The sequence below is a fragment of the Gymnoscopelus microlampas genome (genome assembly GCF_963454915.1).
Source record: "Gymnoscopelus microlampas genome assembly, chromosome: 21".
In the NCBI taxonomy this organism is placed as follows: domain Eukaryota; kingdom Metazoa; phylum Chordata; class Actinopteri; order Myctophiformes; family Myctophidae; genus Gymnoscopelus; species Gymnoscopelus microlampas.
This window is the reverse complement of record NC_139958.1, coordinates 34,394,483-34,455,430: the sequence shown is the minus strand read 5'-3', so window position 1 is coordinate 34,455,430 and position 60,948 is coordinate 34,394,483. Positions and strand designations below refer to the sequence as shown.

The 60,948-nt window shown below is 42.1% G+C and overlaps 6 protein-coding genes across 6 annotated transcripts; 3 read left to right on the top strand and 3 right to left on the bottom strand.

The window, feature by feature from the left end:
• Positions 1 to 272: 272 nt before the first annotated feature.
• c6.2 (complement component 6, duplicate 2) lies at positions 273 to 25,278 on the bottom strand. The gene is made up of 18 exons (XM_084047222.1): positions 25,157 to 25,278; positions 23,668 to 23,913; positions 20,858 to 21,014; positions 19,592 to 19,736; positions 18,501 to 18,639; positions 17,589 to 17,748; positions 16,608 to 16,805; positions 16,285 to 16,525; positions 14,764 to 14,886; positions 13,976 to 14,142; positions 13,057 to 13,282; positions 12,189 to 12,357; positions 6,495 to 6,606; positions 5,119 to 5,251; positions 4,138 to 4,335; positions 3,160 to 3,247; positions 2,111 to 2,346; positions 273 to 862 (listed from the first exon to the last, which is right to left on the bottom strand). Exons 2-18 carry the CDS (start codon positions 23,820 to 23,822, stop codon positions 687 to 689), a joined length of 2,823 nt encoding a protein of 940 aa, XP_083903348.1. The 5' UTR covers positions 23,823 to 23,913; positions 25,157 to 25,278; the 3' UTR covers positions 273 to 686.
• LOC311037428 (nuclear factor 7, brain-like) lies at positions 8,106 to 9,861 on the top strand. The gene has a single exon (XM_084046585.1). The coding sequence runs from the start codon at positions 8,139 to 8,141 to the stop codon at positions 9,516 to 9,518; it is 1,380 nt and encodes a 459-aa protein (XP_083902711.1). The 5' UTR covers positions 8,106 to 8,138; the 3' UTR covers positions 9,519 to 9,861.
• Positions 25,279 to 26,576: 1,298 nt separating the features above from the next.
• Positions 26,577 to 40,111, bottom strand: rnf180b (ring finger protein 180b). Its single transcript, XM_084046584.1, has 9 exons — positions 40,010 to 40,111; positions 38,380 to 38,490; positions 37,801 to 37,896; positions 35,821 to 36,615; positions 34,655 to 34,786; positions 31,897 to 32,104; positions 31,220 to 31,345; positions 30,388 to 30,596; positions 26,577 to 26,674 (listed from the first exon to the last, which is right to left on the bottom strand). Exons 2-8 carry the CDS (start codon positions 38,461 to 38,463, stop codon positions 30,406 to 30,408), a joined length of 1,632 nt encoding a protein of 543 aa, XP_083902710.1. The 5' UTR covers positions 38,464 to 38,490; positions 40,010 to 40,111; the 3' UTR covers positions 26,577 to 26,674; positions 30,388 to 30,405.
• Positions 40,112 to 43,201: 3,090 nt separating this feature from the next.
• LOC311037477 (5-hydroxytryptamine receptor 1A-beta-like) lies at positions 43,202 to 44,598 on the top strand. The gene has a single exon (XM_084046652.1). It carries the CDS (start codon positions 43,272 to 43,274, stop codon positions 44,487 to 44,489), a length of 1,218 nt encoding a protein of 405 aa, XP_083902778.1. The 5' UTR covers positions 43,202 to 43,271; the 3' UTR covers positions 44,490 to 44,598.
• A 5,247-nt stretch (positions 44,599 to 49,845) lies between these two features.
• On the bottom strand, positions 49,846 to 53,931 carry LOC311037126 (uncharacterized protein). The gene is made up of 3 exons (XM_084046217.1): positions 53,806 to 53,931; positions 52,528 to 52,996; positions 49,846 to 50,931 (listed from the first exon to the last, which is right to left on the bottom strand). The coding sequence occupies exons 2-3, from the start codon at positions 52,875 to 52,877 to the stop codon at positions 50,424 to 50,426; spliced, it is 858 nt and encodes a 285-aa protein (XP_083902343.1). The 5' UTR covers positions 52,878 to 52,996; positions 53,806 to 53,931; the 3' UTR covers positions 49,846 to 50,423.
• A 962-nt stretch (positions 53,932 to 54,893) lies between these two features.
• LOC311037925 (CD9 antigen-like) lies at positions 54,894 to 55,586 on the top strand (the record flags this gene model as incomplete). The annotated part of the gene is made up of 1 exon (XM_084047221.1): positions 54,894 to 55,586. The coding sequence occupies one exon, from the start codon at positions 54,894 to 54,896 to the stop codon at positions 55,584 to 55,586; it is 693 nt and encodes a 230-aa protein (XP_083903347.1).
• Positions 55,587 to 60,948: the final 5,362 nt, after the last annotated feature.

The window sequence follows — 60,948 nt, the reverse complement described above, 5'->3', positions numbered from 1 at the left end:
ATATATACAATGGAGTGTGCATTTGTACACTCCTCTGAGTTATATTACCTCTAGATTTTGCTGAGTATATGTACAAGGGGACTTTGACTGTTTTCAATTAAATGTATATAGAGAGAAAACACTTTATTAATGTAAATATATAATGTCTGCTTTTAGTATTGATTTTAGTATTTGATCTGAAATGTCAATGATGGATGATAGTCGATGAGAAGATATTATTGAAGTTGATGTTTAACTGACAAGTTGAGACAAGTGATGATGTTGTTGGCAAAATCAGTCTGACAGACATTTTTTTATTTTTACGACAGCATGTGGACAAAACAGCAACAAAGTATCAAGCTATTTCAAAAGAGAGCACTCAATGAGATAATGCAAAGTACATTACAGAATAGTGAAATCTTCCATGTTTGGGAAGTTGCTAGAACTGGTCAACCTAGCAAACAATAAAATGATGTCTTATGTATATTATATTTTGTGTGTGTTTTTTTTCTGAATATTGTTGATGGAAGCAACCAAACCCATTTGAAAAATGTACATTTTCTATTGCAGCACCAGTACCTGTGCAGTAACGCAGTACCATACTGGTACACAATAGGTTATTATATTATATAATATTGTTGTTTACATTGTATTGGTCCAACCTCTGGACCAATACCACTGGACCCACTGCATAAAGGTCACAGTGATCATCTAGCCTCACAGTTACCTTCGTTGAGGACCTCAAACACATAGTTTGAGCATTTGAGCGTGGCCATTTTACACAGGTTCATACTCTTGTTTCTGTTGCGTATCTTCAGGCAGTACATACTGTCTGTACCTCCGTGGCAGTCTCGTGTAGCTATGCACTCGCACCTTTCGAGCGCTGAGAAAAGAGAGTAAATAAAAATATAGAAATGAGTCGGAAGCTCAATGCAGCAAAAATATGTATTACTGCTACTGAGTTAAAGCAGCGCTTTAAACGCATGAACCCGTCATAGCGTCCCTGTTCTGGGGCAAACATTCGGACAAAATTGAGGATCTACAAGCTCACATAGATCGGCAATTTTCGGCGAAGAGATGGTGTACAGGGGAAAAAAGGAGTGGACCAAATACGGAGCCCTGGGGCCTGGGGGACCCCGGTCAACGAAGTATTGTTGGCTCTGTACTCGGTCTGCAATGTTTTCCCTCTACACACCAAATCTCATTTGCCAAAGAATAGCCTATCTACAAGCTCACAACGTGTCGCTGAGCTTGTAGATAGGCTATTTTTGGTTCCCCCATAACAGGGATGCTAGGGTTCAAGTGATTAAACTCATATGATGAGTTATTGTATTAGTTAGACAACAGCAGATGAATCAACTAACTAACTCAGTGAAAGCCAACCTGTACCTGGACTTTAACCCATTAAAACCGGGAACGCATCTGTATCATTTTAAGATTTCTTTGACTAGATCTACAAGCTCATAGCAACCGAACCGAGTACATTCAATTGTTCAATCTGTCAGTAGTAGATTTACGGTGTACAATCAGTTTACAAGCTCGTTTCGAGCTTGCAGATCTGCTACTTTTGATACTTTTGTGTGACACTGTAGTATGATCAAATAGGGCATTAATTTACAAAAAAAACACAAAAAGTTAGAATATGGCGATAAGAGGTTTATGCCCGACAACAGCGATATAGAAGCAGTGTCAAGTGATTTACATATAGGCTTTCATGCAAGTCATAGGTGGGGAGGTATGTGGGGAGGTATAGGCCACTTGGGAAACGGGAGGTTCCCGGGTTCGATCCCCGACTCCCCCTGAGTTAGTGTCGAAGTGTCCTTGAGCAAGACACCGAACCCCTAACAGGTTAGTGTGTGAATGTGTGTGTGAATGAGTGAATGCAACGCACACTGTAAAGCGCTTTGGATGAAGGCGTTATATAAATGCACCATGTACCATGCATTTACCATTCAATCGTACAAATAAAATGGTGAAATTAACTACATAATGCTGCGCACATATATTATATATAATTTGCACAATTCCCAGAATTTCCCAGCATAACATTTGGGAAGGCTTAGCCTACCCTAGCCTTCATTACCCGCCGCCTATGTCTCTTTGCAAAGGATCAATGGCGGTTAATACTCACCAGAGCAGGTTTCCCATTCGTAACAGCGGTCCAGTCCACAGGGGACATTAGTGGAGCTGAAGGAGGACATTTCGGCTCTAAACCTGGCCCAGTCCAGTTTGGTGTCATCACACTCGCCCTCGTTGACAAAGAAGAGGGGATCGCCGTGGCATCGGCCAGCGTGGAAGGAACAGATGGACATGGGTACTGTGACGTTGACGTCCACATTTAGCACGCAGATGGCTTCCTTAAATGAGCTGAAATTGGTGTCAGTGTCAGTGAGTGGTGGAAAAAGTACTCTGATAATTTACTTAAAAGCAATACCACAATGTAGAAATACTCTGTTACAAGTAAGTCAAGTATTGATTACTTAAAAGTATCAAAAGTAAAAGTTTTTTTTTAAGGTTTTCAAAATCTTTCAAAAATAGACAATCTACAATCTGTACAAGCTCATAGCGTGTTGTGATGTGACATGTTGTGAGCTTGTAGACAAAGTACACAATAGGGGTTAATGCATGTTTTGTAATAATAACTAAATCTGCAAAGTAACTTGTAACTAAAGTTCTCAAATACTAAGTGGAGTAAAAAGTACAATATTTGTAAGATGTAGTGGAGTATAAGCAAAAGTATTGGAAAATGGACGTAGTAGTAGAAGTAAAAGTACCTAAAAATTGGACTTAAGTACAGTACATGAGTAAAAACACTTCCACCACTGGCGATAAGGATAAATAAATGCATTATTTACTGTATGCAGATTCCTAAATATATACATACACAGTATGGAAGCTACATTTCTTGGTACTTTTATCTCAGAATATTGTTTCTTTTTTTCACAAATGAGAAAATACATAGAAAATACATAGAATACAAATATTATTATAAAACTACACAGAGATATGTCAACTGTAGAGAAAGAACAGTGGCTTCACTCAGCTGCTGAGCTCTAAGACATGTCATATCATTGATATTTATTATATCTTTCCTATTGATGATGGACAAAACCCTCAAATTCCATTGCAAATGTTCTTGCAATAACTCTACTGACGAAATCAATATGGAATGTCACTTACAGGCAGCTCTCACGTCGAACGCAAACACACTGACCGCCCTCTAGTGCCTGTCCCAGAGCACACTGGTACTGAACAATATATGGATTTTCTAGACAAACACAAGAATATTAGTTTGTTAAGATTCAGGTTTAGATATACGGTATGTCTTATAGTATTATGGTTCCCGCACAATGTCAGATTTAAATTAATCCTATGGATTTCCCACTTCGTTTCACCGATGAATTGAGTACAATAGACCACAATGGAAACCGGGGCTTTTCGTGTAATCCTTTTAGCATAAACTTTGACTGTACTACCTGTACTGTTAACCCATTAACCCATTTAGACCTGAGACCGATTCTAAAAACGCCTAAATCCTGACCTAAGTTTTCTGAAAAAATATTTATTAAAAAATGTATGTTGCTATAATACAGTACATAGATAGCAACAAGAACCCCAAAAGGGGTTCCCATCCTTAAAGGTATAGTTACAAATAGGGACTGGGAACGCATCTGTGTCATTTTTAGATTTATTTGGCTATTCAAAAAATAGCAGATATACAAGCTCATAGCGAACATTGCTCATTTTTGCTAATCTTTGAACACATTTTTTAAAGCGAACATTTGTAACTGTCAAATGTCTCAACAAATGTGTTAATTTTTCTGAAAAACTATTGTTGCTATATCAGTGGTGCTCAAACTTTTTCATGTCAAGGACCCCCCAAAATGATATGTTTTTGGCCGCCGATCCCCATCAAAATATGTTGTTCCAGGGAACCCCTCCAGAAGCAAAGATTTGAGTTAAAAATGTTGTTTCAAAATAATATATGTATTCGGTGCCGTGCTATGAGCTTGTAGATATGCTATTTTTGAATAGCCAAAGTATAAACTAATGGTTTAAGTGGTTACACAGATGCGTTCCCGGTTTAAATTGGTTAACAAGCATGTTAATAAAGTATTCAATCAATCAATCAATCAATCAAAAAGACTATTACTGTACCGTCACTGCAACGTAAGTCAGCAGGTAACGGTGGTTCCCAGGTGAGTCTCTCGCTGCATCTGTAGAAGCCTCGTGGAATAGGGGCCAGGCCTCGCTCCTTACAGTTAAGGCCAACCTCTTCCCCCATGCGGTACACCTCTTTGGTCGGGTACAACGTCATCGACTCAGGCACGTTCTCAGGAGCAAAGCACTGCTTCTCTGAAAGACAAGAAGAGTAAGTGATGTAAAGTTCATTTACTCAAGTACTGTACTTAAGTGCAATTTTGAGGTATTTTTTTACTTTACTGGAGTATTTCCAATTTTCTGTACTTTTACTTCTACTCCACTGCAACTCAGAGGTAAATATTATACTTTTACTCTACTGCAATTATTTGAAAACTTTAGTTACTCGTTACTTCGTAGGTTTTGATTATTATCACAAAACATACAGTAACCACTTCAGCCCATACATTTCAAGGGGTTAAGTATCCATGTAGTTCCAATTGTGTCTGCTCATTTCTTTGTGTCATTACTTCCAATTTCACTCGTTTAATCTGTATCCTGTCCTGAGGCTGTGAGAGTTCTCTCTATATAGCAATGAGTACTATCAGAATATTGAGCTATTTAACACTTATTTTAACAAAAGAATATCACTTACCCTACCTTTAAATGAAGTTAAAGTTTAAATAAGTTAACAGTGAGGATTTTGCAGTGTAGATTGGGATCCCAGAGATGAAAAATAACATCAAACACTCACACACCGATGAAGTAGGGCATTCATTTACGAAAATAAATAAATATGGAGATACAAGGTTTCTGCCCGACAACAACGATATCACTACTCATATCGTTGTTCTGCACTATTTATTTTATTATTTTATGAATTTCTGCTGTCTTTAACTAGGAGAAACATATTTTTTTCTTTTTCTAAAGCTGCTTGCATTTGGAAAACAAATGACAGATAAAGCAATCTTGAATCTTGAATCATGCTTTAGCCCTTACTGATGCATTGTCCTGTTGGCAGAGTCCAGGTTCCATCAGGAAGACAGCTGACGTACTGGAACCCATCCAGTTCAAAGCCTGTGAAACACTGGAACGACTCATGCTCTCCAAAGTCATAGTACAGCTTGGCTTTCTGACATCGTGAGAAAAGGATGGGGGGGGGGGAGCAGGGGGGTGCAGAATGAACACAGGTGAGTTTGGAGATCTTTATTCCTTTCTCTGGCCTGCTTTTACATCGTTAGAAGAATCAATCAATCAATCAATCTCTCTCTCTTTGTCTGTTTGGGTGCTAGTAGTCCAGTACAGTGGTTCTCAGAGTGAGGTCAGGGGACCCCCAGGGGTCCTTGAGGGGGTTCCAGTTAAAGGAGTAGTTCACCAAAAAAAATACTTTACTTATCTTCTATCAATTACACACCCCATGAAGCATTGAATTCATTGTTTGTTTGTTTTTGTCGCATTCCTGTGCCAATAATTTGATTACGGGCAGAAATATGCTAATGTTTCAGGTAGGAGACTCAAAGTAGACTCTTTAAGTCTCCTACCGGAAATACACCCAGACATCAAATTATTCCATGAATTCAAGGCTTCATGGGGTGTGTAATTGATAGAAAATAGGTTATGTTTTGGCTGAACTATTCCTTTAATATCAAAAGTGGTTAGTCTGTTTAACCACTTAAACCCTATATTCATGTACGTACACAGCTTGTAGGTCTGCTACTTTGAATATCTTTGAAACATTTTAACAACACAGATCTCATATGGGGGTCTCTGGCACGAAAAATCTTTCAAACGGGGTTCCACGGCACAAATACATATTCGTTTGGAAGGACCTTGACATGAAAATGTTTGAGCATGTGACATGCTGCATGACCACAGCATCAGTATTGATTTCGACAGCAAATTCTTATTTAGTTTTAGTCATAGTCTTTTGAATAGAATTCCATTTGGTTTAAGTCATATTTTAGACATCTGAAATGAAGATTATGGTCGACTAAATCAACAGTTGATTTAGTCAACTAAAATGTATTGGGGGGTGTATGTATGGGGCCTTGATGGCGTCGTAATGGCTGATTTCACACTTGCTTGCGCTCTGAAAATAGCCGATCTACAAGCTGACAACGCGCCGCAGCGCGACGCGTTGTCAGCTTGTAGATCTGCTATTTTCAGAGCGCAACACCCGAGCGCAACCAAACATTAAATGACTTGTCTTTTAGTTCTACTGGATCTCTTCTCCACTCGTCCTAACATTAAAGTCTAGTTTTTATTTGTTGACGAAATTGTCAATATATTTAGTCTTAAGTCTTAGTCAGTAGACATTTTTCGTCATAGTTTTAGTCGACGAAATCAACACCGCACAGCAGGCTTGTCAACCTTACCAGCAGATAACTGTTCCCCGGCCTCTTGGGTCTCAGACAGCCCTGCACACCAGGGGGCAGCTCATCTCTCAAGCCCTCTGTGAAGTCATCGTCATTGTCACAGGTGTCTTGCCTGTAGGGAAACACGAACATCTCAAAAATCTGCAAGCGTAGAAAGTTCTTTCAGCTATGTTAACCCATTCAGACCGGGAACGCATCTGTGTGTCATTTTGAGATTTATTTGGCTATTCAAAAATAGCAGATATACAAGATATATGAGCTTGTAGATCTGCTATATTTTTGAAAAATCGTAAAAAATGTGTGCAAATCTTTGAATATATACATATTTTTTAAGTGAACATTTGTAACTCAAATCTTTGCTTCTAGGGATTCTACAAATATCTTCTAAATCCTAACAGTTTTTTGAAAAAACTTATGTTGCTATAATCAGTGGTTCTCAAACTTTTTCATGTCAAGGACCACCCAAAATTATATGTATTTGGCCACGGACTCTATGTCTCTATTTAAAATGTGTCAGATGACTGTCTCTCTTCTCTTCTTGGTGACTATGAGTCTCTTGATGTATTCATCTCTCTCCTCTTGAGCAAGACACTGAACCCCTAACTGCTCCTGATAAGCAGGTTTGTGATGGCTGCCTCTGCCGTAGCTGTGTGAAAGAGTGAATGTAAAGCACTATGAATGTTCAAAGTGCATTCTGGGATGATGAAAAATAAACATTGATTTTTCATGCTGTTCTCTATTGTACCCTGCCTATATCCTTCTATGAATTCAAAAAACGTCTGTCTGTCTGTCAGAACAGCCTAAAATTTGGCATGTGTGTCTCCCATGTTGCCCAGAGGATTGACAAACAGCATTTTCTAACATGTCAGAATTCATCCAATCTCCCGATGGGCCAATCGGGAGTGTTAATCGGTCCTCTGAACCCCCTGTACACTGCACGGAAAAAAATTATTCAGCGAAGATTATGAGGCTCACAAATCGGGCCAGTTTCAGACTTAATTTGTCTCTATGCCCAGCTTAACCCTTTTCCAGTAATATTCTAACCACCACTAGTCACACATGTGTGCAAGGAAGCACACACACACACACACACACACACACACACACACACACACACACACACACACACACACACACACACACACACACACACACACACACACACACACACACACACACACACACACACACACACACACACACACACACAAAAAGACATACACACACACACCGGGTCTCCATGAGCTAACCTGTTTTCCCATAAATGCCATGTGATGAAGAAATCCCCCCACATTCTTGTTTGACAACATACCTGACGGCTTGAGGCACAAACAGAGTTTCCTTGTGTGTCAAAGCTCCACCCAGACTTTGTCAGATTCATCTGAGACGATAAGAGTCACCTTCAGATCAAACACACAACTTCCAGTGAGGAGGACAGACTGTCTTTCCACAGCTACATGAGGGAATACTGACGCAGACCACTGGAACCTACTGCTGCTTCTGTCAGCTGAATGGAAAGACAGAACCTAACAAGAACCACGATTCACACTGAAAGTAAACTTCAGGGAACATTTTAGAAGAGGGACCACCACTGACTGGCTGATTTCCTGTCTTGATCAGAGTGTTTGTAGCTACACAGACAACATGGCTTCTAAGTCATCTCGCCCAGAAGAGGATTATTCCTGTCCTGTGTGTTGTGACATCTTTAAAGATCCTGTTCTCCTGACATGTAGCCACAGCTTCTGTAAAGCCTGTCTGCAGGAATGGTGGAGAGAGAAGGTAATAAAGGAATGTCCAGTTTGTAGGGAGAGACATTTAGTGGATCCACCCAGAAACCTGGCTCTGAAGAACCTGTGTGAGGCCTTCACACAGGAGAGGAGCTCTGAGGTTCTCTGCAGTCTGCATAATGGGAAACTCAAACTGTTCTGTCAGAAATGTCAACAGCCAGCGTGTTTTGTGTGTCGAGATTCTAAAAAGCACGTCAACCACAGTTTCAGATCTATCGATGAAGCTGCCCTGGATCACAAGGAGGAAGTCCAGAAATCACTGAAGCCTTTACAGGAGAAACTGGAGGTCTTTAATAAAGTGAAAACAAACTGTGACCAAACAGCAGAACACATTAAGGTCCGGGCCAGGCACACAGAGATGCAGATGAAGGAACAGTTTAAAAAGCTTCATCGGTTTCTACAAGAGGAAGAGGAGGCCAGGATCACTGCACTGAGGGAGGAAGAGCAGCAGAAGAGTCAGATGATGAAGGAGAAGATTGAGGGTCTGAACAGAGAGATATCAAGCATTTCAGACACAATCAGAGCCATAGAGGAGGAGCTGAGAGCTGAACACATCTCATTCCTGCAGAACTACAAGACCACAATGAAAAGAGTCCAGTTCACACTGCAGGACCCACAGCCGGTCTCGGGAGCACTGATAGACGAGGCCAAACACCTGAAGAACTTGACCTTCGGAGTCTGGGAGAAGATGAAGGACATTGTCTCCTACACTCCGGTCATTCTGGATCCCAACACTGCCCATCCAGTATACAACCTGTCTGATGACCTGACCAGTGTGAGACGTGGAGAGAAACAGCAGCTTCCTGACAACCCAGAGAGGTTTGACCACTGGCACCATGTCCTGGGTTCTGAGGGCTTTAACTCTGGGACTCACAGCTGGGATGTTGAGGTTGGAGACAATACATACTGGTCACTGGGCGCGTTAGAAGAGTCTTATCAGAGGAAGGGAGACAGAGGGGGTCAGCTCTGGAGCATAGGGTTATATGAAGGTAAATACAAAGCATACTCCCCATCAGGGTCACTCGCTGTTCTCTCAGTGAAGCAGAACCCCAAGAAGATCAGAGTCCAGCTGGACTGGAACAAAGGAACGCTGTCATTCTCTGATCCTGATACTAACACACACGTACACACCTTCACACACACTTTCACTGACACACTCTTTCCATTCATTGGCCATACTCTCCCTCTGAAGATGTTACCATGGAAGATCAGTGTGACTCTGGGACAACGTAGTTAAACATGATGATGATGATGATGATGATGATGATGTAGTATTAATAATATCAGTAAAAGTAATGATGCCAACAATAACAGGATTATTTGAATGATTGTAATGGTAATGGTAATTAATAGAGGATTCATGTAGAAATTAAATTATCGATTATAGTAATCTTGTTGAGTAATCAAGATACTTTACTATAAAATGTATCAGACTCTTATTATGATACTTTTACTCTCGTACTTAACTGTACTGTACTTTTTACACTATTTCCTAATATATGACATTATAAAGTATGACGTGTTATATGATGGTTAGGAGAAGTCAGTATGTTAAATATTACATTCGTTTTATTAAAACACAAAGGGCTGAGGTAGTCTATGAACCCTGCAGTCACTTGAATCACTGATAATAAAATTATAACACCATAATAAAACATTAGAGGTAATATTGGAGACCTTGTGGCTCTAAATATGTCATATTGCCCTTTTGAAATGTCGCTTGACAAAATACTTATGTGTTTTAACTCAGTTGTTTATAGTGTTCAGTGGACACTGCATGGATTAAAGCAAAATAAAATCTCACGACTGAAAGAATGTGTATGGCCAAGTCTTATTATGTGCTTTGTGAAACAGCGTGAAAGGAGTGCTAGCGCCGTTTCCTAAACAATTAACACAATATGTAAAATGAATCTTGATTATGTTTTAGTAATATTGTACCTGCTGTTCTACATACTGCCAACCAGGTGAAGAAATCACACATTGAGGCTTTAACCGTTGCTTTTGTGACATATTCAAGACTATTAGGGTTTTATGGAAAATGCTTCTAAACATTTTGCTAGTTTGACCATATCAAATGCTCCAATCTTTGAAAATATTAACCGAAAATAGCCGATCTACAAGCACACTGAGAGCTTGTAGGTCGGCTATTTTCGCTGCGCAACATGCTCCAAAAGACTGAAATCAATCGTGGCGACTGAGAACTTTAATTCATGTGTATATCTGCTATTTTTGAATAGCCAAAGTATAAAATCATGGTTTTATAACCCACAGATGCGTTCCCGTTTTTTTTTATTTTTATTTTTTTATAATTTTTGTCCCACGATTTTGTAACCCACATTTTTTCACCCAGTGCCAATTGCCTATGTAATCCTGGGCACTACCTACCCTCTGCCAGCCTAGGGAGGGCCCAAGCTGAAGCTCATGTCTCCTTCAATGCATGAGGAGCAAGCAGGCCGCTTCTTATCACCCGACAGGGGGGAGTTTCCCTGGTTGGACATAGCGCGTGGAAGGAACACGTTATTCCAACCAGTTCCCTTCTCCTCCATCAGGCGCCCCGGCTGACCAGGGGGAGGCAGTATAGTGACCAGGATTACTACATGTTTTTGTGAGGGTATTAACTACCCTAGGAGACACGGGGAGAACATGCAAACTCCACACAGAGTAGGCCCTTTCACCAACCCCACCTAGGGTATGGGCGCCGATGACGTGGAGGAGAGAACACGCCCCCAGCGCCCACAGCGTCCCTGGCGGGAATCGAACCCAGGACCTTCTAGCTGTGAGGCGACAGCGCTACCGACTGCGCCACCGTGCCCCCATCGCGTTCCCGGTTTTAATGGGTTAAAATGTGTTGGTGAATTTGACAGAAATTGTGTTTCTGGACAAACAGACACATTTGATTCACGTTATGGTGTAATGCCTTGTCTTGTGAAGGAATAACATTAACACATTGGCTGCCAGAATTATTTATTTATTTTCTACAGTAGACTGCCAGACTTTTTCAATGAAAAAATAAAAGTACTCAGGAGCCGAGATACAGAATTTTTAAGTTTTAAGTTAACAAGGAAGTGGATGGGAGTCTAAATCTTCGAAAAATCATATCTCCTTGGTCTTTGGGTCAAATCTAAAAAAAAAAAATCATTTTTTTATTTTTTCATTTTTTTAAAAGAACGCAGATCTGCGTTCTTGGCAGCCTGCGTTGTAAGGGCTCAAAAGAACGCAGATCTGCGTTTTTGGCAGCCAATGTGTTAAGCACACACACAGAACTAAATCTAGGCAATAGTGGACTCACTCATGTCCACAGTATTTAAAAAAAGAGACTCATCTCTCTCATTAAAAGCTATTGTACCATTATTCACTGATGGTAATAGCCTTAACGACCATGCAGTCTTATGCAAAGGTTAAAATGTCATTTAGCAGGTTATTTAGACAGATGCCAGGTTCATTTGTTGACCTGACATTCTATAGTTTCTATAGTTTCAATGTACAGATTATTTATCTTGTGATATTCTCTTAAGAGAACTTTAGACTAATGCCAAGTTATTTGTTTACTTATGATCCTAGATTACTGAGGCACTACACTGTCTCTATGCATTTTGATGTGTGTGTTTACCCTGCTTACTGTAAGTCGCTCTGTACAAAGAGTGTCTGCTAAATGCCTACATTGTAAATTGTAAAAAGCCTCCTGAAGACATAATAGAAACAGAAAATGAGTACATGTATACTAAACAATTAAGCAATCTGGTTTGTCCAATGTGATGTCCATTTCACACACCAATTAATCAATCAATCAATCAATCCACAGTCTCTGCTACCTTATTCACTGTAGCATCTCCTACTTGATTGACTGATGCTTGATTGACTGTGTCCTTTATTAACAGTCTCTCTGTTTATTCAGTGTTTCTCTTACTTTTCAAAAAGAGATATGTGGCATCTCTCCTCTGCTCTGCTGAGACCCTGGCACGGCTTGCCTCCCTTCATGGGACGAGGGTTATTACATTCTCGCGTCCGATGTCTCTTCAGGACAGCTGAACAGCTTGACCAAGCCCCCCAGCAGCTCCAGAAACCGTCCACCGTCTCTGGACAAATATATGCACCAAGAATATGTACAAGTCACATTCATTTCCCACTGTTCTCTCACCAAGACCAACAGTTACATACCAGCACATACATGTTATACTCTGATAACCACTTCTTAACCCATTAAGACCGGGTACACATCTGTGTTACCACTTAAACCGTTGTTTTATGCTTTGAAAAATAGCGGATATACAAGCTCATATGAGCTATGAGCTTGTATATCTGCTATTTTTCAAATATAACAAATATTTTGAGATGGGGGTCCGCAGCCAAATACATATAATTTTGGGGGTCCTTGACATGAAAAAGCTTTGAGAACCACTGATATCATAGCAACATAAGTGTTTTAGAAAACTGTTAGGATCTAGAAGACATTTGTAGAATCGGCCTCAGGTCTAAATGGGTTATAGCTACACTATGTCACTTTTGTGTGTGTGAATAAAATGTTACTTTGACCAATCTGTATAGTGGAGTATGTTGATACAATAGAGCTAAAACTAACACAACTGTGTATTTGGTCTCCATGCTACTTCTACTGAGAAGGTTTGACCCTGTGTATTAGGGTCTGACCTCTACTGGTTGACAAGTGGTACTGCCCTGAAGGTGAAATGTCTCCCCATAGTAAGTATAGTAGGAGTGCTCAGTGGTAAAAAATGTATGTAAACCTATTGGAATTAAAACGATCGAGAACCACTGACCTGAAGTATAGTCTGGGGATCTTTTCTCGCAGTTGTCACCAAAAGTGCCGGTCTGGCAGATACACTTGCACTCTGTGCCAGATAGGACTACCCTGGCGTTGTTGGGGCAGGGAGCGCACTTACAGGAGTCAAACTCCTGCAGGTACTGGATCAACGCCGTCCTCAGGTGTCTCCGTTTTGTGGCAGCACATGGGATCCCCCTAACCAGGTTAATGAGAGGCCGCACCTAGATGCAAAGACACAGACAAGCAGTACTCTGAAATACATTGAAACATGCAGTGGTGGAAAGTAACTAAGTACAATTACTCAAGTACTGTACTTAAGTACAATGTTGAGGTATTTGTACTTTACTTGAGTATTTCCAATTTTCCAATACTTTGACATTCTATATTCTATATATATATATTCTATATATATTGCAGTATTGATACTTTTACTTGAGTAAAATATCTGAGTACTTTTTCCACCACTGGAGCATGCTTCCAGTGATAGTAAAAAATAAATCGCACTGTAAAACCTTTACTTCTGATTCTCAGACCGCTTTATGAAATGTATGTGTCTTTTGTTGCTTTTTTTTAACCCTTTTTCTCCTCCCTCGTTATGCCAATTGATTCCTTCCCCGCAAACATTCATGTGTGTTATCATCGCTGCTGTTGTATCCTCATGGCTCACCTGCCAGTGAGGAGCCCCCACCGGGAGGACGTAGAGCCTCCGTCCTACTCCTCCCGCCCAACACTCCCCGCTGACAGCCAGGTGCCGCAAATATCACCCTCCCCGCCCGGCTTTCCTTCCCCCCGAACATGGGCCAATTGTGTCAGTAACTTTGTCAGCTTGACAAAGCCGGAAGGCTACATCATTTCCAAGTGCATTCTTACTGTGTAATGTGCTAACAGAAGCTCTCCATGAAAATCATCCTAACCTCATACTCCACCAATGCAGGGTTTACTATGAGGGTCTTAGCCCAGTCCCTGTATTTGTCCGTGCTGGGAAGGGCGCCTCTCCTCTCCCAGGCCAGCACCGAAGCCTCTCTGGTTCCACCTCCTCTCACCATGGAGAAGGACTTCTCTGCTGACTTGATGTAAGACCCTGAGGATTGCACACATCAAGGTGTTCAACAGTTAATCAAACCAATCGATTGAATCAATTAGAACAAAAATAAATAGATTTTATGATAAATACATAAAAACACACTTCTCGGATAGTCAATGAATCGAAAAAGTATCAAAAAGAATAGTTGCAAAGGAAATAATGTAATGTAATGTAATGTAATATATGGTGTTCGTGAGTATTTTAAGGATGCGTCTCAAGTCACTGTGTTCACTTGAGAGAAACTCAAGTTCCCATCTCTGCAACATGCAACTGTAACTGTGACTGTGACCTGCTACCAGGATTATTTTAGCACCGTATTTTTCAAAGTGCCAAATGTTCTTTGGATTTCTTAGTTTAGGAAAAATGAAAAGAATGACAAATCTAAATCTGACACATTTTTGTATTGTAAACGTTGTGAGTGCAGTGTTTGTCATTAGTTAGGAAACATCTTTTTCTTGTCCAGTGATAGTTGTGTACTGTACAGTTATGTTACTGAAATATTATATATAAATAAGGTTAAAGCATAATTTATGCCTTGGTGAATAACCATTACACAACATGTCGCTTGAAACGAAAAAGTAATTTCAACAGAAAAAATACCTAATTGTTGTAATTTACCGTCATAATTTTCCGTCATCTTGTTGTTATCGCATCTATTGGAGTGATCGCGTCGATTATAGACAATGGCGATGATTAGGGTATCTTTTGCAAGACAACCTGCAGTCTCCTTTAACGTTTGACCTTGGAGGAGAGGAACACATCGGATCAAATCACACATTACGTCGGTGGAAACCTTGTACTGTATGTCCAAAACCGGACTCTTTTTTTGTAAGTGTATAATGTAGTAGGGCATTAATTTACTGAAAAGAAAAACCAAACAGAACATTTTAATATGGAGATAGGAGGTTTCAGCTCAACAGCAACGACATGCAAAGTCTACTGTAGGCTATGTGAGGCAACTGGTTCCAGGTTCTTACAGTTACAGTTCTGTAACTCCAAGAGTGTGTACATGGACCCATAATATGGGTCTATTTGGGACCCATATTATGGGTTGTAAGGGTCCATTTCTGGGGGTCCTTGGAATTAAAAAGGTGGAGAATCGCTGGCATAGGCTACTACTGTATTTACATTATTATGACATGGTGGACCAAAATGGAGAAACAAGCCTTTGGCTTATTTTTGTCATCCATTTGGCGTCTATCAATCAAAACATGATGACATGTCATGATGTATGATGAAAGTATCCATGTCGGCATGTCTCAGCACAAAGAGACAAATGATCTATTTGACTTTGCAATTAAATTGATAACATTCACAGTAAAACAAAACTGACATGTTTGTCATTGTCCTTTTGAGTTTTGTCCACTAGGTCAGTGGTTCTCAAAGTAGGGTCCGGGGGAACCTGAGGGGTTCCTGGGGGTCCGCAGCAAAATGTGTTAATATAGCATAAAAATGTGTTTAACCACTTTAACCCCTATATACATCAGCCATTTGAAAAAAGCCAATCTACAAGCTCACGAGTCACAACGCATCGCCGTGTTGTGAGCTTGTACATCTGCTATTTTCAAAACCTTGATTTTAACAATGCGGTTTTTAAGTCTGATGTCATTTTGTAGTCCGACATCACTTCCGGGTCCAAGAGGCACCAAGCGCCGTCCACTCTTCATTGTAAACAAACATGTCGGAACCCGTAAATCTTTTTACAATAACCTCCTTTTTCAGAAATGAACCATTGAGGGTTAAAAAGGGTCTTAATGCTAATATCATAGACAGTAAATTAGGCTAATAGGCTAATAAATATATTTATATACATATTTATTATATATTATTATTATCATTACTATATTATTTATTTTTTATATTTATGTATATATATATATTTATATATAAAATAAGCATTTCCTCTTCTCCTTGTCGTTGCCAGGAAAGCTGTAGAATGACACATAAGTCGTTATTTTAGTCTCAGATCTGTTAAAACAGTGAGGGACACAGCACTGCGCATATTGGCAAATCACATGGGGGGGGGGGGGGTGGCCTGGCACGAAATATCTTCAGATGGGGGTCCAGCTGCACATTCATTTGGGGGGTCCTTGACATGGAAAGGTTTGAGGACCACTGCACTAGGTTGTACTGTTGCACCTGAGGTCTTGAGGTCCTCCCGGCTGTACTGGTACAACAGGTCATAGTGGCCTCCCATGGTCCCAGAGGCGTAGTAGTGTGTGCCGAAGCGCTGGAAGATGTCCCTGTAGAGAGGGTAGTTGTAGTCCAGTGGGAGAGCATTGAGGAACTGGAGAAAAGGCCCGTCTAGGATCAGGTCTTCAGCCCTCAACTTGAACTTGGACACTGGCAAAATCTGATTCACCCTGATGAACGAAGACGCCTGTAGATGATAATAATAATAATAATAACAACAACAACAATAATGTTGATGATAATAACCATCCTAATAATAACAGACTTGCCTTGCTTTTTGAGGCCTTGAAAGCGTCGTTGTACTTCCAGGAGGAATCTCTGCTTTCACTTCCGACGAAGAGGATAAAGCCCTTCTTGATTTTTTTTGCGACATCGCCATCAGAACTGCTTTTGTCCACATTGACTGGATTGACTACCTCAGCTTCCACTGGCCGAGGATCTATTGAAAAGTGGTCCGCCACCCCCACCTGTAGGACAGCAACCAGCATGACATGTGTCAACTACTACTATATATTTTCGATTCATTGCAGTTAAAGTGAAATATTTCAAACCTTTTTTTTGTTTTAATCTAGGTGATTACAGTATATAGGCATACATGACATTTTCCATGATATACATACATTTTTTAGATGATCCTGTATAAGCTCACAACGCGCCACGTTGCAGCTATCTTTGGTGAATACATTTGGTGTACAGGAAAAAAAGGAGCAGACCAAATATAGACCCCTGGGGGACCCCGGGCCAACTAAATAGGGTTTAAAGGTGTATTAGAACAGGTGAAGAGCCTTATCCTACAGGAATGGAAAAAAGAAATATGTCTGTGTTGGGTGGAAACCTTGTTTGTCCAAGTTACTTTACAGGAAATGAAAAAAAAGAAAGAACCTGTGTTCCAATGGATCTAATGTAGTTATTATTTAGTCACAAGCTCTTGTTATACTTTACATTGGTTTAATATTTATAAAACCCACAGATGGACATTTTCCACTTTCACTTTCCAAAAAATCCTAAAATAGCAAAAATAAATAAATAAATGTTTGCTACGTACTTTTGTGTGACGCTGTTGTTATGGCTATTATTAAGTCTTTCCTTGATAAAGAATGACCGTGGAGATTATCATTGACCCTAAATCTGTGTAAACACTTCACACTGGAGCTCATGTCACTTGGATGGCACAAAGAAAGTATAATAATACATTTAAAAAAAAGGTGATGGTCAAATTATGCGAATTAGGGAATGCAATTATTTAGTACCTTAATCTCAAAGCGTTCGAAGTTGTAGGGGATGCGATAGTAAATGAGTTGTGGCAGGTCAGCGGCGGAGTAGTTTCTCGGCCTCTCGCGAACGCAGCTGCCTCCCATGAACATGTTGCCCAGCACGCTTCCTCTGGGCTCCTCCGCAATGGCATCAAACCTGCAATAGAATGTTGATAACAGGATGTTGGCCCGTTTGGTCCGCCCTCAGCCCTACTCTTCCGGTTGGGGCACCTATGTTTTCATTCCCACAAACAGCATTTCTCCCACGGAACACTAACAACATTTCTCCCACAGAACAAGGATCGTTTTGGTTATAAGCCCACTTGTTTCTATAATTTCTATAATGGAAGAACAATTTAAAATGTTACTAACTTTCCGTGGTGTTGTCGGCTCCGAGGACGCCATTGTTGAATGAGTTTGGGTTTGTTTCCAGTGGGAACACATTAGAAAGCGAACACACAGATGTAAATCCCGCCCACTACATTTGATTGGGTAAAGCGCGGTTTGCTTCCTGATCTAAGGCCCGCCCACTTGGAGGCCAGAATGGCCTCCGCCCTCCCGACAGATGCAGTAGCGCAGCTCGGAATCTCTTCTTGAGATTAGTTGCTGAGCTAAAAAGGGGAGATGTAGCAGTAGTGCATAGACTACATTACCCATGATGCACTGGCGGTATGTGACTTCCTGGTTACTAGCAAGGAAGCTTATTTAAGGCAAGATCGCCAACATCACCAAACTCACACCGGAAGTTTGGTGTTCGGCTGGACAGCTTATGAACAAACACTATTAGTCATGGCGCATCTCCGGCGTCCAGCGCGTCCCTTCCTTAAATAAGCTTCCTTGGTTACTAGTAAAGTTGTTGTCATGGCGATAACTCCACGGCGTCCGTCTCCTTCATCACACAATGCCTACCCGTTTCCTATGAGGTCAGCTCCAGGGACCACTGGTGAGGTTGGACAGAATCCTGTTTTTTGGGCACAGTTCCTCTCGTCCGAGTTGTCGCCACAATCATTCTGGGTGTTGCATGTTAGTGTCATGTTGATACAGCGCCCTGTGATGGTAAGACAGAAATCATTATACGTTGCCACAGGCCCGGCGTCATGGGGGGCGTGAGGGGGCGACGCCCCCTCAACCGGACCATCTTGCCCCCCTCAGTCAAGACTGCCAGTTAAAAGAACTAACCTTCTGGTAATTTTAAATTAATAGCATTTCGGCACCACGCCTCCCTCAGCGTATTAAAAAGTGGTCAGTGGTGTTGTGTGTACCGGAAGAGACTAATAGACAGACAGACATGACAAGGACTGCTGTCGGTAAAAACAAATAATTTAAAAAAGAATCCCCCATACTTATGCACCGCCCCCCCCCCACCGTTGTCGGCCACCGCCGGCTCTGCGTTGACGTCAGAGTGTGTAGTTTTGTGCATGTGTGCACACATGTGTGCTTTTTACACTGACACACATTTTAACGATGGACCTCATGTACTGTGTACTGTATATATTGTAAAGTTTCGCGCACCGAGCTGGAGTCAAACCCCGGCCTCCAGCTCGGCAGACCGGCAGGTAACAAGCAACGCCAAGAGAGCTAGCTCGCTTGGAGGAGCAAGTTACGACTGGTCTTTTGCGGGGTCGCTATAATATTCACTATACTCATATTAGGGAATTATCTGACACTTCTGACCTGTTTTACTTACAGTTTTATTCTATTTTTTTTCTATTTTTATCATGAATTGTTTCAAACTGTATATTGATATTTTTATTTTGTATTGTTGTTTGTTCCACTGTTGTTTGTCCAGTTGTTTGATTGTTGAATGTTTAATGGACCACAATGGAAACAAGCCTGGCTTTTGGTCTCATCCATTTGCTGTTTTTTTTTTATTGTTGTGCGGCTGTACTTTTAAAAATCATCAATCTAATATTCCATCAATCAATCAATCAAAAGAAAAATGTCACACCTGTAAACCTGTGATGTGAATAAAGGCTGAAAGTGATTAGAACATTGCATACCGTTTTCACACTGAAACTTGTCTTTGCAGTTCACCGCTGGGATCTTGCATTCAGTAGAAGGGAAACAAGGCCTGTCGTCCTTCAGCACCGGGTCGCAAGCAGCGCCTCCAAACTGGGCTGGTCTCTGGACGTACCGGGTTCGAAGCTACAGCGGATAACAATAACATAAAATACAAGCACGCAGTTCCAAAGTAAAAGAGAAATACAGATTGAAAGATGAACAGTGTACACTACAGCAGTGGTTCCCAAACATTTTAGCTCGAGACATTTTAGCTCGGGTCTCCCCGGGACCCAAACTAGTAAAAAAAGCCGATCTACAAGCTCACAACAACACGTTGCGATGTGTAAAAAAAAAATCACACCCTGTGTGAAGTGAGTGGTGCCTCTAATGAGCCCTGTATTGACCCCCGTATTGATGTTGTCATCAATGTTTGTGGACAGACATACATACATACAGTACATACATACATACGGACACACGGACAAAGTCATGTATAGGAGTGGTTGCCTTCGGCACCACTCAAAAAAGTGTGTGAAACATGCTATTTTCAACAGGGTATAACAAGAGAACGGGAGGTCACGATGACGTTACTGGAGATAAATATTCTGTGGTTCTTGAAAAATTAGTCAGAATGCTTAAAAATGCTGGCAAAAGCTACCTGCCAGCATTAGAAAGTCCCTGGCAGTGAATGTGTTAATCATTTAAGCCCTGTTATATGTTGTCGGTGTCGTGCAAAATGAGCGCTCTACAATCTCAGCTATTTCCTTGTGAGCTTGTAGATCTGCGATGTCATTTTGCTATTTTTGAAATGTGTATGTGAAAGATTGTGAACGTTTGCCTATGATGACATGCCTAAAATAGGGATGAAAGGGGTTAAAAAGTAAACAAATAAAGTAAAGAAAGACAGAATTTGTCCAGCCCTTCATAATACAAACATTCAGATTAATAATGGCAGCATAGAAACTCAGTAATTCATTGTATTTTGTGCACGCATGCGTGACTGTGTGTGTGTGTGTGTGTGTGTGTGTGTGTGTGTGTGTGCAAGTGTGCGTGTGCGTGTGCGTGTGCGTGTGCGTGTGCGTGTGCGTGTGCGCACGCATACAGTACATATGGTTGCTGTCGGGCAGAAATCTCATATCTCCATATTTCAACTTTTTATGTTTTTTCATAAATGAAGGCCCTACTTTTTTCTGTTTGCTGAAAAGTGACAGTTTTGGACATACAAGGTTTGTACCCGACAGTGACGAATACATGCGAGTCCTTGCCTGTTTCTTGGCACACGGTGAGCAGGCTGACCACTCCCCATACTCTGTGAGCACACAGTTGATTGGACAGAAATGCTCATTGCAAGCTCTGGTCTCTGATTTGCACAGCTGCTCACAGCTGTTCCTCCAGTAGTAACCTTCATTTTTAACAAGATTCCTGCCAAAAGAAATGTGAAAACCTTCATTCAGATAACTTGCATTAGGCTTATGCCTGATTTATTAGTGTGGTTGCCCAACAGGGCAACCAGACTATAGTACTCTATACACTTTATTTATAGATTAACTTTTTTTCAAACCGGATCTCCTCCCACAGTTTTTATCCCCTAATGTTGTGCCATATATCAAAATGACCGTCTAAATCGGGAATCGTGCGCTTGTATTTTGCTAAGAGATTGGTTAAATAGTTTAATTGATATTGATTTATTAGTGCATTAAATGTCCCCATCCACTTTAATGTAAAAGTGAAAAAACTCAAATTCAAGTATTTTTTTCTCAGAAACCGTAAGAACTAGAGTTATCAGATTTGGAGGGATAATTCATAATATTGTCCGAAATTATTGAAAAAAATATCACACCATTCGGCCTCATGGTGGCGCTATAACAGCCCCCTTTACGTTTTGGCCCGTAACTCTTGAACCGTAGGTCCGAAAATCAAAATTTCTTTTCACCTGGATTCCTTGGGTCACTACGCATCTCACCATATAGACCACGCCCATTTGCGTCAGGATAGATTTTTTGATATTGATTTATTTCTGCATTAAATTTCCCCATCCACTTTAATGGGAATTGCAAAAACTCCCATTCAAGTATTTTTTTCTCGGAAACCGTAAGGGCTACAGTTACAAGATTTGGAGGGGAGGTTAATAGTTTTTTGAAAAATGATTAAGAAAATAATCACACCAGTCGGCCACATGGTGGCGCTATAACAGCCCCCTTTACCTTTTGGCCTATAACTCTTGAACCGTAGGTCGTAAAATCAAAATTTCTTTTCCCCTGGATTCCTTGGGTCACGACGCATCTTCCCATATAGGCCACGCCCATTTGCGTCAGGATAGATTTTCCGCCATTTTGAATTTTCTTCAAAACACACTTTTTGCTCCTTTTCCTTCAATTTTTTTCCAAATCTCACACAAATCGGTACACGTGATCTATGGACCCATGCGATAAACCTATCCAAGCGGAATTTTGATAGTCCGTACCGTCCGTCCGTAAATGGCTTCCAAAGTTAGCGGGAGGGGCCCGTTTGACCAAAAATGCCATAAATCACGAACGAAACGTCCGGTCAATCCCAAATTTGAATCACATGTCGAGGGTGGTATACTAAACCAATCCCCAAAAGCATTTCTACTTTGATCCATAGGGGGCGCCACGAATGCTCAAAATGTAACCGTTTGATGCAAAAACCTTATTTTGGGGGGATCGATCCTCTCAAAATGAAACGCAAGCCATCTCAGGAGTGACGACACAATGTAATTGGCGCAGCCTCCGACGTTATTCCTCCCGGCGTATTCCTCGAGTCCCGGCGGCCGCGACCCGCGACCGGCGTCGGCGCAACCACACTCTGCAATTTCCCCGGAATTGCGACGCGTCTAGTTTATACTTGTTTTGGCAATACAAAGCACTTTATGTGAGGCATAGAAAGGCATTCAAAAACAAAAGGCATTTAAAAGCATAATAAATAAGATGAAATATGATTAAAAACAAAGACACATTTTGTATATTCATTATGTGGACCAATATACTGCATATTATGTACTGGTATGGATGACGTTTTATTTATTTTAGTGGGACTGCCTGGTTAAATAAAAGTACAGTTCTTCCTTACTTTTCATAAAGATTCTAAAGATACATTTATGGTCACTACTCTGGTCACTACTCTCAGAACAGAATCTTATTTAAAGATGTATTTCTTGCCCTTCCACAGCATTTGAAAATTCTGCTACTAGTACACTTAATAGTAGGACTACTCATGCTAATTCTACTAATACTAAAAACACTAACATTTTCAACGCCCTCTGGTGGACGAATGTAAAAACAATGACAAGCATTCTGACACAGAAAGACAGCTAGCTCATCATTATAGTTTTGCAGCTAATAACAGCTGTGTGTGTAGCATATTTTCTTAGTTACAGAGTGCTATAGAATAGGATTTTTTTTTATGTCACACAGAACCAGCAGTGAAACCGTGACAGAAAAAGCTGATAAGAAGAGTATTGACAATGAAGAAAGGCAGACTTAATGACACATGCTGTGACACTGCGGAATTTAAGGACTATACATTTTAAGCGTACTAGGTAGGTAGTAGGTACCAGTGGTGTAAAGCAACTAAGTGCATTTACTCAAGTACTGTACTTAAGTACAATTTTGAGGTACTTTTACTTTACTGGAGTATTTCAAATTGTCTATACTTTTACTTCTACGCCATTACATCTCAGAGGCAAATATTGTACTTTTACTCCACTACAATGATTTGAAAACTTTAGTTACTCGTTACTTTGCAGATATAAATGATTACATTATAAAACATACATTAACCACTTTAACCCTATTTTATACCTAGGCTATTTGAAAATAGCCGATCTACAAGCTCGCTTTGTGAGCTTGTGAATCTGCTATTTTCAAACGTATTAGCACTTTTACTTTTGGTACTTTTAAATACATTTTGATACCAATAAATACTTTGGTACTTCCACTCAAGTACATTTTTTATTCCGGACTTTTACTTGCAACAGAGTACTTCTACGTCGCAGCATTGATACTTTTACTTAAGTATAAAACATTTGAGTGCTTTTCCCACCACTGGCAGGTACCTGCGTCGCTGTTGTTCGCCATGGTTGCACGTTCTGGAGCAAGCAGACCACGGTTGCCACGGGTAGCGATCACAGAAGCAAGCCTGGACAAATGTCACCCAACCCAGGACCTGCATCAGCAGGACGAGGAGGAGGAGAATGCTGCTGCGAGCCATCAGTCCACTAAACAGCGACAGCTGGTGTAGTCCTGACACACAGGTCACAGGCCTGAAGTCAAACTTGTTTGTATGTCTTTACTCTCCTTTTCTACAGTGGAAAAAAAGAGAGAATAGTGACAGGTGACAGGTAAAAGCGTGCAGGGTTTATATTAATAAATAATAATAATAATAAACTTTATTTGTATAGCACCTTTCATGACATGAAATGCAGCTCGAAGTGCTTTACAGAGCAAGAATACAATTACAGTTACAATCAATTTAACAATAAAGCAAACAAAAATAAAATAAAATAAAATAAAAGCAAAAGCATAAAACAACATTAAAATAGGCAATACAGTGAGGACTTAAAAATCAACCAAAGAATCAGCTAAAAGCAAGAGTGAAGAAATAGGTCTTGAGCTGTGCTTTAAAGCTATCGACAGAGGCTGCCTGTCTTAGGTGTAATGGGAGTTTATTCCACACTGTCGGTCCGTAAAAGCAGAATGCTGCTTCACCGTATTTTTTTTTACCGTATTTATTGTCATTGTAGGCACCTCGAGCATGGTCAGCACTTGAAGACCTGAGGGGCCGGTTTGGAACATATCTCTCTAGGCAGTCATAGAGGTAGGAAGGTGCCAGACAATTTAGAGCTTTATAAACTATTAAAATAATTTTAAAATCAATCCTAAAAACAACCGGGAGCCAGTGTAGTGAAGCTATAACTGGAGTGATATGTTCTCTCATCCTAGTTTTAGATAAAATTCATTGCTGCCAATGAAATGCTTATTCTACAATTCCCTTGGCTAAATATAATAAGAAGCGGGATTAAAGGTAAACTGTAAAATATATTCAAATTGAGTGAAGCAAATACAATAAAAATACAAATAAAGTTGTGCAAATAATGCGATTTTAGAATAGCCTGCAGCTTCTGTTGCAGTATGGTTAACTTGATATGGACAGTATACATACAGGCTGAGAAGAGACAATCCAATGCAAGTATCATAGTGCTCAATAATGTGCATCACCCACTTCTAGAAGGGCTAGTGAAAACTAGAGAACATCTCTGTACTGTATGTGTCCCTATGCACATAATGCAGTAACATGTTGCCACTGGGTACAACAGCTAGCCTACAACGTCTATGCAATGCCACCCAAACAATTTCATGTTGCGTCACATTAACTTCAGAATGAAAAACCTGTTGCGTCATTTCTGCTCATCTAATGAAGCAGTAGCAACAATGCCATATCCATGCTGCTGCTTCAACTTTAGTTTTTCTATTGTTCTCAGATGTGATCACTGCCATTAAAATCCAACCAAAGCGTGTTCTCAGAAGATGCAAATGATGACTTACCATGTAAGTAAAACAAAACAGAATCAAACTCCGCTGATGTCCTTCCCTGCAGGGATAAACCCAACGGTCACCTTGTGTCTGACTGTGAACAGATAAGAGGACCCCCTAGTATAAGGTTTGCCTCTCACTGCAATCTCAGCCTCGATCTTAAGTACTACGAAGGGGGATATTGTAACGCCCATTGAATGTCCCCCCCTATCACAGTTGAAGTTCCATGGAAATCTTGCACAACCTCTGAACCCCATCTCTTTACGGGAAGTAAGACCCTGTGGATGTTTCCCAGCACCAAATACAGATTCACCAGATGTCTTCCTTCATGGACTTGAGAGGCATAAACACGCTGCAATCTATGAGACTAAAAGTTTTGTTACCATGCCATGTACTATCACAAAAGCTTAAATTTGTGTATACAAGCATTTGCACACTGCATCAATTATAAGCTCCAGAAATGATACCTATGCTCTTCATAAATTATTTAATTTCACCATCTTTGCAACAGTTGTTGAAATGATGTACAGTATACTCAATGTAGGCTACCTCATCATGATTTAAATGATCAATTTTGCTGGGACTAGCATTTTATGCTTCCCTTACCACAATGCCACGCAATTTCTTTTCGTAATTTTGCATTCACATCATAAAATGTCCTGTAAACAAGTTTAGGGGTGGAATTTCTACATTACAATTTATACCTCCACATACGGCCTATCAATACCTTTCCTGGGGACTGGGCAGAAGATGACCTCAACCAGTTGCTTATGACAAACCTTTTAGAGACTGATGTTTGTCAGGACCTGGAGCTTTAGGCGTTGTCCCCTTGAGCACTCTTTCAACAAACCCTTGGGTGAAACTCTACGGCCAAATTGCTGCCCCCTCACCTCCTTCTGTTATTGTGAAATTGGTGACCTGGCAAAATATGTGACTAGTGGAAGTGACAATGCGTCGCAATGCAACGCATTGTGAGCTTGTAGATCTGCTATTTTAAAAAGATTTTTATACATTCTGCATAATGAGTACTTTCTACTTTTGGTAATTTAAGTACATTTTGATACCAATACTTTTGTACTTTTACTCAAGTAATTTTTTTATTCCGGACTTTTACTTGTAACAGAGCATTTCTACATTGCAGTATAGATACTTTTACTTAAGTAAAAAATGTAAGTACTTTTTCCACCACTGCACATTTGACAAGATGTTGGAGGTCAAGTGTGGTTCTCATTTAAGCCCTCCTAGGGTTTCTTACCTCACCGGCAAAACAATACTCTGTCATCTTTCCTAGGAAAGAAGTAGTATACTGTTTATATAATATGTATATGATTACTGTTGTGCAAATCAATACATCAAATCAATCGAGCTCCTCCCTGTGGAGTTGTGTTGTCAAACCTGCAGTAGAAGCTGTTCAGGTCCTCTGCAAACTCACACATTCCTCTGGTCTTATAGGAAAGGGGGGCCGTGATTTGGGAGGCCAGTGTTTGAGCATCTTCCCAGGCATGCCTGGCCCTGCCATCTCTGCAAAATCTTAAAAGGGAGTTTAAGTGAAATGTTTTTGTTAAAAAGTTCAAGCTCGATCACGATAGTAATCATTGATAATTCAGTCTGCTCTTTTTTGGTATTTTTTCCCCCCCATCACCTCCGATTTCAGCTGTTTATCCTGTATCCTGTATGAGTTCTCTCTCCAAAGTGCGTTCTCTCTCTTGATTGGATAAAATTGATATCCCTACATTAACATTTATTTTTGTGTTTACTAATGAGCTGGAGAGAAAAAGTGACCAAAAATGTATTTTACGTTATTTCGGAAACACTGCTGAAAAAACGTATACAATATTCTAAATACATTTTGACTACTGGAAATGTTTTCTCCCATATACTGGTACTGTAGGAGACATTTTCCCACATTTGAAACATGAAATATATATATCTTACCATATGGTGTGTGTGTGTGTGTGTGTGTGTGTGTGTGTGTGTGTGTGTGTGTGTGTGTGTGTGTGTGTGTGTGTGTGTGTGTGTGTGTGTGTGTGTGCGTGAGGGGGTATAAACAAGAAGGCAAACTGTTGTATCACCTACAACAAAGCAACGTGGTGGATCATGATGTTTGTAAGTGTCAGGCATTTATTTTTCACAACATCAAGAACTTCTAGGCAACAGTAAAAGACAGGCTCAGAACAGTTGACAATTTCATTGTACGTAAGTCTTCATACAGCTCATAATAATACTACTTCTACCGTACCACATAATCCAGTTTGTGAAATACCATTTGACCCCTTGGTCAAGTGCCCCAGGTGTCCCTTTCTGATTGATTCTCCAACTTTTTTACAGACAGTTACAGACCTGTAAGGGTCCAATTGTTTCCTAACTATCAATAAGTTAGCTGGTGACCCCCTGGAACCCCCTTAAGCACCCCTGGGAGTCCCCAGACCGCAGTTTGAGAACCATAGGTTCATAGGTTCGGTATTTGTAGTGCGGCCCCTGTCCAGTTATTACACTGGCCCGGGCACAGTCAGAAGAAAGAGAAAAGGAGAAAAACATGGGACAAGACAAAGAAGACTAGACTAGGACAACAAGGACTCAGTCACACTGTCAGTCAGTCACGACAGGAGGGAGCAGAGGCTAAACACACACACACAACCCACAAAACAACGAGTCCTCTACAGTGAAAAGGGGAGTTTTAAGAAGGGAGTTTGTTCCACAACTTCGGTACCAACTCAAAGGCACAGTCGCCCGTCCTTACTGTGCTAGACCGTGGAGTCTTCATATACAACTGACTGTCAGATCTGAGTGACCTGCACATGCCTGAGACATCTCGTGTCAAGGCACGTGACAAGGGAATGCGGACTATGTAGACTGGACCATGTAGACTCAACAAGAAACCAACGCATCCCACAGTTTCTGCTTCCTTCCGACAGTAAAAAAACGACAACAAGGCAGGTGCACCATCAGAGGCTGGCTTGAGCCCTGTGAGGCACGTGAGTGAGGGCAAGAGTGCCCACTCCAAGCGGTGCGAAGCCCGCTTCTGCCAGCTCAGCACCGTTCGAGTTACATAACGATAGGGTGGGAATCCATTGGGATCATTCACTTGCCGTCAGCATCGGACATGAAAGGCACCTGACCAAGCGGCTAAATATGAACTCTTCTTTGCTCCTAACTAGGATGACACCGATTGGCGATTTATTTTGCTTCGGTTTGCTCTGGCATCCGCCTCTCATTTCCTTTGCCTCGTTTCACTGCACATTAAAATCCTGAGTGTTCATTTTACTCTGAGATAGTGAATGTCAGGATTCTGCGTTGTACTTCCTGTTCTATAACATAGCAAACAATGAAAAGGTGACACTGATTCTTCTGTGTGTCCATAAAGCAGGTGCACTGGTGCAGGTCATACAGTAATTCTGTACACTGTACCGTTTTAACACAAGTTTAACACTTTTCTATCTATTTCTAACACTTCTTAAAAATACCAATCAGCGTTTAGAATTTCACAACATGTGTTGTGAAAAAACACTTTCCTCTGCATATACAGGTACACATCCTAACTATTAGTAACAGTGGCTGCCATTAATACAGCAAATACATGGATGCATTCATTTATCCAGTTTCATTTAAATACCACAGTGTTTAAGTAGAGAACAAATACCGAGTAAAATCCTCATTGTTAACATATCAATTTAGTGGGCCATAGCTGAGTGGGTAGAGAGGCCACCTGGGAAACCGAAGGTCCCAGGTGTCCTGGTATCCCTGACCAATTCAGCAGCCATCAGCTGGATGAAGCTGAATGAATTTGCAACTCTAAGAATATAACCAATTTACCAAATCAGCTGTTTAGTTGTTGTTTTTTCTCTTCAATTTAGTAATTGCCAAACCCTACAGTTGGCCTGTGGAGGTGCAGACAACCACATGTCTAATCTGATACATGGAGTCACAAACAGTGTTGGGCAATATATCTTAGGAAAGTAATACGTTACTTATTACTTATTACTCCTTTAAAAAGCAATATCATATTATTTATTACTTTGTATCAAGAGTAATATAAAAACATCCCCGTCCTTATACAGGAGGAGTCAAAAATCAACCAAACAGCAGAACTAAACACATTGTAGATAGCCGATCTACAAGCTTAAATGCGTCGCATCCGCGACATGTTGAGAGCTTGTAGAGCTATTTTCGGTGCGTGACTCCGTCGTATGACGAAGTATAAATTTGGTTTTAGATGTCAGTTCAATACTTGAAAGTGATTGGCCTATGCTGCCCGCACAAAGATTACAATGGACGACAATGTTTGTATCTTTGACTGACACAAACTAAAATAAAATAACGACAATACTTCAAAGTGTTGAAAGTATGCATGTGTACATGGCTTCGTTTCTGAGCCACGCACGGAGGAACACGGACCTGCGTCAGACCCCAGGCCTGCATGTACATCATAACTTTGCGTGATGGCGCATGCTTAAAAAGAACAGATCTACAAGCTAACATCCTGTACCATCGCACGGTGTTGATAGCTTGTACTGTATATCTGTTCTTTTTGTGCATGTGACAACCTTGGCTTGTACTCTGCCGTTTAACTGCGCTGCTCCACGGATCTGCAGCTGACTGCTGGACATAGATACACTGCGGTGCCGGCTCATAGACCAATACAGCGAGAAGAGAGAGGCTTTTATCTCGGTCAGGAACAAAAACGAATCGCGTTGATTGTAACGAGTGAGGCAGCTTTACTTGAATCAGTAATATGTAATAATATTACTGTTTTGGCAGAGCAATAAGTTACACTACTCGTTACTGGGTAAAGTAATAATATTACAGTAATATATTACTAAGTAACGTGTTACTGCCCAACACTGATCACCAGCCATTTCTTTTCACCTGACAGTGAGGAGTTTCACTGGGAGAACGAAACACATGCAGTCCAGTTCCACTCCCTACTGAGCAGGTGCCCCGACCACCCTGTAGGAGTCATTAATACAGTGACAAAGAGAGTACCCTCCTTCATACCCACAAACACGGCCAATTATGTTCTTTGGAACCAAGCCGGAGGCACTGCGGAGGATTCCAATCCCAGTCTCCATGGCGGTGGGCAGGAACTTAACCCCTGTGCCACTAGGACACTATTGTTAATCATTTCAAGTGAACTGAATTACAGTTAAATTAAACTGCTCCTCATTTTTGTGTTAGGGACCCCCCGGAAACCCCTCGAATGACCCCTTGGGGGTCTCTCCAGAACCCCTGACTTTAAAACACACCTCTGGCGCTGTCGGCCTTCATGAGAAGAAGAAGTAAACGAGGAAGCAGAGCAGGAGGAAGGCCAGGATCCAGTTGACTGAGTGAATGTAGATGATAACCAGGTCGATGTCAAAGAGCCAGCCTCTCATGTCGGCCAGGTCCAGAGCATCCAGAGTGAAGCCCGCCTGGCCAATGTGCCAGCGCCTGCCTGCCGCTTGTCTCTGGTAGCCTGGAGTTACACAGTGACATGTGAGGTTAGAGTCAAATACAAACAAGAGGTGTGACCACACGGCCATGCTTCTCTCTCTCTCTCTCTATAGATTAATGTCCATGAAAAACCAAGTGATACACTCTCCCTTTTCTTTCTCCTTTATTTACCAAGGGGAGGTTCGCTGAGAACTAATTCTCTTTTTCAGGAACACCCTGCTTCACACACACACACACACACACACACACACACACACACACACACACACACACACACACACACACACACACACACACACACACACACACACACACACACACACACACACACACACACACACACACACACACACACACACACCCTTTCAGTTACGACCGAAATATCATGATATTTTCATATTTAAGGATAAATTACCTGCGCAAACCCCAAATGTGTACTGATTTGAAATGGGATTCATGTGGTTAATGGAACTTGTGCTAATAAAGCAGCATTAGCACCAACTAGCTTAGATGTTAGAGCAAAAGGCGAGATGGGGTGTTACTACGTCACTGTAGTTACTATCACAGATGTTTTACTGAGTTACAGTACATTCCAGACACCTTCAGAAGGATCCACAGAGAATGCCAACAACACATCTAACCAACCCCAGAAGATCCGGAAGCGTTTCCGACAGCTGGGCAGAGGCCATTTAGCACAGGTGGCTCTCTGAAAGTTCTGCTTGCGGACATTGTAGATCTTAGGAAAGAAGGTCTTCACTGTCTGGTTGAGGTCTGAAAGGGAAAGGAAACAGTAGGTATTTCATTCACGGAATGTCCAAACTGTATTCATTCCATAGATATAAAAATATCGATCGCTCATACAAATATAGATCAGTCATAAGCACATCTGCTTCTGTGTTCACAGTCACTTAATTTGCGGTGACGCTAATTCCTATAGGATGTTGCATGCCAAGGACTGACGTATAAAAAAGTCTTTGGCTGTGGCATCACTGCTGTAAAATGTCTTAAAGAAAAAAAAAGAAAATAGTGTCAAATATAAACTCTGCGTTTTGAGCAGAATCCAAATGGTTTTAGTCAGAGACACGATATCTACTGTATAAAGGCTGATTCTTTTTCTCTTTTTCATTTTATTTAACCTTTTTTCCCCCAATTATGCCAGTTGATTCCTCCCCACACACACATTCTGTGTCTTGTCACTGCTGTTGTATCCTACTGGCTCATCTGCCAGTGAGGAGCCCCCACTGGGAGAACGTAGAGCCTCCGTCTCACACCAAATCAGTATAACCAATATTTACTTTCCATCAGTCCTGGGGGATGCTGACCTTTCTGGAGGAGGGTGCTAGAGATGAGGGTGCGGCACAGCGGGCAGGGGGTGTTGGATGCCCGGTTCTTGGCCAGGGTGCGGAGGCACGGCTCACAGAAGACATGGCCGCAGGGATGACAGCTGTAGGGGCTGTAGTAGACTTCTAAACACACAGCACACGTGTAGCCTTCTCTGTCGTCCTCTTCACTGTCCGTCAACAAGCTATTCTGTGTACGCGCGCACGGAGACACACACACACACACACACACACACACACACACACACACACACACACACACACACACACACACACACACACACACACACACACACACACACACACACACACACACACACACACACACACACACACACACACACACACAGAGATGTTAACAAACAACACTCAACAACAGTCAGTTTAATCACTTAAGCCCTATATCATTTTCCCAAAATAGGGTAAGTGGTTAAAAATGCATTTCATTGTACTGTAGCTTCCTTTTCAACATTAATAGTAAATTCAAACACAATAATTCACCCTGCACCATGTTCTTTGTCCTGCCTGTACTCTCTCACACTCAAGATAAGTGTGTATTGCCACACAAAGCCCTTGGCAACAGAACTCTGAGGGAGTAACCACTTCACAGGAATTCCTGTCTCAAGAGGGAAAATAGGAACGTTTAACCACATTAACCCTGTCGTCACTATTTTATCTAAACTTTTCCAAATGTTTTAAAGAATTTCACAATTTCGCATTTTATGTTTTATTTCAGATAGGTCGGTGTACTGATTTGTCAAAATGTACACGCGCACAAAACGTTGCATTCAACACCTAGAATAACAGAAAGTAAATACAAATAAACATTTACAAAGTGATAAGAGTGTTGATAACGTGTTAGCTCTGTGTGCCTAAGGCACAAAAAGTTAGAAAAACACTACTCTTAGTAGTCTGACAAGATTCTGCAGCTGGTGTGTTTATGCTATCTACCCTTGATTCCATTCCCACATAACAAATGAGAACAGCACACTGAAATCAGCTTATCATGTACCGGAGTGCTCAAATAGAGGTTGTTGGTTTGGGCCAAGCAGAGGGGATTTTGTAATGCTCTGGTCAGAGTCCAAATGGTTTTAGTCAGAGACACGTTATCTAGACAGCCTGATTCATGCTTAAAGCTGCAATCCATACTTTAACCAATCTGTGTGGTAGACTCAGAATGTTGATACAACTAACCCACAACTGTGGCGGTTGTCCCTGCTCTCCCTGCATATTGTGCTGTGTACAAAAGAGAAAGACGGCCATCCAAGAGTTCCCTTCACACTAGTGTACAGTCTGACTGTAGCAGCCTTTTATCAGGGCCTGCTCAATCCCAACCAAATACATTTAACACGTAAGTACCTGACCTTCATACAGGCTGTTATCTACACCCTACTTCCACCACACTGTGCCAAGGTCCGCTTCTGGTAAGGGGTCCTGTCTCAGAAAGCATTTATTTGTTGTTGCTGCCAGCACTTTTCTACCATGTATTTCTAAGGTTAAAGGGTTAGTTCAGATTTTTTGAGTATTTTCTGTAGGAAATACTTACCATTAATGTAGTGGTTGCAAAGGTATTAATTGATTGTCCGAGTCCCGTGGTCAGAGTTATGGTCCGTTTCTGATAAATATGAAGTAGTTCCGGTAGATTAGTAGATTTGGTGGGGGCCGCTCATTAAAAATAAATAAATTAAAAAAACTAACGTCATTTGTATTGTTGACCTATTTCTACCATATAGAGCAGGTTTCGTTCAATTTCGACCCCTCTGTCACATGGTACTAATGTTTGTGTCCAGAATCACATCCGCGGCAGCCTACTCACGCACAAAATATATGACACAAAAAATAGTACCATGTGACAGAGGGGTCGAAATTGAACGAAACCTGCTCTATATGGTAAAAATAGGTCAACAATACAAATGACGCTAGTTTTTTTAATTTATTTATTTTTAATGAGCGGCCCCCACCAAATATAGTAATCTACCGGAACTACATTCATATTTATCAGAAACGGACCATAACTCTGACGACGGGACTCGGGCAATCAATTAATACCTTTGCAACCACTACATTAATGGTAAGTATTTCCTACAGAAAATACTCAAAAAATCTGAACTAACCCTTTAAGACACACTTGGAGCACTCCTCTTCCGAGCACCGAGCATCGTGTTTCAGCTCTCACGGCGTCCAGCATTTTTTGGCAGAACACTCTGGGCCACTCAAGCAGAAAATAATTCATCTTTTAGGAGAGGAGTGCCACTCATCAATGTCACTTTCCTATGGGCCGGAGAGACACGCCCACAGTCATTGAGCACAGGTGTCTTGCTCAGTGCATGTGTAGCACTCCGGACATGATATCCAAAGCGCTCCATTGTTTTAAAAAAAAAGGTCAATTTCTGTGGAAACACCCCTTTAAGCTTCCTGTTATCCATCAATAATATCCAATGTACAACGCTCTGATTACTCCTCCCACACAAACACATCGATCAGACAATGTATAAGGAAAGATATAGGCTATAACTAACTATCTAAAGAAATGGACCCAATCACTGCTTGAACAGCAGCGAGTCAGGCTGCTGAACGACAGCGAACTTGGACCCATTTACGGTATGTATAGTAGGTTTTATTTACGTGTATAAGCCATCAACAATTCATCAACAGCCGCTATGGTGTGTTTCTTGTGGGACATTTAGCCCCGTTCTCGGGACACAAAACCCAGTTTGAAGTACGGGCCCTGGTGTCTCACCTGCTCCTGCTCCAGCTGACTATGGAGCCAGCGTTCCCTTCGTCTCTGTTTCCTCCTATGGCTCTTCAGACGATTCCTCTCCCTCTTGTTCAGCCTGTTTGGTGCCGCTGAGGAGCCACTAGAGGCCTGGGGCTGAGTGAAAGAGCAGAGGTTTGGGAATTGTGCGCCACAATATCTGAATACGGTGCTTGGCACAAAATATGAGATGATTAAGTAAATGTAAACAAGTTTCACTTTCAATTTCACTTAAGCAGACATTTCCTGCTTTCTGTTTCACGACATCATGCACTAAGTAGCATGAAGCTGTGTGACTGGTCTACTTTTGAGGGGACAGAAATACTTGACAGACATACAGAGGAACCCTGATTTAGACGGCTTGGCTCATGCAGTGAACAGAAGTACAGATGCCCGGAGTTGATCCTTGCTTAGTGGTTTATTCAAGGAGTCTGTGACTTCAACCTGACTTTGTTGGGCCTGATCTGTACATGTACTGTACGTCACATATTAAATAAATAAAAACAGATGTTGAAATGCTGTTGAATAAGCCACTAAAACATCATCAATCCACAGCACTGATTTAACAGCATTTAACAAGATTCATTAATTTAGTTTCAATTCATTCTGTAAAGTATTTCATGCAGAGAGTGCAGAATACATGTATTTCCCCAATTGGCATTTAGAACAGATATTATATAGCCTAGGCCTATATTTTTTTTTAAAATAGGCCTATGCTGTACTCTGATGTGTACAATGTAAATAACATAACTTATAAAATAAGAGTAAGGTTATAGGGTGCAATATCAAATTATGAATGCAATATTCACATGAGACAGAAATCCGTGTATCTATGATCAGTGGTCAGGACAGTGAAGGGAAGCGTGTGCGTGTGTGTGTGTGTGTGTGTGTGTGTGTGTGTGTGTGTGTGTGTGTGTGTGTGTGTGTGTGTGTGTGCGAGCGTGTGTGTGTGTGTGGTGTGTGTGTGTGTGTGTGTGTGTGTGTCTGTCCAGGGCTAATCCTGCACACTGCTGGACCGAAAGGTTGATTGTGCATGCTGCCAGCAGGCCAAGGAGTAGAAGGTCATGGATATATATATTTTTTACATGTATTATAGATTTTTTTTAAATAGTCAATGTGGCTTGGATGTGGAGAGGACCAGCATACCGTACCAACACTTGCTCCTCCTGCTCCTGTCCTGCCTCCTCCCCAATGCTATCGGTGATGGTCCTCCCTCGCAGGAACATCAGCGAGTCAGACGCCTCCCCTGGGACGTCCGTTGAGGACACAGCGCCCTCCATGGCGGATGTCTGCTGCTGCTGATCCAGCATTGAGCGTCTCCCTCTGGAAACAGCTGAATGACGGGGAACGTTGTCAAACATATCATCGGTGACGCCGTCAATCCGTTGAGTTCTGCGATGCACCGTTGGTGAATGGACACATTGGACCGTCCCCGTCCTCATCGACTGCGTCTTGTCCGCAGGACCCGCTGGGCACAGACCCGAAGAGCCACTGGAGCCGTCATCTTCTGACACGCACCTCCTCCCAAAAGAGACGCTGGACGTAGGGTCGAGGAGAAGCGACTGTGTCGCCTCGCCGCCCATCGACCGTTGCGTGTCCTCCGCGTGGGCCGTGATCGGTCGTGTCTGAGGGTTCATGTGGGACACGATGGCAGAGCCAAACTGTGATCCGGCTAATACGTTCCCGAGGAGTTCCGGGCTTTCCCGCCCAATGCGGTGACAGGCTCCTTGCTGGTCACGCAAACAGCCCTGTTCTCCCTCAGGCCTGCTGGCCCTCCTCGGCTGGACCGTGCGAATGGAGTGTCTGTGGTCGGGATCCACGCGGCTTTTGCTGATGTGGACGGTGATGTTCTGGCCACAGGGACACCTGGTGTGGTTGATGAAATTGAAGCCACCCAGACGAGCGCCGCAATTCTGGCAGTTCAACTTCCCTACAGTCCACTGGGCCTAAGAGAGGACACAAGAAACAGAGTTACTATGACAATAATGTACCACACTCTGACTGGATTACATTAATTTACATGCACAAATATCTTAACCACATTAACTATTTTTCCGAGCATGTCATCATAATAGGCTCTATGCACAGCAGCACAGTAGCCATTTTATCACTTCCTTCACAGGTGTTACCAATGATACTAATGAAGACTCTGTTCCATTTAGTGTAGCACAGTGGTTTCCACGACCCCCATAACTCTGAGAGTTACACACCCGTAAGGGGCCATTTGGAAGCCCATGAGGGTCCCTGGACCCCAGCTTTAGACCCACTGGTGTAGCAGAGTGTTTCCAGTGAGCCAACATGCACAATATCAGCACCCTGACTCTGTTTGACCAGAATGGAACAGAGCCTTCATTAGTATCATTGGCAACACCTGTGAATTTCTTCACACTATGGCTGCTGGGGGGTGCTCCTTCCATTCCGACATCTCGCCACTCCGTTTACTTACTTATGCAAAAAGCAGGTCTACAAGCTGTGAGCTTGTACATCTGCTATTTTAGTTTTTTTAATATTTTTAAACTTTTCACCTACTTATTATTAATCGATTATTGTATTAAAGGTAAGGGTAAGTGATATTTTTTTAAGTGTTTTGCTAAAAGGTTAATTATAATACCGGTAATAATGTATTTTATTTGTTAAAGCACTGTAATTCTGATAGTATTCATTGCTATAGAGTATTTGCTCAATAACAGGGGTCCCCCTATCTCTCCAGCTCTTCAATAAACAGAAAATACATTTTCAGGTGGGTTGCACATTTTCAACCAATCAGGAGAGAGTAGAGTACCCATTTATCAGTTTCAATTTTATAGTGTTCCAGTTCAAAATGTGTCTGCTCATTTCTTTGTGTCATCACTTCTAATTTCACTTGTTTATCCTGTAACCTGTATGAGTTCTCTCTCCTGATTGGATGAAATTGGTAATAGCTGGCGTAGTTGTCCAGGCACCTAGGCGCAATGTAGCCTAACAGTGCGTCGCGGGTTCGAGTCCCGAGCCCGATGACCTTTGCTGCAAGTCACTCCTCATCTCTCTCCATTCCTTGTCAGCCTACTGTCCTATCAATAAAGGCATAAAAGCCCAAAAATAAATATATATTTTTTAAAAACGGTTGCCACCCCTATACTGAACACACTTACCTGTTGAACAGACGTCAGTATCCAATCTGGCAGCTTGTCAAGGTTCACGTGCCAAACGCTGCACAGGGCCGCTGCACTCTCATCTGTGGCTGCTACCTGTTTCAAGATTAAATAATTTCACTCATGCATGCTGTGTCCACTGTATCCCTGCCCTGGTGATTCTGGGAAATCTCTGTTGTTGTTCCTCCTGATAAAAACATGTACCACTATTACTAAGCAGAACCTTAGGAATAGTGGTATAAACAGTCCTTTAGTAACGTTTACTAAAGTAAAGTAAAATACATTATGTTACAGGTCAACGACAGCCTACCTTCTCCTCCTGACTGACAGACACACACACTGATGATAAGGGGAATAGGTTACTCAGTGTGTGTGTGTGTGTGTGTGTGTGGCCATAAATGAAGCTCTATCTATACTGTGCTCCTCTACCCTAACCCTGTAAGTGGATGTGAACGACAAACATTTAAACGGCGGATAAATAAACCGTATTCCGCCAATTTCACGAAGCCAATTAAAAACCCACATTTCAGGGCACGTTACGTAGCCAGCTATAATATTAATACAGCGTTTGTCACTCACCAGATGCAAGCAGGTGGAGTCTATGAAGGCTTTGCGACATCTCCTGCAGCGCAGCATGGCCAACTCACTTGTTAGGCTCTCCATGGAAGGCCTTGAGCCTCGTCCTGTAGGCTGCAATTCACAATTTAAGCACTTTAGCAGACGCTCTTATCCAGAGCGACTTACAATAATAAGCAAGGTAAACACATACATCAAATGCAGAGAGACAGTGTGGTATAGTGCCTCAGTAAACTAGGATCACAGGTAAACCAACCTAGCATCAGTCTTAACTGATGCTAGGTTGCTTAAATGGGGTCATCCCTATGTTCCCCGGGTTCTATGTTCCCCCACTAAGGTTAGGGTTAGGGTTAGGTTAGGTCCTATGTTCCCCGCAGTGCAACAAAAACATGAGAACAAATGACCAGGGTAACTAAGACTGCATAGATGTCAAAACTAGGTCAAGTGCTATATGGGCTAAGGTGGAGTCTGAAGAGGTGAGTCTTCAGATTACATCCTGACCCCAGTCAATAGTGTATAGCAGGGGTATTCAACAGGGGGTCCGGGACCCCTAGGGGGTCCTCAGAGTTACTACAGGGGGTCTGCCAAATCTTTGTGTGATAGGATTTTTTATTTTACCTTAACCACTTGAACCCTAGCATCCCTTTTCTGAGGGGAACTTTGGCAAAGAGGCATAGGTGTAGAGGGAAAAAAATAGCAAAAAATCTGAAACACAATTTTATACGATATAGAGGGGGTCCCTGCTTCATCTCTCTCTCAGCTAGGGGGTCCTTGGCCTGAAAACATTGAAGACCCCTGGTGTATAGTTTCAATATACTGATTATTGATCCCCCCCCCTGATATTCTACTGTTAGACTGATGATATGTTCTTGGTTTACCTACGATGATCCTAGATGACTATTTCTATGCATTTGATGTATTACCCTGTGTTGTCCTTGCTTACTGTAAATCGCTCTGGATTAAGAGTGTCTGCTAAATGCCTAAATTGTAAAATGTAGTTTAGAACGAATAACGCAATCACACTTTCATGTTTATGTTTGATGATATTAGGCCTACATTAGGCCAGTTTTGAGGTATTTTCACTTTACTGGAGTATTTCCAGTTTTACTTTTACTTCTACTCCACTACATCTCAGAGGCAGATATTGTACTTTTTACTCTTTAGTTGTCACTTTGTAGAATTGTTTTGTAGACAGATAGATATTTGTGAAATGAGCATTCTGCACAATGAGTACTTTTACTTTTGTTACTTTAAGTACATTTTTATGCCAATACTTTTGTACTTTTACTCAAGTAACTTTTGAATTCCGGACTTTTACTTGTAACAGAGTATGTCTACATTGCAGTATTGATACTTTTACTTAAGTAAAACATGTTTTTACTTTTTCCACCACTGATTATAATGCTATATGTTTAAAAGCTACAGCCCTAGTATTTATACTTCGTATACGGGGTCTCTCACTGAAAATAGCAGATCTACAAGCTCATGGGCCATGAGCTTGTAGATCTGCTATGTTCGGTGCGCACTACGTTACAGTGGAATATAATACCTGACCAGAGGGTAAAAGATCACAACAGATTGTTACAATACGAACAATGGGCATCTTCTTCATGCATACAATAAAGTAACGTACCGGGTATTTAAAAGTAATCCCCAAACACCAGGAATCTAAAGAGAAAGGCTTTTTAAAAAACAAAACATCAAGTTGTGATCATGTCCACTTCCACACACACAGGGGCGGTGACGTCACTGGAACAGAACAGCTACGGAAAGTCAACTGGACCAAAAATAAATAAAGGCTGTTTTTTTCCCAAGCCCCCAGAACCGCGGAGAATGGTTGAAGCCTCAGCAGCCTGGTGGCTAAATCTGGTATTGCAGGACTCACGCATTCAAAACGCTACTGCGCATGCTTCTTACGTCTGAAACGCTAGTGCGCCTGCTCTATTGGAGCCAATCCTTGAAGTAGAGGTACTTCTGGGTGCTTCATGCCCTTGTGAGCAACTTGCGGGGCCGTCCGCCCTCTAGATATTTTATAACTATGGGTTTTCCATGCTTAATATGAATGCAAGAGGACTGGGCACTTTAGATCTGTATGACAGTATAGTCTTTTTTTATTGGTCTTATAAAGCATTACGTTTAATTATTCATTGAGTATTGGTCTCATAAAGCATTACGTTTAATTATTTCATTGAGTATCCTTAAGTAGCCTATTATTCACTTACCTATAAACGAATATGGCTCGTTTACAGCTGAGCTAGCCTTGGATCAAGATAGTCATCGGTCATATTATGACAGTCTTATCAGGGATATAGATCTATAGAACTCCTCCTAACGCTATGGACCAGAGCTATATCAAGGCTAGTTTACAACAATTTTAAGGACCCCCATTATTAACTCATACACTCTCAGAGTTACAGAAAGGCTCCTTTTGGAGGCTGAGGGTCCCTGAACCCCACTTTGAGAACACTGTGGCTAACCCACTGGTTCCCAAACTTTTTAGCTCGAGACCCATAAGAGAAATTCGATATCTGCCCGGGACCCAAACTAGTGAAAATAGGGTGTTACATTTGCGACACGTTGTGAGCTTGTTGATCAGCAATTTTCACTAGTCTTCACTCCCTGTCTTTCACTACTTCTTAAACGTTTATATTTTTTATTTATGGAAATGATTTGATTTGTTTAATTTCATTCATGACATACTTTAATAATTGATGAAAAGTGGTGATTTAATTTGCCTTTTTACTTTTTATAATCTTTTGAAATAATATTTTTATTTCACAAAAAGGGGATATTTACTCGCGACCGATTAAAATTGCTCCGCGACCCAAACATGGGTCATGGGGAAACTGTTGCAAAACACCCAAACATGGGTCATGGGGAAACTGTTGCAAAACTGTTTTGCAACAGTTTCCCCATGACCCATGTTTGGGTCGCGGAGCAATTTTAATTGCCGGGCAGATATCGAATTTCTCTTATGGGTCTCGAGCTAAAAAGTTTGGGAACCAGTGGGTTAGCCACAGTGTTCTCAAAGTGGGGTTCAGGGACACTCAGCCTCCAAAAGGAGCCTTTCTGTAACTCTGAGAGTGTATGAGTTAATAATGGGGGTCCTTAAAATTGTTGTAAACTAGCCTTGATATAGCCCTCTGGTCCATAGCGTTAGGAGGAGTTCTCCTAAACGGACCAGATCTATATCCTTGATAAGACTGTCATAATATGACCGATGACTATCTTGATCCAAGGCTAGCTCAGCTGTAAACGAGCCATATTCGCCACTGGCCGGCCTGGGCTAACCCACTCCATAACAGGCTTGTCAACAGCAGGTGGCAGCACGCTCGCAAGGACGCAGCACCGGCGCTGACCATGGTGCTGAACCCAAACTCAGCATGGTGACGCCCTGCTCTATTCATTACACATCTCACAGTAGGCTCTATGCACAGCAGCCATATTGTGAAGACATTCAGAGGTGTTGCCAATGATACTAATGAAGGCTCTGTTCCATTCTGGTCAAATGTGCATGGCTCACTGGAAACACTCTGCTACACCAGTGGGTCTAAAGTTGGGTTCCAGGGACCCTCATGGGCCCCCAAATGTCCCCTTACGGGTGTGTAACTCTGAGAGTGTACAAATAGAACGGGTCAATTTGGTTTCATTTGTACACTCTCAGAGTTATGGGGGTCGTGGAAACTACTGTGCTACACTAAATGGAACAGAGCCTTCATTAGTATCATTGGTAACACCTGTGAAGTAAGTGATAATATGGCTGCTGTGCATAGAGCCTATTGACTGTGCCTGTCCACATAACTATGCCCATGTCTCGGTCTGTATGCACAACCTATTGATATATGTACATTTAAGTACTGCACTTAAGTACAATTTTGAGGTATCTTTACTTTACTGGAGTATTTCCAGTTTTCAGTACTTTTACTTCTACTCCACTATATCTCAGAGGCAAACATTATACTTTTACTTCATTTATTTGAAAACTTTAGCTACAAGTTACTTTGTAGATTTGTATTATTATTAAACATAGGCCTAAATTAACCACTTCAGCCCTATACATTTCGGCCATTTGAAAATGCCAGCATTTTGAGCTTTGTAGATCTTTTCAAAAGATTGTAATACATTTTATACATATGATACCTTGTGAAATGGGACATTCCGCATAATGAGTACTTCTAATTTTGGTACTTTAAGTAGATGCCAATACTTTTGTACAACTTTTACTCATTACTTGTAACAGAGTATTTCTACAGCATTGATACTTCTTATTTAAGTAAAGAATGTGAGTACTTCTTCCACCACTGGTGCATATCATATAGAAAGACAGCCCACCTGCGTTCCCACAACCAAACTGACTGCACAGTCAGTCAATTGACGTAGCCTATTCTCCACTATATGCGGTATATAAACACACACTGATCATTCGTCGCCACCCACCGACACAGAGTTCGCACTGCGCTGCGCGCACGGCGTGGAGATGCTGGCACATTCCACTGTGCGCTCTGCATGGGCTGAGGCTGTGCGCACTGGGGTTGCCACCTGAGCCGGCTGCAGCGCGTTGATTTTGTAATTTTATTTATGAAATACTTTTGAAATATGTTGGAATTAATTTAATTGATGAAAAGCGGTAGGGTTTTCTTCTTTTTTTTTCCCGTTTACTTTTTTACCCCAAGGACGTTCAAGGACCCCAATGGAAACACGCCGTAGGATTTCTTGGGTTTCTTCTTAGCTGACCTTGTATTGAACTGTACTTTCCTGTGCTTTTTTCTGCATTCAATCAATAAAAAAAAAAGTTGTGTTCTACCAACATGGAGGGGTCGAACAACACGACAGTGCAACAATCCGACAACCTTTTCAACCAAACATCAGCAGCCGAGGACGAGGAGGAGGAGGAGATGAAACTGAGCTACCAAATAATCACGTCTTTCCTTCTGGTCGCGCTGCTCCTGTGCGCCATATTCGGGAACGCGTGCGTCGTCGCGGCCATCGGGCTGGAGAGGTCGCTCCAGACCGTGCAGAACTACCTGATCGGCTCTCTGGCCGTCACCGACCTGATGGTGTCCGTGCTGGTGCTGCCCATGGCGGCGTTCAACCAGGTCCTGAACCGCTGGACTCTCGGCCAGATCTCGTGCGACATCTTCATCTCTCTGGACGTGCTGTGCTGCACGTCGTCCATCCTGCACCTGTCCGCCATCGCCCTGGACAGATACTGGGCGATCACCGAGCCGATCGACTACATGAAGAAGCGCACGCCGCGGAGAGCGGCGGTTCTGATCGGCGCTACCTGGCTGGTGGGCTTCTTCATCTCCATCCCGCCCATGTTGATCATGCGCTCTCAGCCCGGCAGCATGGCGGAGGACCGGGCCAACCCCAAGCAGTGCGTGATCCGGCAAGACCCCTGGTACACGATATACTCGACATTCGCGGCGTTCTACATCCCTCTGATTCTGATGCTCGTCTTGTACGGGCGGATTTTCAAAGCCGCGAGGTTTCGGATCAGGAGAACCGTGCGCAAAACGGAGAAAAAGAAAGTGACGGACTCTTGCTCGGCCCTGTCCCCGGCTCTCTTCCACAAGAAGACGACAACCGGCGACGGGACGACGTGCAAAAGTTGGAAGAGCAGCAGCGCGGTGGAACCCAAGCCGCTGAACCCGTGCGTAAACAACGGCGCGGTCAGGCACGCCGCCGACGACGGCGAGTCTCTGGAGATAATCGAGGTGGATCATCATCACGGCAGCAACCCGAGGAACAACAACAACCACCTCCCGCTGCCCAACACCCCGAACTCCGGCCCTCTCTTCTTCGAGAGCCGACACGAGAATAAGGCGGCCGAGGCCAAGAGGAAGATCGCGATGGCGCGGGAGCGCAAGACGGTGAAGACGCTGGGCATCATCATGGGCACGTTCATCCTCTGCTGGCTGCCGTTCTTCATCATGGCCCTGGTGATGCCCTTCTGCCTGGACGCCTGCTACATGCCCCGCTGGCTGGTGGACGTGATCAACTGGCTGGGGTACTCCAATTCCCTGCTGAACCCCATCATCTACGCCTACTTCAACAAGGACTTCCAGAGTGCGTTCAAAAAGATCGTCAAGTGTCATTACTGTAGGCCGTGAGGAGCGGTGGTGTGTGTGGAACGGGGCTTTTTTTGCACGTTCAGTGGTTCTCAAACTTTTTCATGTCAACTTGTCAAGGACCCCCAACGTGATATGTATTTGGCTGCGGACCCCCATCTCAAAAAATATTTTGTGCCAGGGATTTTTCAAAAATAGCAGATCTACAAGTTCATAGCGCGGCACTATATGAGCTTGTATATCTGCTATTTTTCAATAGCCAAAGTATAAAATATGGTGAAAGTGGTTAAAATGATTGTGACGCTATAGGCTATTCATTTTCCTGCGGACCCCCTGGTACCCTCCCAAGGACCCCTGGGGGTCCCCGGACCCCACTTTGAGAACCAATGGTGTACATAATAATAATGAGCCATTCCAGAGCGAAAAAAAAAGTTCGACAGTCCTTAAAATGACTCAAAATATTTTGGAAATAAATCGTGCTGAGGGCCGTTACCCATCATTGCCAATAGATGTCTATGCTTAGATAAAGATTATTGGATTGAAAATCCATGCCCTCATCCTGCTCTTTCTGAATTGCATATCTTCAAATTATGTACAGGTTCATGGTGTTTATTAAAGAGTCACGTATTTGTTCAAATTCATCAAATAAAATAAGCGACACAATACGTTTTTTTCATCTCTACCAGTGTTCAGTGTTTTCTTTTGGAAACACACACACACACACACACACACACACACACACACACACACACACACACACACACACACACACACACACACACACACACACACACACACACACACACACACACACACACACACACACACACACACACACACACACACACACACATTATATGTATCTAATCAATAAATTAATATACCATTATATATTTTGATTTGATTTGATGACAGCCACCATTGAGATTAAACATTCTCTGGAGACCTGCAGGCCAAGACAGGCAGCAGCATAATAAACGAAACATAGTAACAAACCTGAACATTCTCTGGATTGTCCAAACAGAAAACAAAAAAGGAGACAAAACTAAATCACATTTCAAAAGAGATTTGTACAGCAAAAGTCCATTTTATAACCAGATAAAAAAAACAAAAACATGAAGGAATCTTGTTGAAGTGTTTAACTTTTGATTTAACAGCATTTAACAAGATTCATTCATTTAGTTTCAATTCATTCTGTAAAGTATTGCAGTATCATGCAGAGAGTGCAGAATACACACAACCCCATGTATTTCCCCAATAGGCATTTAGAACAGATATATCGCCTAGGCCTAAAAAAAAATAGGCCTATGCTGTACTCTGATGTGTATAATGTTAATAACATAACTTATAAAATAAGGGTTATAGGGTGCAATATCATATTATGAATGCAATTTTCACATGAGACAGAAATCTGTGTGTCTATGATAAGTGGTCAGGACAGTGTGTGTGTGTGTGTGTGTGTGTGTGTGTGTGTGTGTGTGTGTGTGTGTGTGTGTGTGTGTGTGTGTGTGTGTGCACACACACACACACACACACACACACACACACACACAGTGTGTGTGTGTGTGTGTGTGTGTGTGTGTGTGTGTGTGTGTGTCTCTGTCTGTCTGTCTGTCTGTCTGTCTGTCTGTGCGTGCGTGCGTGCGTGGGAGCGTGCGTGCGTGCACACGTGCGCACACACAAGCACGTGCACATGTGGCAACAAGAGCATAAATTGGGCATTATTACATGCTGTCCACCAACCACTGCACTCCACAGCAACCAGTGCTTTTAGTTGGTTTGTATACAGTAAGTGGGAACTTCAAAGGGACGCTGACATGAGCATGATCTTTGTTGTTTTGTGTGTTTGAAAGCCTCTGCAGGTGCTACAGTTGCCCTGTCTTCTTGATTTCACTCAGCCATGACTCATGCAGAAGATCAAAGATATGACTCTACTTGATTAGAGTGGCCTACACACACTCATTGTGAGCTACCCTGCAAAAGCTTTGAAAACAAAAATGTGAATGATGAAGGAGAAATGAAACAAAACAAACTTTTAGGAATTATGTGAGTTATTTATTATTCAATATTTAAATGAATGTGTTTAGCTTTGTCTTCACATTTAAGTCAAAGCATTTATTTTATTGTTTAATATCGTCTACATTTTAAGGAAAACATAAGCATGTTAGAGTCAATCTTTAATTGGCCTACAATAGGTAGCCCTATAGATGCAAAATGTATCATCATTCAGCAAGAATCTGTAACATCAAGTGTCTCATATAGCTAATTTAATTCCATTGTTTAGGAATAAATTAAGTGTACAGGTTTTCTCTTATTTGTATCCATTACTCATACAGTTAAATGCACACATAATATAATACTGTATGCTTATGATTTATTTGTGTCTAGTCTTATCTTATTGGATAGCGTGCAGGCCAACTGGAGCAATTTGGCTGTTAATCCTTGCAGGATTATGCAAAGGCTAAAATGTAATTTAGATAGCATGTTATGTTGACTGATGCCAGGTATGTATTAGTTATTATTAGATTATTGGTTTACTTATGTATTACTTTATTAGATTATTGGTTTACTTATGTATTACTTTATTATTAGATTACTATTTCTATGCATTTGATGTATTATTGATGTATTGTGTCCTTGCTTACTATAAATCGCTCTTGATTAAGAGCGTCTGCTAAATGCCCATTTCTTAAAAAGATAAGTAATCTTCTCAAGAGGAACACAGCTGTTAATTTCTGAGAACCATCTCGCAATGAGGAGGGGGGAGTTAGACTTCCATGTTATTGCAATACATTTCCTAGCAACTCCAAGTGCCACCTCTATAAATGTCATTTTGTGTTTTCTTAGATTTGCACTGATAGCTGTCAAATTGCCTCAGAGGCAAACTTCAGGGTCTTACGGGAAGGGAGCCTCTGTAATTTAAGCCAGTGTATCACAGATGTCATACCAGAATGTTTTAACTTTAATACCTTACCATGTACGATGCAAAAAGGAGCCTTCTTCTGTACAACACCTAAAATGACACTGTAATAATGTTGATGGTTCCTTGTACTATATGCCAATGTTAGTTTATTACCACCTGGGTACAGCACACACATAAAACACTTGTTTTGGAATTGCACAGAGGAGACAGGCACTGAGAGCAACGCTCAAAGCATCCATTTCCTCTCGCTTTGACTGCAGAGATAAGAAAGCTAGAGGATGGCAGATGCAATTACCACGTATCTCTATGTCGAGGGCTTTTGTGAAGCAGTCATTACCACACTGGGTTCAAATTTATGATACAAGAAAATGGTCAACAACAAACTGTAACTCAACTCTGTTCTGCACAAGCCTGCTTTTAACTACAACCTTTTGCCGGGAAAGTCAATCCCAACCTGCATGTATACTTGATCAGTGGTGGGCAAAGTAACTCAACTCCAGCATAGTTCAAATATTACTCAACTTAGCTACAAGTGGAAGTTGCTCAGTCAAATCTTTACTTGAGTTAAAGTACTGGAGTACTTGCTTTTAAAAATACATAAGTATATAAAAGTACATGCTTTTTAAAATACGTATGCAAAAGTACAAATTACTTTGTTTTCTATATCAATGCCTTGCTACCAAAAGTGCACAAATACATGCACACTCTTGTACTGTGCTCAGTTCAGATAATAGGTAGATTGAATAGGCTCTATGCACAGCAGCCATATTGGAAAGAAATTGGGCCTCTTCTTACTTCCTTCACAGGTGTTACCAATGATACTAATTAAGGCTCTGTTCCATTCTGGTCAAACAGAGTCAGCGTGCTGATTATTGTGCATGTTGGCTCACTGGAAACACTCTGCTACACCAGTGGTCCATAAATTGGGGTCCAGGGACCCTCATGGTTCATTGAGTGGATTCCAAATGGCCACTTACGGGTGTGTAACTCTGAGAGTGTACAAATGGAACCAAATGGACCCGTAGAGTTATGGGGCTGTCCTTGAAATTAAAACGTTTGAGAACCACTGTGCTACACGAAATGGAACAGAGCCTTCATTAGTATCATTGGTAACACCTGCGAAGGAAGTAAGGAAGAGGCCCAATTTCCTTCTAATATGGCTGCTGTGCATAATAGTCATAATCGTCAGCAGGCAACACCGTTGTATGATGGAGCATGAATTAGGCATTAGATGTAAAATAAAATAAAGAGGCAGGTAGTGTCAGTTTTCACCAGTGTGATAAAAGCTAAACTAACACAGGCATTTCTTTAAGACCTGAGGCCGATTAAATGCTTTCTAAATCAGTGGTTCTCACACTTTCAAGATTTTTCAAAAATGTTTAAAAATAGAAAATGTACAAGCTTCGTGCCACGCTGCGAGCTTGTAGATCTGCCATTTTTTAATAGCCAACGTAAAAATATAAAATGACAGATGCTTTCCAGATTTAAAGAAAGAAAGAAAGAAAGAAAGAAGTAAATTAGTTACTTTACGCCACTGCCACTATAACAGTTATGCAGGTAGAGATATGTCCTATGCCTGCTTCCCTTCCCTTTCCACTGCTGCTCTCCTCAAAGCCCAAGCAGGATGGACTCAAAGGAAACGGAAGTGGGAGTTTCATCAGCCTTTAAGTAGAGAAAAAGAAACTGAGAGAGAATGAGAGGAAACACAGAAGGGAGTGAAATCAACAGAGTCCTTTTCAAGGAAAACCACCTCAGGAAATGCCTCCCTTCTAAGGATATCACAAGGCCAGCAAGTGATTTTGGATAATGTTTGATTTCTATCATTAAAAAAAGAACAGAGATACAGTATATTAAGAATATAAATAGATATATCACTGAGGAAGAAAGTGTACAAATTGTGGATAGCCTACGTGTTGAGCTGTAATCCAATCGATAAGCTAAAAAGGATTTTCTTTTTTTATCATTCTCAAATGTAACCCTGGATTCAGCATGCTCGCTTTCATGAAACCTGTTACAAACAAACAATGAGCTATATCATTCTTCCTGTCTCTACTGAAGATCTACAGCAGTTCTTAGATCAGCAGGACAAGTTTAAAAAAGGCAGAGAGGAGTAGCTCAGTATTGGCTACAGTTACTGCACAACCATTTGAGTAGGGCAGCACTTAAAAAACTAACAAACCAACAACAAGACAAACAAATAAACCACTATCTGGTTGAGTCTGTCTAGACAGTCTAACAGAGAGACACATGGGACATAACAAATAATTCTAAAATGACAGCCTTTACTCGATCTCTTACTAAATGATTGATGATCATGACTATTGTACTCTTGTCTTTTGCTAAAATGATCAAAGTGAGTCACCATGCTCTCCCAACAGGTTACAATAGTGTGTATCACATATTGAGGAAGGCCTTTGGACAAAATGACACAATTATCCCTGTTTTAAAATAAAAGAGAGAAATACAAAACCAAGTATCTAAGAGAGCATGCCTCTTTATTTCTTTGTGATGACTGGTAAAATCATAAAATGTTTACAGACATAACCTCTCTATTTTACAGATAGACTAAAGGATGAACTTCAGTTTTCTATATTTTATATGATTCACTTTCTTGCTTTTTCCGTAATGGCCAAATTTCACACATTTTTTCTATTTTCTCAGGCCTTTGGTTTGTTAGTCTGTGCCTTCATGTGTGTGTGAGTGAGTGGCAGTGCTGTACCCTGTATAGGTGTACATTGTATATGCACATAAGTGCTGTCTAAAGAGATTTTGTGTAGATGGGGAAAAAAGCGGTCCATGTACAGAGGCAATTAACTCCAGTTCACTAAGTTTAGAGAGGGTTTAAGTTAATCCTGAGGGAAATCAATTCGTCATAGCTGTAGCAGAAGATTTTGTTCTTGTTCAGCACTGCTTCTTTTATCTTTTCTTTACTGATGCCCTTCATTCTCTGGGTGGCACATTGTGATTAACCTTAGACTCACTTTTTTTTCCTTTTCCCGGGACTTGTCCTTTAGACGGAGTTCCGTGCCCTGAGAGAGGCGCGGCGGCAGCAGTCAGAGGGAGGAGTGCTCAAACAGGATGACCTGCGTTCGGCCCGAGAGGCTGGAGAGCCGCCGCGACGGCCTGAACACTCCGATGCGGGAGTAGACGTCGGCGTCCGAGCTGGCTCCCCACGACGACAGGTGGGGGCTGGGCGGGGTGGTGTGGATGAGGGGAAGCTGCAGAAGAGGGAGGCTCGGGCCGGGAGGAGTCGGAGGGAGGAGCAGCAGAGGAGGTGGTGGAGGGTGGAGTCCGTGGAGAGGAGGCGGAGGGAGCGCGGGAGGAGGGGGTAAGGGCAGCGAGGGCGGAGGTGACGACGGTAGGGACGACGGCGGCAGCAGCGGGGTGATGACAATAGGTGTCGCCGTGGTTACCGTCGTTTGGACCGTTGGAATAGCCTCTGGGACGTTGCCGTTCTTGGCAGGCAACGTGAGGGGCAGTCCCGGGTCTTGAAACGTGTAGGCGGCAGCGTGGTAGAAGCTGTAGTACTGCAGAGCGTTCCTGGCCCTGGCCAGTTTCAACCTTTGGAACAAGGACAGAACACGGCATGACTCGACACGACACGACATGGCAGAACACACATACAACGCGACTCGACAGGACACAACATGACAACATAAAAACAGTGGGGGAAAGTAACTAAGTACATTTACTAAACTGTACTTAAGTACTGTACAATTTTGAGGTATTTGAGTACTTTACTTGAGTATTTCCAACTTCTACTCCACTACATCTCAGAGGCAAATATTGTACTTTTGCTCCACTACATTAATTTGACAACTTTAGTTACTAGTTACTTTGGAGATTTTTATTATTATTACAAAACATACATTAACCACTTCAGCCCTATATACATTTTGGCCATTTGAAAATAGCCGATCTACAAGCTCACAATGCGTCGCGTAGATCTGCTATTTTCAAAAGATTTGTAAACATTTTTATACATTTGAAAACTTGTGAAACGGACATTCTGCATAATGAGTACTTTCTACTTTTGGTACTTTAAGTACATTTTGATACCAATACTTTTGTACTTGTACTCAATTCAATTTTGAATTCCGGACTTTTACATGTAACAGAGTATTTCTACATTGCAGTATTGATACTTTTACTTCAGTGAAGAATGTGAGTGCTTTTTTTCCACCACTGCATAACAATGTCATAACATAACACGATATGACAAAGCACAACAGAGCACAACTTGCCAGAACACAACATGATGAAACATGACAACAGGCCACGACTTGACAAAACAACACAACATGACATGCAGGCAAGACTAGACAAGACAAGACAAGACATACAAAACACAAGATAACATGACATCACACAACATACACAAAGCACAACATGAGCACAAGACCACAGAACACCATCATTTTAGATTATAGCGTTTGGCTATTTAAACATATAGCAGATATACAAGCTCACAGCTTGCAAGCTTGTACTATTTTGAAGTGTGAGAACTACTGATTTAGAGGGCATTTGTGGAATCGGCCTCAGGTCTTAATGGGTTAACATGACACAACTTAATGGGTTAGCATGACAAAACAAAATTACATTTTGGGACACAACGCAACACAACAAGGCAACACAATGCTACGCAACACAACACAACACAAGTCACTGCAATGCAACGCAACACAACCTATGCACCTGAAATATAGTTGTATCAATATAGTATAGATAGTATCAATACTGCAATGTAGAAATACTCTGTTACAAGTAAGGAATTCAAAATTTACTTGAGTAAAAGTACAAAATTATTAGTATCAAAATGTACTTAAAGTACCAAAAGTAGACAGTTCTCATTATGCAGAATGTCCCAAGTTTTCAAATGTGAAAAAATCTTTTGAAAGCATTATATATTTTCAAATGGACAACATGTATAGGGTTGAAGTGGTTATGTATGTTTTGTAATAATAATAACTAAAGTTTTCAAATAATTGGAGTAAAAATACAATATTCGCCTCTGAGATGCAGTGGAGTGGAAGTAAAAGTATTGAAAATGGGAAATGCTCCAGTAAAGTACAAATACCTGCAAAATTGTACAGTACTTAAAGTAAATGTACTTAGTTACTTTCCACCACTGGTCTTTCCTCCACCGCATATACTTGCCTGTGCCTCATCTGGAGGAGCCTGTACAGCAGAAGCAGGATCAAAGCTCCAGCCACCGTCACCAGCACCACGGCCACCTTCACGTCCATGCTCCAACAGGGTCTGGTGGTGGGCCCCGGGCTGCTGCAGGTCCTGGGGGGGCGTGGCGTCTGGGGCTCGAGGGAGCCGTCCATCCCCCTTTTAGGATTGATGATGCCCCGAGGGACCCCCGGCCGGACGGGGTCCACCATCAGGGCCGGGTGGTGCCGGTTCCTCCCGAGTCGTGGCGCGGTCGACGCGGGCTGGGGAGGGATCTGGAGAGCGGTGCTGCTGGTGACCTGACTGCCAGCCTCGACCGTTGTTGTTGACATGTTTAATCCGGCTGGACGCTGGTTTTAGGAAGGGGTGTCTGATGCGGATAAACACCCCCCGTGCATCCCCATGGAACCTGCTGCTACGATGGGCTTAGTGGCTTCATATGCTGTGAGATCTAAAAAAAGAGAAAAAAAAGAAAGAAAATACATTTGAAATTATTTTTTATTTTTCTTACTTTTTTTTTTACAACCAAACAGAAAACAGAATGAAATGTAATTTAAGGATTTTAGCCTCATTAAAACAATTAAAGAATGCTGTATTTTTCAATAAGAAATATTTCAGGGCAGATGAGACATACTGAAGACTTTAATCTCTTTTTCATGGAGTCTTCTCATATATCACTTAAATAATGTCTCAATTGGATAGACACTATTAATTGTGTTTTCAATGCAACATAGCTTTTTAAATGTATTGTCATTATTCTTTTGCATCAGATCATATCTATGAACAAGTGAAGAGAGTTTAACGGACAGCATTTTTAAAAAGTTATTGAAATATTGAAACAGATTTCAATTTAAATTTATTTATAAAGATCAGATAATTTTTTTAAAGGTAAATAGCATTTGTAATCAATGCAAACAGAAGAATCACAACTTTGCATACTTTGATGCGAAGTTCATGTAAACTATAAAAATAAAATCAATATAAACAGGGGTGGGCAATCCTTTCAGGAATTCAGGCACATGATGATCACTTAGCCATTTTCCAAGGCCGGTGTGATCATTCAGTGCCACACAGTGAAAACCTCCATTGCATTTATATCTTATTATAGTTATGTAAGCTGCCAATTAAAAGTTAATTTGGACTATCTGCAGAGGAACTCAATTGATCACCTCAATAGCCAAATATGAGAACCTGGTAGAAAGAGGTGGTTGCGCACCCCTGATATAAAAGATGCCAGTTTGAATAAAAAATGTTACTTACATGAATCACATTTAACTGATGGTTGTATTCAAGGTTCATTTGAAAAAGTCAATAAATAAATGTTGTAAGAACAGTTTTATTTTATTTTTCTGCATCAGCTTTCCTGGACCAAGGAAAGAATTCCAAGCTCACACCAATGGGAGGAAATCAGCCAAACGGGCAGGAAATAGTGCACTTCCCCAACACACAACACAGAGCTCTGATTGGACACTGCTCTTCATCACTATGGTTACAGGAAACTGGTCAAGGATGTCTTTGGTGGGAGTCTGGATAGTGGGTTGGAACACAACCCTCCACCCTCTGACTCAGGCCCTCATGCACACTTGCATACACACACATACACATACAGTACAAGCACATGCGCTATGCCCTCCCAGCCCTAACTCACAAACAGATGTGCAGGCGTGCGTGCGCACACACACACACACACACACACACACACACACACACACACACACACACACACACACACACACACACACACACACACACACACACACACACACACACACACAATGCGAGTTGTGAGCTTATATATCTGCTATTTTTGCTAATTTTATAAAAGACTAAGGACATTTTCTCTGTGATTTCAGTTATTTTAGTTAGTTTTGCAAACAAGGAGTTCTGCTGATCCAACCGACTTCCCCCTTGGCACATCACGCCCATGGGTCCTCGCTGATACGCACACCGAGTTTGAAGTCGGTCAGTCCCATATATGGGCATGCCCATATATGGACATAGCGGCCGGATCGGCGGTTCTGGACAGCTGGATCTTCATATATGCCTATATGGGTGTACTGTATCAGTTGGATCAGCAGTTCAAATAGCTTTTGCCGAGGTGGCCTGTAAGTTTCAGTGACGTCATTGTGCGTACGTAATGACGTCACATCATCACGCGACGACGTCCCAACAAGCCCTTTAAAATGAACGTCGAATAAGCAAAACTGCAGTTAGACGGTTTCAAAGCAATTGGTTATTCTAACTAAGTGGCTAAGTTATTTCTTGTCTGTGATAGTGACCTATAGTTCAGACGGTCCCAGGACACTGAGAGGAGAGAAGAGAAAAAGAGGGAAACATTCTTCATCATCATGGCACTGGGCGCATGCGGCAAGCTATCCAAATGGATCCTCCTCATTCTCAACACTGTGTTGCTTTTGGTAGGGCTTGCCATGTCGACTCTTGGCTTGTGGCTGAGATTAGACACCAAAGGCTTTTTTGAAATAGCTCAGCTCAACACAAGTGCATTCGTCGTTGTTGTGACTGTACTGATTACACTGGGTTCAGTGTTGCTGGGCGTGGTTGTCTTTGGAGGCGTTAGTGCCTACAAGGAGAATCGATGCGCCCTGCACTTGTTCGCAGTTCTGCTGGCCCTCCTGGCTGGGTCAGTGGTAGTACTCGGAGTGCTCACCTACTTCAAAAGGGATGAGGTTGCGGCAGAAATGCTGGAGTTCTACAGCACCACGTATGTTCTGTACATTCTGAACGAGGACAAGGACCCAGCCCTTACTGTCACTTTGACGCTCCTCCACAGGGTGTTTCGTTGCTGTGGCTTGATGAATGATGGTCCCCTCATTGAGGTCACACAGACATGCCCCAAACCAAGCGGGATCTGGGAGATCGTGCCTGCCTGCCCTGCAGCCATTGCAAGTGCCATCGAGAGCAAAGCGCCGGTGGTCATGGTCATCTTCCTCGGAGCTGGAGCTCTTCTGCTCACGGCCCTGATGTGCACCGTTATACTCATCAGAAAGATCAGGAAAGGCCCTCGGGAGGCGCCGTGGTAATCCACCGCGCTGCATGTGGCACGTCACGCCCATGGGTCAGTGGGATACAACAGCAGTGACAACACATAAATGTGTGTGGGGAGGGATTAATTGACATAATGATTCAAATCAGTGAAAAGGGGGTAAAAAAAGAAGAAAGATCTAGAAAGTCCAGCAGCCAGCCACTGAGGATGAGCCATGATTTCCCAGAGACCCATAGACACAGCGCAAACGGCACTGGTGGCATAATCTGGTCAGATCGTAAACATTTGCCTGCCTGGGCGTTGAGTGAAAATGGTGTTGTGCGGCTGCATTCTGGGCTGTGCAGGTAAAGATGCCAACCATAACACTTTCACAGAATGAGGCGCAGTTTACGGAGCTAGTTCAGGCCAGGCAACTCAGGGATTGCGCCATCCGACCAGGTGACTAGTCACATGCATTTTTCTCCTGGTCGGGGGGTTATAAGTATTGCTCTGCTACCTGTTCATTCTAGTTGCGCTCTTCTGCTGGGCTGTCGTGCCGACGCTGCTGCTGCTCTGTTGCTGAGATCCTGCCGGATCTGCTGCCTTTGCTTGCCTACGTATGCTGCTACCATGAATAGTCTCATCCCACCGCCTCCCCGGCATCCACCTGTAGGTTCTGTTTCTAGAGCCCCGTGGGGGTCTTTATTCACTCCCTGTAAATGCTATTTGGCATGTAACATTTATTAAAATGTTATTATTCTTACAGGGAGTGAATGGATTCAGAGACCTGACGCCAAACTATTCTTCTTTATGCTTCCTATATCTATGCTCAAGCTTGCTTAATACATATATATTCTAATCCAATCCAATTGTTGTCTGACTGAACTGGCTTTTTTGGAGTCATTTTGACATAGCCTGTATGGACAGCTTGTTATCGGCAAGACGAAGCCCCTACAATGCAACACCGTTATTAGCTAATAACAAAACCCTCCGCTAATAGGCTGAATGTCAAAACAAACTAGAAAGTACTGTTCCTGAAGAAACAGTGTGGGATCGCTAAGAATGTTGATAGTATCACACTAGAAAGTACTGTTCCTGATGAATTCTGTCTTACCTATTTATATTACATATTGTGATGTCACGTAAAGCTTGACCAATCCGAAAACGGGCGGAATAATAAATAGTGAAGATAACATTAGTGTGATCGCTAAAGCGATCCCACAATGATCGCTAAAGTGATCCCACAATTAAAACATTTTTTTTTACGCAAGGTCAAAAGGGTGGCAGGCGGAAATTATGTTTTCGCCCCTGTTACACTTTGCCTGCACAGCCACAACCCCAGTACACCACCACCCAGAATTCTTTTTTTTTTCTGACCAACTTCCCACTTTCCGCATCTCTTTGGGTCCTCTGCAATACGCACACCGAGTTTGAAATTGGTTATTCTGGCAGTTCTCGAGTTACACAGGGGGATTCAATCACTCACACACACAGATTTTGTGAATTTCTAGGATGAACTAAGGAAAAATTGATAAATTACGGGTATGCGATGCCACGTGTTATGACCTTGTAGATTGCCTATTTATTTTATTTGCCTTACAACAAAGTAGTATTTAACAAATCGAACACTGATTATTCTTATTGTATGCTTTAAGTCTTTGTGCATTATGTTTATATCAACTATGCTGGTAGAGAGAATCACTTGATGAACAATCAGCACAGAGGGCGCCAGTGAATAGAGACTTGATGGGCAAGTCGAGTGCAAAAGTGCATCATTGAAGACACTTGAGGGCAATCATCAGCTGGCCTGGATGGAAATTGGTGTCGCTTTTGATGTGTCCCTGTTGGAAAGAAACACTGAACACCACTTGGTAGCTGAACCTCAGCCCAACCGCACGCACACAACCACACACACAACACAACACACACAGAATGCTGCACAGACACAAGAACAACACACAGCGAGTGGCTCCGCCGAGCAGCACCCTCTGTCCTCGCATGTCAACTAGCACACCATCCGTGTTCCAAACCGATAGGGAGGGAATCGTTTATAATGTATTTTGAATGTTTAATTAAATATGTTTAATTTATGTTTATGGTTCTCCAACCTTCTGTGCTTGAATAAGGTAGTTGTGATTGTTCACTGCTGACTGTGTGTTTTGGGTTTTCTCAACGTAAGGCGAACCTACGGACAGTAAAAGCACAGTTGAAACTACGATGAATGGGGCAGAATTTCTGTTTTCTGCCTTTATTTGAACCCTAGCCCTCAGCACCCTGCCTTTGTTACCTCTACCCCTCATGAACTTTGTTTTGTTTCAGCGGAATAGTGACTGTCTGGCCGGTGTCAATCAGCGCTTCTCAACAAACCAGGCCCGGATTGGCCGTCGGGAGGACCGGGACTATTCCCGGTGGCCTGCCCTCTAGTGGCCTGACTGATTTTTTTTTTTTTTTTTTTTTTTTTTTTTTTTTTTTGCATCAAAAAAAAATATCAGGTCAGGCCAGCCATCCACAGCCAGCGCGGCGCTTAAGTGATGCAGCAAAAAAAAATCTCTCCTAAGCACAGGCCAGGCCAACCACAGTCAATTTCAATTCAATGCAGTCAGTGTTGCTTGCAGCTCAGTGCAGCTGCGGGCCTCCCCCCTACCTTTAACCCCCAAAAAGGCCCCCCTTTTGTAAGGCCCCCCAAAAATAAGGGCCCCCCAAAAAAGGACCCCCCAAAAAAGGACCCCCCAGGGTGACCTGGGTGGGCGTGTATCTCCCGGCCAGATTTGGAGTCCCACTCCGGCCCTGCAACAAACTCAGGAACAGCACGCGCAGCGACACGCGCAGCGACACACGACACACAGTTAACAGCCTTTTATTAGCCTCTGACCAAATTATTCCCTGCCAGCACTCCTTGTGCGACAGTTTAATCGTCTTTATAGTTCCCAGGCTGATTTACATATCGTCAACGTCGGGTGGAAACCTCATATCTCCGAAAATGTAATGGGAAAAAAACTTGTCGCATTGATGAATCGACATGATGAAGTCAGGCAAAAACAAACAACATAGAAAGTTAGAATATACATCTGCACCAGCAAGGACCAGGAATCTCCACAGAGGGTCACCAAGACACTTAGAAAAAGTAGCAGATCTACAAGCTCACAACGCGCGTTGTGAGTTTGTAGATCGGCTATTTTCAATTAGCCTAGGTATAGAATAGGGCTAAAGTGGTTAATGTTTGTTTTATAATAGAAAAATGTATATCTGCAAAGTAACTAGTATAAGTTTTCAAATAATTGTAGTGGAGTAAAAGTACAATATTTGCTTCTGAGATGTAGTGGAGTAAGTAAAAGTACCGAAAATTGGAAATACTTCAGTTAAGTAAAAAATACCTAAAAACTGTACTTAAGTACAGTACTTGAGTAAATGTACTTAGTTATGTTACACCACTGCATACAAGACTGAACAAATGTGACTTAACGTACGTACGCACGCACGCACTCATGCACACACGCACGCACGCACGCACGCACGCACGCACGCACGCACGCACGCACACACACACACACACACACACACACACACACACACACACACACACACACACACACACACACACACACACACACACACACACACACACACACACACACACGTATACACACGTACACACACACGCACTAGAAGATGACTATCATTACCCTGTGCCTTCCAAGTATTCCAACCCAATCAGACGTGATACAAGAAGCGTTATCAGGGCTGACGAGCTAGCCTCTTAAGCGGCCCTCTTTCTTCTTCCACTGATTGCAGCTATCAGTGTCTGTGTGGGCGACACGCCGCCAGACAACCCTCGTCTCTCAAATGAACCCATCATGATAGTAGGGTGTATTCCCTCGAAGGACAATTGTTCTCTGCAGCCTCCAGAGCACACGTATCATGCTATGTCTGAATGGGATAGAAGGCTGGATGTATGTATTTTACGGGCCTGGTCATTCAGGAGACTGACTGATCCCCTCCTCATCGCCCACTCGTGGAATGAATCACTGGAAAGGAGCGTCACATAAATCAGATGTAGTGATGCACACACACGCACACGCATGTATGTCCATGTTGTCCATGTGGCAACTTTTGAGAACGACTGAGCTAGCTGGCCGTTCGGCTTAAAGGGATAGTTCACCCCCAAAATGACTTTTTTCTATCGATTAGTCACTTGAATTCATGGATATTTTGTTTGTTGTTTTTGTCGCATTCCTAAGCCAATAATTTGATGACCGGCAGCGGTTCCGGTGGGAGACACAAAGAGTCTCCTTTGTGTCTCCTACCGGAACCGCTGCCTACCAGTCCACTGGTCAAAATCCATGAATTCAAGTCTCCATGGGGTGACTAATCGATAGGAAAAAAAATATTACTTGGGTGAACTATTGCTTTAAGGGATCTACACTGCTAGCCAATTACAACGCTCCTGTCCCTCTGGCTGGTAAGTATAGCGGTACTAGTCAACAGAGTTGTCAATGGGCCTTGAAAATGAAAACCAGAAACGAACCAACCAAGTGAGTTGAGCCCGACCCCAGCCTGATCATCACATACAACACAGAGCCAGAGACCGACCCCCAAAAAACGAGTTGGTAGATAAAATCACAACTGGGTGAGAAAGAGCAAGAAAGAGAGAGATCTTGTAGACTGTCTATCTTCAGCATCTGGCACACCGTTGTACAATGAAGTATAAATCAGGCTTTGGAAAGAGCGTTGCAATCTTGTGTTCAGACCAAGTACCGTAGATGTTTCATCCTTGTAGTGCTATCAGCCACTTTAGTAGTTCAGCGTAACTGAGCATAACTGAGACATGACCGCCACACACAGCTAAGTCATTAACAGTGACTTCCATGTGAAGCCACCACCAGTGAAAGCCATGTGGGGCTTGTCCTTTGGGCCTTCATCCAACATCGTCCAACATCATCAGAAAACATCATCAGAAAATCTCACATCACTGATCAATCATTTTAAATCTCTATCTGGAAGCCAAAAGCCTTCATCACGTCAACAATGACTGTATTTCATTCCACGCATTGTCTATAGGAACTCATATTACAAAATAAATGGGCAGAGAGTGGTTAAAGTCGCAATCCGTGACCCGGACGGCTGGCGTAGCGTGGACTGCAGCTTTAAAATACTCATTAACAAATCAATAATATCCCTAATATCCCTATAATAGACTAGTGCTTAAGCCTGTGTCAGTGTGTGTGTGTGTGTGTCAGTGTGTGTGTGTGTGTGTGTCAGTGTGTGTGTGTGTGTGTGTGTGTGTGTGTGTGTGTGTGTGTGTGTGTGTGTGTGTGTGTGTGTGTGTGTGTGTGTGTGTGTGTGTGTGTGTGTGTGTGTGTGTGTGTGTGTGTGTGTGTGTGTGTGTGTGTGCGCGCGTGTGTGCGTGTGTGTATGTGTAT

Excerpts from the sequence above, each read along its gene's own strand:
- LOC311037428 (XM_084046585.1), top strand. The coding sequence starts at position 8,139 with ATGGCTTCTAAGTCATCTCGCCCAGAAGAGGATTATTCCTGTCCTGTG.
- c6.2 (XM_084047222.1), bottom strand. The coding sequence starts at position 23,822 with ATGGCTCGCAGCAGCATTCTCCTCCTCCTCGTCCTGCTGATGCAGGTC. Across the intron at positions 21,015-23,667 it reads GGCGAACAACAGCGACGCAG|GAATCTTGTTAAAAATGAAG; the intron begins GTACCTGCCAGT and ends TTCTTTTGGCAG. Across the intron at positions 17,749-18,500 it reads GCTGACCTCATAGGAAACGG|GTTTGATGCCATTGCGGAGG; the intron begins GTAGGCATTGTG and ends ATTCTATTGCAG.
- rnf180b (XM_084046584.1), bottom strand. The coding sequence starts at position 38,463 with ATGGAGAGCCTAACAAGTGAGTTGGCCATGCTGCGCTGCAGGAGATGT. Across the intron at positions 37,897-38,379 it reads ACTCCACCTGCTTGCATCTG|GTAGCAGCCACAGATGAGAG; the intron begins GTGAGTGACAAA and ends ATCTTGAAACAG. Across the intron at positions 30,597-31,219 it reads ACGCTTCCGGATCTTCTGGG|GCTACCAGAGACAAGCGGCA; the intron begins GTTGGTTAGATG and ends GTGTAACTCCAG.
- LOC311037477 (XM_084046652.1), top strand. The coding sequence starts at position 43,272 with ATGAAACTGAGCTACCAAATAATCACGTCTTTCCTTCTGGTCGCGCTG.
- LOC311037126 (XM_084046217.1), bottom strand. The coding sequence starts at position 52,877 with ATGTCAACAACAACGGTCGAGGCTGGCAGTCAGGTCACCAGCAGCACC. Across the intron at positions 50,932-52,527 it reads CTCCTCCAGATGAGGCACAG|GTTGAAACTGGCCAGGGCCA; the intron begins GCAAGTATATGC and ends CTTGTTCCAAAG.